The sequence below is a fragment of the Camarhynchus parvulus genome, chromosome 3, assembly GCF_901933205.1.
Source record: "Camarhynchus parvulus chromosome 3, STF_HiC, whole genome shotgun sequence".
Taxonomy (NCBI): domain Eukaryota; kingdom Metazoa; phylum Chordata; class Aves; order Passeriformes; family Thraupidae; genus Camarhynchus; species Camarhynchus parvulus.
The window spans coordinates 12,013,149-12,085,237 of NC_044573.1; the positions used below are offsets into that span (position 1 = coordinate 12,013,149).

General features: G+C 45.4%; 1 protein-coding gene across 2 annotated transcripts; it reads right to left on the bottom strand.

Moving 5' to 3' along the window:
- Positions 1-314: 314 nt before the first annotated feature.
- On the bottom strand, positions 315-31,064 carry FOXN2 (forkhead box N2). 2 transcript variants are annotated; one of them, XM_030946058.1, is made up of 6 exons: positions 30,942-31,064; positions 18,577-19,127; positions 11,770-11,894; positions 8,057-8,121; positions 4,983-5,051; positions 315-4,078 (listed from the first exon to the last, which is right to left on the bottom strand). In XM_030946058.1, exons 2-6 carry the CDS (start codon positions 19,111-19,113, stop codon positions 3,552-3,554), a joined length of 1,323 nt encoding a protein of 440 aa, XP_030801918.1. In that variant the 5' UTR covers positions 19,114-19,127; positions 30,942-31,064; the 3' UTR covers positions 315-3,551. The 2 variants fall into 2 exon arrangements, with proteins under 2 accessions (XP_030801918.1, XP_030801919.1); XM_030946059.1 differs by having other exon boundaries at positions 30,839-30,969.
- Positions 31,065-72,089: the final 41,025 nt, after the last annotated feature.

Consider the following 72,089-nt stretch of genomic DNA (forward strand, 5'->3'; position numbering starts at 1 on the left):
ATGAGGGGCCAGCTATGGATGAATGTGGCTGTAAGCAAATCCTGCTATGGACTGATAGGTATTTCACAGATGACTTCCAGACACATGCAAACATCTTAACCAACCCACAACGAATCACATACTGGGCTTTTTACACTAGTCCAGTCTCGTGGAAGAAGTTTAAATGGGAAGGTGGAATGTTCAGCACCATCTGAGACCAGAGGCAGGGTCTGCAGACAAAGAGAGAACACAGCCTTTCTGTTTGCAATGCTGTTTATTTTAGAAAAGCCCCTTTGATCATCTGAATGAAAAATGTGGGCAGAAAAGTCACAAATGTTATAAAACAAAGTTTATTCTGCAATATTTTGTCATAATGAATTGCATCTCTTTGGTAAAAATAAAATTTATAAACATTTTAATTAACAGAGATTAGCATACAAAAACTAAACTTTTGTAAATCGTCTTTAAAACGGGTAAAGGACTAAACCAGAGGAAAAAGGGTTAGAATTGGTCACCTACTGGCAAAATTATTCTAAACAAACCCAAGGACACTGCTTATGCTACATTAGAAACAAGCTAACGGGAATGGTTTTAAAACAACTCTGGTTCGTTTGATCAGAAAGCATTCTTACAATTCACTTTTAAATAAATAATAGTTACAATGAATTGGCAATTATAAAATGTTTTATATCACTATATGGCAGTAACATAATACTTTTAATTATGCACTTTTTAGTTTGAAGAAATGTACATTTATAAAACTGACTTGATAATGGCACTGGCAGTTAGGTGTGAAGAATGTGCTTTAAGATAAAATAGCAGGTGCAACATTTAAAATATTTTACCTTTTCTTTTCAATAAATATTTTGACCACACCATTATTCACGTGTATGAGTATACTTTGCCTTTAATTAAAGCTTGTACTTTTCAGGTTGTTAAAAAGTTGCAAACCACACAACTTCCATTTTGCAGTTGTATTTAAAAATGTTTGATGTGACTTCTGCAGATCAGTAATTTAGGACTGGAATCTGAAAAGCCAGTATAGGTCTGTACAGTAATCACATCAGATTTACCCTGAACAGAGCAACCTCCCATAAACACAGGTCTCATACACTTCTTCACTGCATTTAGAGAACTGAATGTGGTGCATTAATACTTTTCTTGCCAAAATGTATCCAAGTCAACCATTGGCATCAACATTTTACATATGTCACTAAAAAAACCCAAAGCCCAACAATCAAAATAACTTTTAATTATACTCCATTTATACTATATACACCAGGGTCTTTAACTGAGGTGGCAAACAAACCCGAACCCAACAGATATGTAAGAGAAAGGAAGGGCAGCTCTTCTCCCACTGCCAAGGGAGGTGTTCCACAACTGAGCTGCCAAACACAGGGGCAGAGGCCTGGGACAAGGTGTGGGACAGGGCAGGAGCACAGCTCATCTGCCTTCCCCTTTGGAAGCAGAGATGGAAGACAGCAAAGCAGGAAGGGCAGGAAGAGCACAGCCCTGCTGCACAGCTCTGTGTCCCAGGGAAAGGCTGCCACTGCTCCCCCCTTCCACCATTCCAGTTCTCCCAGCTCTAAGGATGGATGGGATGCAGCTTCTGCTGCTAACTGCTGATCAGGAACTGGCTCTCACTGGTCATTGCATATGGTGATTAAATCTAGCATCCCAATCCTTCAGATATGCTGAAGTCATTGTCACCAACTTCAGGGTTAACAGCAGCACAGCCACACTCCCAATAAGTACTAACATCCTCCAAGTTTATCTGAGGCAAAAAATAATTCAGAACCAAATCAAACCATGGAGCTGACTATGAACACAGCTCCCAGAATACCTGGACCTTGGTCCAGCTTTCACTGGAAGCCATAGAAAGCTGCAACCACTTCAGCAGGAGCCAGGCAGCAGAGCAGCCCTCTTCAAGAGTCTGACACTGAAATCATGGCCCCGAGCAAAGCCTCAGGCTTCTCACAGTATTTCTGTGTATCTCAACCCTCCTTTTCACACTGACACAAGCTCTGCCCTTCGCAGTTTTCCATGAAAGTTCAAAAGCAACCCATGAGCAAGAAGAAGCAGTTCCACCAAGCATTCACATCTTCAGCTCCTGAAATCCTAAGAACCACTGCTGTTGGTACTTAATTTTCCTTTAAATGGCGAGTTTTACCCCTACTACCCATCAGTATTACATCCAATACCAGATCTAATTGGCTAATGCAGCGCTTGTGATAGCCAGAACACACACATGTCTGCACACACATTGCCCTGTTACAGGTGTAGGCTAACAGGAACGAAGCAGAGTATTTTCCTTCCCTTTCAAGAAATAAAACAAATCATTCTTAAAACTGAATTGGAAAAAGAAAAAACCCCAACCAAACAAACAAACAAACAAAAAAAAAACCCGCAAAAACATTTTTTTTCTCTCCTAGTGTTTGTGCTTTAAATTCCAAAACACCAAGAACCTCAAATATTTCAGGCTTGATCCAACAGCCATTGAGTCAGCAGGAGCACCACCGTTGTCTTCAAGAGGCACTGGAATGGGCCCTCAGAGCAACAGACCTTCAGCAGCATGGCTGTGTTTGCATTGGAAGCAGACAGTTCAGAACAGGATTTGTGAAGAGACTGACAAATAAGGAAAAAAAAGAAAGAAAAAAGGGGCAAAAAACCCACACTAGTCTAAGAAAGGCATTCAAATAGCCAGGAAAATACTCCCTTAGGGAAAGGTTAACTTTTGGCTGAATCCAGCACTGTTTTCAACAGTGGACATTGGCTTCCTAAGTGGCTCTGCTCCTAATTTTCACCCAGTTTGCCCAACACCTGGTGGAAGCAGTAGCTTCATGTTGGTGAGAACGTTTATGGCACATCATGCTACCTTTCAGCAACAGGAAAGATGACCTTGGATAGCTGTATACAATTCTGCAACATACTTAAGGCATCCTTGTATGTACAGTACTGTTAAAACCCACTCCAACAGAACTGCTTACCCATTTTTGAACAGAAAATAAAAAAAAAAAAGGCATAATCTACAGGAAGATGTAAGTAATCACCACTGATTTTAAAAGAAAAATAGGGATAAAGTTCAACATACCACAAAAAAAAAAACATTTTTGGCTGAAGGATGTCTAGGAACTATAAAGAGATTCTCTTATTGCAAAATGAATTTGAATCCTTTACATGGAAGTCAGAGCCCTTAGACAGAACAAAATTCACCTCTGCAGATGGGGCCAGCAGAGATGTAAATATGATCCACGGTGTGCATCTGAACAAACACATATCTGAAAAAAAAGGTCAACTATTGAAAAGAAAAAAAATTAAGAAGTGATCATTAAGAAGTATGCTTTTGGGTTTTCACAAGTCATGCATATCTTCTAATTTGAGAAGATTAAATATTTTCCTTTTAGGTGGTGATTTAAAAATAAATGGCTAAATTATAGTTTGCGTCGAAAATTAAAAAAAAACAAAGCAGTGAGTCCTCTTATGGCTTTGATCTCCCTTGTGAAGGGCAAAAGTAGAAGAGTATTGCCACAATTAAAAAAAATATATGTATATATTCAACACTGACAAACATATTATTTTTTCCTCTGCTTGTGACAGTGGGTCTTTGCAGTACTTATTAAAGAACTCAAGCATGTTTGGATGCCAGCAAGGTGGAGCAGAGACCCCGCTGCTTCCTTCAGCTCCTCGTCGATCTCCTGACACAGCTCCTCGAGTACTTTCTGGCTGGGCTGGCTCTCCTTGGAGCCATCTCCACAAGGCTGGGATGCATAGCCACTGTCCCCGAGGGGATCATCCTCGTAGTCGCCGTCCGTGTCCACCTCGCTGTGGAAGCCCTCGCTGCCGTCGCTGCCCTCGTGGCTGGCCTTGGAGATGAACTCGTACACCTCGTCCAGGGAGGACAGGGAGGACACGCTGGAGCGGGAGGCGCAGCGCTGGGAGCCCATGGAGCCCACGGAGCTGGCGCTGTAGTTGTGGTCCTCGCTCGGGTCGATGTTGGCGGCCGCGGAATCGCTCTCGGGCAGGTTGATGGAGCTGGGGGGGTCGAAGGCGCTGCCGTAGCTCCTCTTCTTGGGTGTCTTCAGAGGCTGAGGTTTCTCACCTGTGAGAAACGAGATGTGTCAGTAGGCAAATGCCCCAGTGAGATCACCAGCACGCTGTGCCTGACTGGCTGCAAGGGAAACTGAATTCCAGCACTTAAAAGTCACAACGTGCTTGTTTACTGTCACCCACAGAGGACAACAGTCACCCCCTGATCTCAGCTGAGAGCTAGAGGAGCAGAGGGGGAAATGATGCCTCTGGTCTTAGCTTTTATATTTTTCAGATTCTGCGCTGCTTTGGTGTGTAGTTCTGAGCCTCATATTCAGGGTTAGTAAGCTTTCTTCACAAAGTATTTAGACAAAACAATTCCTTCTCTAGCTGGGGACCAAGGACAAATGACCCAGATCTCAGGCCCAAGAGCATAAACAACAGTGGACCAAAGACAGAAAACAAGAAGGATGTGACTTCATAAGCTGAAGCTGTAATTGGGCAATTAACTCCAAAATGCTAATGGACCAAAACTTATAAAAGTGAGAAACCCCATGACTGGTCATCCATTTTGTGACCATTTTGGTTCATCTGGGGTGTAGCCTTGGCTGGACTCTTGAGGTATATCTATTGAGGTCTTCTAATAAATACCTACTTTATTCTTTAAATCCATCTAGTCTCTGTTCTAGGTCAGCCTTCACAAGGCATCAAAGTAGCCAAAAAACTCTTCTTACTATCTAGCACAGAGAGGGCAGGGATAGAACCTTGCAGGAAAAAAATCAGAATTAATGGGGAAAAGAAAAAAAAGGTTGGTTCTAATAAAACTCTTGCAATGCTAGCTGAAAGAGTAATTACACCAGAATTGCTTCTTGACTACTCTAACTGTTTGGAAACTAGACCATACTTGTTTCCTGAAATTTTATAGAGAAAGTATTTAGTTAGTGAGCAGAGAAGAAAAACAAGAGTAAAATGCTTACAGTCCAGCATCCCTTGCTGAATGGAAGTATTTAACAGCATCATTGCAGTAGCAGCATCAATATCAGATTCTGTGAAGCAGAAGCAGCAAAATGTTAGAACTCAGGTAAGCCCAACAAGATGAGGCCTCTAAAATATACAAAGAATACAAATATATATATATTTGCCTGTACTGGCCTATACCAAAGAGCAAGGGTGGGGGGAATGTACAAACTCAGACAAAGCATGACCCTTGTACAGCTCAATACTGTTCCAGATCAGCCTCATACCTTAACTATGACATTCAAAGGCCGAGCTCTCATGTTGCACTTGCTGAAGCCAAGAATCAGTGACACAATTAGACTTTCATGTGACAATGCTGTTGCTATACTTAACAAGTGCCTTTTGTTTGTACCAGTTGGGAGAGAAAGATTAGACCCATGGCACAGCAAAGCACCTCAGCAGCTCCATAGCCTGGCTGTGTGCATGTGCAGGGCCCATTAATGCAGCACTAATTCAGCACACCTCCCTCCTCCAGCAGAATTTTCCACACTAATAAGTCAAACGGAAGAAATTGAGACTACAAGGGGGAAAAGGGCACTGAACTGCTCAATCTAGAGAGCAGGGAGATCTAAATAATAAATAGGCACATAGGAAAGGTTGAGGTAAATTGTGGCACTGTCAGCTGCAGTGAGAAGTACTGCTGCAAAATGCCATCCCTTGCAGAGTAGATTGCTTACATTTCTGAAAGGCACCTTGAGGATAACAGGGCAGAGAGTGACATTTCTAACCAGAACAAGGTGAAAGGGAAAAGAAACAAGCACGCCTTTCCCACTCATTTCAGGACACGCTCGTGCCCTTTAAAGAAGAGGAAATCCAATCCATTCTTTGGCTCACTTCTGCAATGGAGGATGAATACTCCTTGTACAGAACAGAAACAGGTTTGGGGGCTAACCAGGCAAAACAGAAGCACACAGACAGTGAGCTCTCACAAGAGCCTGGGTGTCTGAGAGCAGAAGATCACATCTGAGGTGTAGGTAGGTATGTACATATGCATGAGCAGCGAGTGGAGAACAGGGCTGGAGGGGACCAGCAGCAAGCAGAACAGGCTCTCAGTTCTGCTGAACTGGAACTGTGGGGGGAACTGTTAAAGCACAACATCAGCAGTGTCATTTCTGATAGCATTTGCTTTCTTCCCCACATTACAGGCATTAACTGTATTACTGAATTTAAGGGGAGGGTAGTACTGGGAGGGGGATTGCAGAGTTTGTCAGCGTAGCTTCCTTATCTTGATAATTCTCCCTAACTTCATCCCCGGTCAAGGAGAAATCTGAAGAACATGACACCTTGGGAATGTTGTACTAAGATGGTAAGGGGGACTGAGCTGCTGTTCCCAATACAGGTTATAAAACATACACATTTCCCCCCCTTGTTTTCCGTGCCTTTCATTTTAAACCCAGCAGACTTTAGGCTCTACCCCATTGTACTCATATGACTTTTTTTTTTTCCTTCTGCTTTGGCTTTCTTTGGCAGAAACAGAGCCCCTGAATTCATAGGTTATATGCACTCAAGTAACAAAAAGAAGCAGAACAATAAAGCATTAAGAATTACTTTGCTTCCACTAGTGTAATCAGGAAGTGAAATATTCCCATTCCTCACTTGCTATGCCAGATATTTTATCATCTGATGTTGGTATATAAGCACCACCTTATTAAAATGACAAGCAACCAGAAGCATTAATGCGATGCAGGATTACTACCTACAAAGAGTATTTCTGCACCTTAACACTCCCAAAGAATGAGGAGAGGCACTTCTGCAGTGGCTTCTTAGCAATGCTCTGTGTCACTGACAATGTGCTTTGGCTTCATTTGTGATTGCTCTTCTCAAGAGTGCAGTATTTCCTAAATTTAGACTTCTCCAGCAGAACGGCTGAGGAAGCACCTTATGACACAAGGAATTCTGTTCCTCTGCACAAGGGCTGCCCTGTGGGACCCCAGGAACAGGAATGGCTTGTCTCTAATGCCAGAGAAATGCTGAACATGCTCCTCCACAAGCAGAAACTAAATGATACCAGATACCTGTCATTATTTTGGCACCTCTGGTGTAGCTAAATGGGTGAGGCAACATCAGACTGGCAATCTCCAAACCTGTCACAGGACACATCAGCAAAATCCTTAGGAGGAGAGGGATTTCCTGTGTTCTCCAACAAGCCCTGAGAACCCCAGATCCAGCAGCCCTGCAGCAGCCAGCCAGCCAAATGGATGTTTCCTTGGCACCCAGATGCCACCTCTGGGGTGCATGGCCATCATCACCTGTGGGGGCCAGGCAGCTGCTTGGTCTCCAAAAAGCCTTGGCTTTGCTGCCTAACCAAAGCTCCTGGTTTGTGGCCAAAAACTACAAGCAACCTTCTCACCTCTAAGCCTACTGAGCCAGCAGAATAGTGAAAGGCACTGCTCAGGTCCCACCTGGGCAGTGCCTTTCACTATCCTGCTGAAAGAGCTGTAACAACACCCCTCTGCAACACATTTTGTTAGACTCAACCCTTTAAAAAATGAGTACTGTTCACTTTTCAGCACCTAAACCCCAAAATTATTATTATTATATTTGTCTAGGACAAGCCTAATTAAGCTTTATTAGCGAGGTGCAAGAGCTGTGCCCAACTGGCTTCTCCTAAAGAAATGCTGCAAGCCCCAGCACACTTTCTAGCTCCCTCTTGGTACCACAAGTTTTATACACTAACATTTGCCACCTTTGGATCTCAGTTCTTGGCCAATAAAACTGATAAAGAGATGTGCAGCTTTCAGATTAGTTTTCTGCTGAACTATTCATTAAGTAGGTCATACCTGGGAGTGATGCATGTGCTGAATATTTTGCTGTCAGAACAAGACGGCCCCAATTACACCTTGAACTTCACCTCATGGATTTAAAATTAACACACGAGTAGCTAATATAACACACACACATTGTACTACATCTGGGTTCTTTTGTCATCTAGCAAACCCTTCAGAGCAGGGACAAAGACAACATCAGCTGGGCTGCAGTCCATGATTACGACCAAAACCAGGGGAGGAAGGTGAAAGGAAAATTCCAAGTTTACCTTTGAGAGCTCGGCCGTGGTTCTGCTGAAGGACTGAAGTCAGGTAGTGAGGGGACGATGACCTACTGAAAAAGGAATTCAACAGCTCAAAGCCAAGCCCTGATCAGGCAAATGATTTGTGCGAAGTACAGCAGATGCAATATTATGATGATAGAAGGCTAAAAACAAAACAAACCCTATTCACCACAGGAAGGCAAGCCATTTCTGCTGCCCTCAGTAGATGGCTCAGCACTGGTTCATAGTTTGTGTAGCACTATTTAAGCCATCACCAGCACGTGGAAAACACCTCCAAATACACACACTAAGCAAAAACATTTTTGGCAACAGTCACTGACTTCTACAGATTTTCTATACCTGCCTAAAGGCTGGATTTTAAACAAAGATATGTATTTTTTAGTACATAAAGCCTACATGTGAACAAAACATTAGCTCATACAGGGATGCTCAGAGGACAGGTAAAGACCAGTTGTGATCATTTGCTTTTCCAAACAGTGATGGGTAATAAACAACAACAAAAAGTAGTAGGCAAAGACCAATGGAAGAGCAAAAAAACCCAAAAATTAAAACAAAAAAAAAATCAAACAAAACAAAAAAAACCAAAAAAACAAAAAAAACCCACCAAACCAAAAAAACAACAACCAAAACCACAAAAAAACCCCAAAAAACAAAAAAAAAAACCTAAACCAAGTCAAGACAACTGCTGATTTTAAAGTTGATGCTATCCAGGGTAGTTTTTCATAATCAGACTAACTTTGCCCCAAGGTACCCTTAAATCCCTCACAAAATAAAGGGCAAGTTAAAGCTTTCACATGTTTCTTTTCTGCTACACACCCCGCCCTAATTATTCAGTTAATTATAAATATATAAGTGAGCAGTTACAAGTAACTACAACAAAAATAGTACACACTATTAAAATTGCATGAAATGTAGCAATGTGCATCTTTTATAGTGCTGCTAGAACAATCTGAAGGGTGATGACAGAATTTTCAAGCCCAACATGCAAGAGAAACCTCAGCTGAATGGGAAAAATGTGCAAAAATAGGGTTCACTGTCTGGTATCTTTTCTTGTAGCAGCCACAGAGTGCAAAGGGAACAGATCCAAAAATGGGTGGGGGGGGGGAAAAATTTAAAATAAATGAAAGCAATGGTCTAACTCAAAATGGCTGGCTTTGCAGCCCTCAGACCCACTGTACAAAGAGATGCTAAACATCATCATCCTTTTGTCTAAGCTCAGACCCTTCAAAAATCATGTCCACATAGTGCTCCCCCAAAGTAAATGAATGCCTGGTATTGATTAAGACAAGCCATGCATAAGGTATGAGCAAGATGAGGACTGTGGCTGTCCCCAGGGCTGTCACTTGTGTAGCACTAGAACCAGAATGCAGCCATGGGCTTCACAAGGACTTGTTGAGCAAGCTGTGCAGAAATAAAATGCATCAGGCATGCCAATCATCTATGATAATACAAATTTCAGTGTCACTAGACACAGATTACAGTTTTGGAAAGCTTCTGCTCAAAGCAACAGCGTAAATTTTATTTTAAAATCGTGCTGAATGATAGGCAGACTCCCCACAAACACACTGTAAAATAATCATGTACACTAGTCTTCCCACTGGAAAATTCAGAGACTGCCACAGCTGAATTTTAGGATCACTCTGAAGATAAATTTGGACAGTATTTCAGCCTCTCTCCAGCTGAACCTTCCTCCCTCTCTACAACAAATCAGATCCTTGGGGGCCCTTCCCCAAAATTAGGCCAAAATTTAAATCAAATCTGAGCACGGAAGGGGAAAAAAATAAATCTGTTTTTCTGGGTGTGATGGAAAGTCACATAAATGTTTTTTATTACTGAAGGAAAATAAACCAGCTTTCATTAGGGAGCAGTTTGGTATCTTAATATGTTGTTTCTTATTTTCTTGTACTCATAAATACAAGCACTGCAAAACTCTTCTCGTGTTGAAGTCAGTGGGAATTTTGCCATGTGGCTTCATTAGATCCAGGATTTCCTTGTAATTGTTGGCAAGTGTGACTAGTCCTTCAGTAAGGGGAAAAAAAAGTTACCAAAAACAACAGCTTCAAAATAAAGTCCTGCTCTTCCAAGTACTTGAGCATGCAGATGAAATGTCTCCTTCCTCACACCTAATTTTGGTATGTTGCATTTATCCAAGCTAAGTAAACCACACTTAACACAACTTTAGCTGCATTGATCTTGGAGACCCTGGAGATTTTAAAAGCTTAACTGGTCAAGGCTCTGAACACCCTGCCATAGGCTGAGTCTGTCAGTCCTCTGCACCTCTGGCAGGACAGACAACTTCCCATCTGTATTATTCTTTACATTTTAAAGTCTGGCTGTACTAACACAGAGCATTAAAGCTTTCAAGGACCAAACCTCCACTTGAGTTGTACCCAAAACCAGAGGTCCATACCCTTACACAGAGACATTACAGCCTGTAAAAGCATTATCCTCTAGAGCCCAATTACAGACATTTCAATAATCTTTATTCCCATAAACCCCAAGCAGTACCACCAGTCATCTCATTGTTTCTAATCTATTTCTTAATACTTCAATGTTTCAGGGTTATTTTAGTAGTGCTCCCAATTCCAAGAGAAAGCTGAAAAACAGGACACTTCTGCCTGGCTTGTTCCAGCCCAGGACGGCCCTGGGTTGAGAGAGACCAGAGACAACTGGTTCTATCTTGTGGGTTACAAACCCCACTGGACAAGCCCATGCCACAGAGAAATCTCAAGCCCCTAAGGCTTGCACAGGGGTGCCAGCTCCCAGGGTCAGCGTCCTGTTGGACCCTGAGAAATGTCTGCTCAGTGCAATCCTGCTCCAGGAATCCCAGCTCCTCCTGCTTGTTAAGGAAACTCCCTGCAGTAAGGTTAAGGCATAGGGCAATGTACAAACACCTTAATGACCTCTTATCTCACCCAAATTCTTTCCTGGACTTGACAAACCAGCCACATGCCTTCCTCAGAACCGAGCTCACCCAACGTGCTGCACTGTGTTCTGTCCTCCTGCCTCCACAGGCTGACCCAGCTGCTGCTCCTCTTCCTCTGCTCAGGAATTCTGAGTCAAACTCTACATGAGTTTGACTTCAAATTCTCCAAAATCTAGTGCCTAATCTTCAGCTGTGTTGGTAAGGAAGTCCTGATTTCAGAAGTCTTGCATGCCCCACCTCACATCACATTTATGGCAAAGGCTGTCTTTTCCATCCCTGCTGCAAAATGCTTTCAAACAGCCTCAGAGAAAAACAACCCTCTCAGGGCAGCATCTCAGCCCTTCAGACTGTGGAAAAGTTAATTGTTTTCGACAAAAGCACTGAATAGATACGTTTTATATCCAGACAAGGGACTTACAGGAGAAGACCCACCTCCTCCATAACAGGAGTCCTGAAGGACTGTGCTTGAAAAAGGATTTTGCTCCACTTCCCAGGACTGCCCGCCCTCTTTGCAGAAATTGGGGCTCTCCAGAAAGCAGCCAGCACACTCCTGACTTTCTTCTTTTAAACTCTCCCACAGTTAATAAGAGACTTGAACACACCCAAGATGTGCTGTCTGGGAATCCTGAGCTCACTGCATCTCCCCACCTCACCCAGCTGGTCCCACCTAAGGCCACTCAAACTCTGCTCTTGGGTGGCAGCAGATAACAGCACTTCAACACCCTGTGCCACCTGGAGCAGCGTGTCCTGCTTGGATGAGAACTCCACCTACCTGGGTGGCGACGCTGGTGGAGTATAAAATGCAAGTGCTGAGGAAAAAGGCTGTTTTTTCAGTGCTTGGACAAGATTAGGTTTGTATTTTGGGTCAACGCACCACAAGGACCCTTTTCCATTCACCTGCAATGAAGAAACACAGCAAATTAGAAAATCCAGGACCAGGCTGGTACAATCCTTTCTGATTTAATATCCCCAAGCTGCAGCACAGTGCAATGACTGCATGTAGGCACACACCACTGCACTGCTGACACACATCATCCACAGGCAGTTCCATCCTGGATGGTCCCAAAATTGAGAAAATGGCCCTGAGACCCTCATTACACACTATGGAAACATCCATCTTGCAGGTCATGATAGCATCTCCAAAACCCCTTCTCTGAAGTCCCATTCCCATTTGTCCCCTAAATGCTGTAAACTTTATTTTAACACTTAATAAACACAGCTGTGAGTTTGGGGACCTGTCCAGGCATCAGTAAACTTTCCTTTAACAGGTTTCTAGGTAAGAAACCAAAGCACCTTCCCCTTGGTTTAGATATAGACACATACATTAAACTTTACACCACCTTGGAAAAGGATCTTGCTCAATGTCCAGCTACAAAATGCATTATTCCCACTTTCTCAGAATCTGAAAACCTAATGAATGTATTTTTGTTGCACAATGTAACCACCCCTGTGCTAGTTGTTCTTGATATTAAATTTGGTATATTGAAATTTAAGGAAGATAAAAAAGCACCTCTTGCTTGTCTCAAAGCTTTCTTCACGAATTAACTAAATAAAGAACCTATTTTTTTGAGTCTGCTACTTCTTGCAACTTAATTAAACAGTTCTATTCTATAATAGAAATTCTATAATCACTGACCTGACAGATCAGCTAAAAGCTCTGCACGTAGCAGCACCAGATTTTTGGGGGAAAACAGGCGCTACAGAAATGGAAATGTCCATGGCTGAAGGATGGGGCAACTGTACACTTGAACAGTAAGATCCTTCTAAAGGATTTTTGGGGGCTAAATATCAGAGCAGAAACCCAAACTTCATGGAGAAGCTCCTGTGACCCCACAGTGGCCAGCTGGCCTCCTCCTGCCAGACTCATGGGGGGCAATAATTCCAATTTACGGATGGATGCCCCGTGATTTACCCCAGAGTAAAAAGGACTTACAAAGCATGTAAGTCTGTGGTTCTATTTAAGTTATAGGGGTTTTCTGAGAGGAGGAAATACCTTGCTATCAAGAGAGAAAAATCAAGCCAGGGAGAGCCCCAGCTAAGAAAGAGATGCAGCTGCAATTGCAGCTAAAGCCACTGCCTTTAACAAAGATCTCTGAGCTGCTGCATCTCTACAAGTTATTTTTTTTTTAACTGAATCTTCCTTATACTTACCTCATCATGCTAAAGCTGACCACAGCCTGTAAGACACTTATCAATGAGATTACTTATAATTAATAAACAGCCATGGTGCCTGGCAGGATGATTTAACCACCTAGACACTAACAGGAGGCATCCTCCCAGCTGGCTCTATCCATCATCTCACTGACAGACTTACACCCTGATCCTTTATTTCTCCCAGACCCCTTTCCCCATACCCCAACCATCCCCAACTGGCTTTTCCCCCCCACCTCCCTTTCCCAGTTTGGAGCTGTTGCCCCCAGGGAGCAGCAGAAAGTCCCCTGAGCAGCAATCCATTTCTCTACACTGCTTATCTGCTACCTTAATCTGCTACTTTAAGTGAGCACTTTTGCTTCATGCCTCATTCAGTTCAGCTGCTGGGGGTTAGTTTCCCTCTTTGATCTTCCCAGCAAGGTACTCCTCCAGCTTGCTGCCCTGACAACATAACACAAGGATTTTGGGTGGGTATTGCAACAGCAAGCTGAACCTGGGCACACCCTGAAGCCATCCAGATACTGACAGATGCAATGCAACAGGCAGTAAACAGGGTGACTCCTTCTTTGGGTCACGTGTAATGTGAAACCACACTTCCACCCACCTTTGGAGATGCTAAAAGTAGACATTGAGCTGAAGAGATGATGGAGCTGCTCCTGTGCTTTGCTTGCACCCTCTGCTTAGCAAAGACAGGGGCAGAAAAGTCCAGCCCAGGTCTGAAATCAAGTGTCACGAGTCAGGGGACAGCCTGCCACAGCTGGAGCTGGAAATGCCACAGAACCAATATGCAGCTTTAACACAAGCCAGAACAGACTGTGCCATTTCTCCCAGCAAGGACTAATTCAGGACACTCTAAAATGCTAAACTGCCTCTGGAGGTTAGTATTTCACTTCAACAGTGAGGCAAGTGTTGGAATGAAATGTAGGTGTAACTTGTACTTAAGATCTAGAGAAAAATCTGTCCAGAGTCAGTGAAAAGAGGCCACCAGGCTCTTCTTACTCTGCAACTCAAAACAGCGGCAATCATATAGTTCTGAGATTAGTTTTTGGTCTATCACCTCTTCTGCATCCTTCTAATGTTTCTAATTTGACTTGCAGGAGTTTATCTAGGCAAAAATAAAGGAAAGAAAAGAATTCCTGCATTTTAAAGTATTGGAGCTATTTTGTAAAGACAGTAAGTTTCCAGCCTCCAGCATTTCAGGGCTGGATTACAGAAATGTGGGCTGGAGACAAAATGCCTCCCATGATCCACCCTCATCCTTTACCACCACCCCACCAGTCTGAGGAGCAACCAAAGCAGAGCTCTACTGGTGCTGGTGGTTCAGGCTCCCTGCAGGCCCATGTCCCCATGCTGCAGAGAGCTCTCCATCAGCTTCACACCTGGGAGCAGTCCTGGCTCCATCAGGGATGGACAGGGGTCACCAGCTGCATCCATCTGAGCAAGGTGAACCACTGGAAAATACTGTCTGTGTGCAAGAAGGTATAAAATACATCCACCAGAAGGTTAACCACAGAAAAAGCATCTCTCTCCTGTCTCCCAGGGCTTATGGATGGGACCTGCCCTGCTCTTTGCCCAAATACTTGAAAAGCTACAGGTTGTTTATCACCATCTCTTGACAAAAAGAATAACCTACCACAAATACCTAAAACAGATATTTACCAAGAAAAGGATGTTTGTTGAAGATATTCAAGCCCTGTAACCCGCCGCCTCTAGAGAAAACAGTGACAGAGCCACATCCATGCAAGCAGGGGCCTGCCAAATTAATGTTTGATGTGGATGCTGGTCCTGCCTCCTCGCACCTTTTCTCCTCAGCATCAATTAATTAGTAACTCCCAATGCCATAATCATAAAAACAAGTCTAAACAAAGAGCAGGGAGACTCTCCATGGCTTTCAGCCCCAAACCCCTTTTCACTTGAGGTCTTCCTGTGCGGTAGATCAGATGCTGCTCTCTCAAAAAAAGCAACGTCACAGCGTAGGCGCCTCTCTCCCCAAGCCCAAGGCAGCACGACAGTGCTTAAGATGCAAGGAGCTTCAGCTGTATCTTCTGAGCATCACTGACTCACAATCACACCTCCACACCTTCAGGGGCACCAGGGCCACAGCAGGAACACGGCAAGGCAAGCAGGTGTCTCTGGGACTGCTGCCCCAGCATCACCCCCTTGATGTTCATCACCACCATTACCAGAGACCCACTGGGAATCTCATCTTCCTGGCTGACTGCACACATCTTCTCTGCTGCAGCTCTAAAAGAAAAGGTGTTTCAGCTTGTGCGGTAAAACCTTGACACACCACTTGGGTACAGCAGCATTGTGCTATGTGCACACAGAACAGGCAATGGTATTTTGGCAGGGTGATGATGTCCATTCATCCTGATCTCATGGCACAAGAAGTTCCCCCTGTTGACTGCAATGCTGGTTCATGAGGCATCTCAAGGCACTTTCCCTTCAGCACCACTCATTAAAAGAAAACCACAACGTGTAATTTTTTCCAGTGGTCCAAGCAAGGACAGTCTTCCCCCAGTCTCTGCTGGATGCTGTCCTAGACCTCTGAAGCCCTGCAGCCTGCAGGTATTCGGCTGGCTGATGCAAATATACACACAGAACAATCAGCCACAGCTATGGCCAGCCAGAGCTGCATCTGCAACATGGTGGGGCACAGTCTGGTGGAAAGAGCTCTGCAGAGTAAGGGAGCTGGTGCTGAGGGTCACCTCTTTGTGCCTTGGGTGGTCTGCTCAGATCTGCTCCAGCAGGGTCTTGTGGACAATCCCACAGCCATCAGGGCACAGTAAGCATGCTCCTGCAGCAACTCTCCCAGCTCAGCACCAGCCAAAATGAGTCTAGGGCAAGAGTCCTGAAACTGCCCTGCAGTGCCAGCTCGGGGGGGGGAAGTGGGGAAAAAATCAGCTTTCCTTCAACAGGCACTTCCAATCCAAAACAAAATATCAGCATTATGGCAAAGATGAGGATGGGCTCTTCCTTCTTTTGCTGCCTGACCTCAAAGAGATGATTTCACAGCTGACAGCCAGCAGCAATAACCAGGGAGGTGTCAGAGAGCAGAGCCTGCCCTGGGATGCAGGGGCACAGAGCATCCATCCCCTACTGTCAGACATCTTAGACTCTTCCAACACAAGAGCTCAGATTCATTTGAAAGGCTGTAAAACCCTTCATACCCTGATGTTAGCAAATAAACCCGGCTCCTCTGATAACACATGCCATGGACCTTTCTGCACTTGGCGTAGAAGGAAGCTGATTGCGTGCTCTCTTTGAAGTACAAAATGCCATCAACAAAGAAAAAAAAGGAAAAAAAATGCAAAATTATCTTGCCCTTTCAGGGAAGCACCCAGAGGCATGGATAGCACATGGTTACATGCAATAGGACCAGCAAAATGAGCTTGTGAGCAGCTGCTGCTTGCTCCAAGAAGTGACACCTGAGGAGCTCATCCAAAGGGGTCTGCAGCATTTCCATCACCTGCCAGATCAGCTCCTATGGGATCCAGGTATGCTGCTGGATGCCACAGAGTTATTTTGCGGGAAGAATTTGGAGCAGTACCCTCATCTGGTCCTTTTCTAGGGGGGCAGAGGGTAAAGACTGAACTGCTGTTTGTTGGAAATGAGGAAGCTTCAGCGAAGTTTCTGGAGGGGCTTTTTTGGGATGGTATTTTTTGGTAAGCACAGTTTCTGTTCTTTAGAATTACAGAGCTGTGCAGTTTCTGGAGCCCTGGGAAACCACTGACAGAGCACATCAGCATCACCTTCCTGGTAGCAGTGGGAGATATTCTGCATTTTGCTCTTCCTACTAGAGATGTCACATTGAGCAGCAAGCCACCCTCTGAGCCTAGCAATACCCACGGAGATGCCAGGGTAAGCAGGGGACCAGGCAGTGTCAAGCTCCTGCCACCCAAATGCCAAGACAACAAGTTTGACTGGTAACTCCTAACCCATGAGGCTGGAAAACATCAGAGCATTTAAGGGCAGATCCACAGACAGAAGGAACTCATACCAGTTTAGATTTCCCTTTCCTGCCCTAACTTTTGCTGAAACTCATGCCACTCTCCTCGGACAGAGCCACCCAGGCCTTTAACAGCACTTTTGGCACCTAAAGCAGTGTGTGGTCCCTGCTCAGATCCAGTCCTCCACACAGGGACACTTGAGCATCTCAGTTACCCCATTTACAGCACCTTGAGCCACGTTAAGAGCCCACCCTAACACCCAGCAGGATTCAGCAATGGAGTAGTTAATGGACTTGCCACATTGCAATAAAAAGTCAATTTTTTTCAGGGCAAAGCTGCTGCTTGTGACAACAACACCCTAACAATTTAATGCAGAAGCAGGAATATTGAGAAGTAGTGGTGTACAAGGCAGTCCTCCCCAATGCCCACTCAGCTCCAGGACCCCTCTCTACAGTGAGAAGCTGTCAAGCACTCCAAGCATTGCAAGCATTTCTGATAACAAGCCTGCCACCACTAAGTCTGACCTCCAAGCACAGGACTTGTTTGTTGACTTTCAGTATGTGGTTTGTTAGTTTATTTAAGTCACAGCCAGCTCTTTGAGGAACAAGATGGGGAATGAGAGAGGGAGGAAGAAAGTCACTAGTAAAATCATATAAATCAGAAGAAAGAACTTGTACAGAAAAGAGTATCCTTGACTTTAAAAAGCGTGTCTGCACCACACAGAGATGCACATCTTATCTTATGACAGATGTTAAAGCATTACAGTCCTTTAAAGGCAGGAATTAATATAGTTATTGGAAAGCTAGAGCTGTGCTAAGTGTAACAGGAGATCACAAGTGGAAGAGTCAATTTAATATCTGAGAAAGCTGTTGGACTGAGGAACACTCAACCACGCACATCCAGTGTGCCCACAAGCAAGGGCACCTTGCAGGGGACTGCATCTGCATCCAGAGGGGCAACATCCCAGCTAGCCAAGCAGGGAAGCTGGTTGGCATCCCATAATCTCTTCTGCTTGCCAGTGCAACTGTAGCCATGGCTATGCTGGAAAAGCAGGGAAGGAGGAACATATCCCAGAATTTCAACACTGGAAAACAGAGAAAGCACTACTTTAAGAGGCTTCATCAAGAAGAAATCCTCAGAGAGTTATCTGAAATTTCAGGCTGGTTATTGCAGGCTAATAAAATTTTAAGTAAATGGAAACAAGAGTCCTTTGCAATTGTATGTGTGCCACATTTTAAAAGGATGCACTTCAGCTGGGTTTACCTAGGTGAACAATAAAAACAAAATCCAGTGACTTCTGTCATCCTGTGATTTCACAGAAACAGCATTTCCAAACCACCTCCATCTGCAAATAAAGCGCTGAGAGGACATGGTGGGTTGAAAACAACCCAAACAAAACTGTGCTCAAGAACAACAGAACCTTCTCCATTTCTCCCTGAGTTTCCAGCCTGCTCCACCTCCCTCCTGCCAGGTCTCACCTTGCCATGGCTTTTCTCCACCTTTCGGAAACACTTGTTCAAGGAGAGGTTGTGTCGGACCGAGTTCTTCCAGCCGGTGGGGGCTGTGGCGAAGTAGGGGAAGCGCTCCAGGATCCAGCTGTAGATTTCTTTGACTGGCAAGCTCTTGTTGGGGGACTGCTCAATCGCCATGTAAATGAGAAGGCTGAAAGAGTAAGGGGGTTTGGAAGTGGAGGATTTTTTCTCAGGGTTCTGGTAGCAAGATGGTGAGAAGGATGGCACGCTGTCCCCCTCGATGTCGTACAAGGGGCTAACAATGGGAAGGCCCTCGCTGCCGAGGCTGAAGTTTGTTAGCAGGTTAGTACTTTCGTGCAGCCAGTTCAAATTTGTGAGCTCATCATCTGCTGAATCTCTGTCCACCACGGTGGCCTTTGGCTTGCCTGCGTGGCCCGTGTCGGGCAGGCTGCCCATCCCATGGCACTGCCGTAGTCCCGCGGCTTTTTCTGCTCCCGGCGTTTCAGCTTTCTTATCCGGAGTCATCCCAGTGACTGGACCCATTTAGCTCGATTGGTCTGCAACAAAGGAGATGGTCAGAAATCACTGCAAACTACCACAGTCACGTTCAGCAGGAGCCCACCAAACCCAAGCACGGGGCTGCACCATTCCCATGCTGTGCACGAACGCTGAAGCCACTGGCGAGAGCCAGAGTCCAACAGGAGCCTCCCAGTAAACTCATGAGCATAAACTCCCCTTGGTTTATAAGCAGAGCTTATGGGTAGCACTTGGAAACTCCTGTATCTATCTAGAAATACCAATTCAGACACAGAAATAATAGCTACTTCATGTCAACACCTGAAACCTGGAGAAAACCTTAACAGGGAGGATCTAATCCATTCAGATCTCACACTAACTCTTAAGTTACTCGTTATATTGTAAACTGACCCTGTTAAGAAGTGTTGCCTTTGGTGTCCAAAGAGTGAAAAAGGAATTGCAAAACTTCAATCAGCATAAAGTCTATTTGTGGTCTCAGTGCAAATGAAATCTTTATAACCCCTACAAGTCACAGTCATTCCCAAGGGCTGCTGCCTGCTTCTACCAGGGGAAGATCTGGCCAGCTTATCTGTTCACCACCTGTGCCCCACAGAGCTGCCTGGGTCCACAAGATCTTTTTCCCCCTCCTGCAAGGGCTTGCTGCCCTAACCTGGGCTTCCCTGCAGAGCAGAGAGTGCTGGGACCTCTCTCAAGAGGAGGGACTAACCACTGGGGGGGCAGCTCAGACCTGCAGGAGCAATGGCTCACCACTTAGATAAAGAAATCCCAAAACAACAAAACACTAAAACCCTAATCATAACATTATCTATAAAACAGTGCCGCTCAACGCAAGGTCTAACAGGCCACTCATGCTTTAGAGGCATGACATCAACAGACACCACCTTGCTTGTAGAGTTTCAAAAGGGGTCTTCTAGCAAACTGTGTTATGGGAACAGCTGTTTTTTTCCTGCTGATGTGAGCACTGTACAGATGTAGGGGGTGTACTTGCACACACAAGTACCCTACAGACATAAGACACTCCAACCATGGATGCAGCTCAGGGTTGTAAATAGCACAGAGCAAAACTGAGGTTTGTATTAACTGTAAAAAGATCCAACAAAACAACCAAAGAAAAACCCAAACCTCATTCCAGTTCCCTGTCCCTGTAAGCACTATCATTCTGGTTTCATGCTCCAGCTCCCATTGCCAGAGCTCAAGACGAGGACAGTTCCCATATCACATCTCACCAGACAGCTCTACACAGTTACTGCACATTTCTTACCCCAGTTTGCAGCAAACACCTGTCTCCTTGCACTTGCATCTCCTCCTACCAAGGGCCCACTGCCTGGCTGTGCCAGCCCCAGACCCAGGCAGCTCCAGCCTGGCAGCCTCACTGTGTCCCTGAGAACACTGCCCAGCCTCCTTGTTTTGGAGAAGGGGAGTGATACATGCAATGGAGGAGTGACACAGAAAGGCAACAGGATAATCCATGTTATGCTCCCCAGTCCTGCCAGCCACCAGGCAGTCATGAGTTACAGAATTTGTGCCTCCCCAGGAAACACATCCATGTCACCCAGCAGCAATTTTTGTTCCTCTCTTCATCTACTCATGCACTCTTGCACCAGCCATTGCAAAGCTGTGTTCACAACAGCACCTGAACTCATGCTTACCAGTAGCAGTGCTGGAAAACATGCATAAATTTTTTTACCTTATGTTTCTTATTTCTATTAAGTGCAGGGATGGGTATGATTAGCTACCAGCTCAGTCAGTATTATAAAAAGAAAAAAAAAAAATTAAAGCAAAGTGAGCTGCTCAAATAGCTGGTCAAAAATAGCTTTGCTCTCCCTACGATTTACTTCTCCCCCAAGGCACCAGAGCACATTCATATTGGCAGTCAGAGAAGGCTGCCTTTAAACACAGCCATATATACATATCCTCATGTCATTTCTTCAATCCTTTCTTAAATTAAGGAAAAAAAAAACCAAACAAAGAGCTAGTGATAAAATTCATACAGTGAGACAAACCCCAACTCTGCCACAACGTGAGCTGCTCTGTTCTCTTTCTAATGATTAACTTTGTCCCCTGGCTGAGCACCTCTTTAGGCAGCTACACAGGAGCTCACACCTCCCAGCCGTGTTTTGGTAATTTTAGCTCCTGGTTCATGTTGCACGAAATCTCCCTTTACAAATCTTCCATCAGCTTGGCAGATCAAGAGCACACACATGCTGACACACACATGCAAAGTCTGAGGTCACTGTATTCTTTTCTTAGGGGAAAGGGGGCAATCAAGTCTGTTTTCAACACAAAAATGGCCAGGGCACACTCAGTCTGGTCAAAAATATAAGGGAAAAAATAGAACAACTGATGAAGCTGGCACTTATAATCAGGTAGACTTTGTGGTGTTAATGCACTATATTATAGAAGAGAATCATTAGCATATCTAATGCCCTACAAGAAAATAAAAATTATTTGCAGGTAACATACATAATATTATTAAATATTATAAAGTTATAAATATTATTAAAAGTAAATAACATCGATTAGTGTCACATTTCTTAGATGCATTACAAAAATCCACATCTCATTCCCTTCTTTTCGTAGTTCACCACCTCACACACCTTCTACATGAACATATCAGAAATTAATTTATTTTTTCTAGAAAGGTATAAAGGCCATATTGGACTATTATCAACTAATAAATAAGAAAAAATAAAACCACAAGAGCAACATCAGTGCCACTGGAGCATATCTGAAGGCACACAAGTCCAAAACCCCTCTTAATTCACACAGACCCTTAATGACATCCAAAATCCAAAATTTTTTTCTCCATGTGTGTTCTGATTGCCTATAAACAGACACAACTGTGAGAACAGAGTTTCCAAGATGCCATTTTCAAGATTACCACTTCCAATATTTGGGGTTTAATGTTTTACATAAGGGTCATGGAATTCACCAAAGCCATCTCTGCTGTAAGCTGGCAGGGTTTTGTGCTCAGGGATGACCCAGCACAAAAACCACAGCAAGAGCAACGAGAGCAAAGTGTGAGAAGGAAAGAGCACAGCAGCAGCTCTCCAGTGCAGATGTTTTGATAATTCCCATGGGGACAGCCCCAGCCCTGTAAGCAGAGCCAAGAAGGCAACCTCCAGCCAGGCAAATGCAAAATCAATATGATTTAAGCACACCTCTGAAAAACATGGAAGAGTTTGTGCTCTGCCCATGTGCTTTACCCTACCAATGAGCACAGAGTGACACAGCACGTTGCTCTTCACTGGTATTAACACTTCCAGCTGGAAGCAGAGCTTCATGCATCCCAATCCTAAGGAACTCAAGGATCTATCTCCTGTTGGTACCTTCAAAAGAAAGGCCAAACAAAGCATTTACTCCTCAAATGCTCCTCACAATGGAGGTGCACATCATCTTGCATTGGTAATTACAGACAGAGGGCTATGATTCCAGGGTAAGAAGATTAAAAAGCTGCCAAGTCAACTGAGGCTGCTCAAATAAAAGTTAGGATGCATCAGAAAAGAGGTGAGAGACACAATCTTCTTCCAGCAGTCTGATTTTTGGCATCACATAAAAGCCAGGAGCAGACCTCCCTGCTCATCCATGCCAGTCCAGCACCCAGAGCCCAGTGAAGACCTGCTCCTGCAGAGCACTCACTACCCAAGCAGCAGAGCCCAGGTCTGAAGGGGCTGCAGTGTACTAAGGCAGCAGCCCAGAGAAGCACAAACAGATCAGAGGAGACTTCACACCCAAGACAAGGTAATATTTTTTGCAGCCCTCTCTCAGTCTCACTGGAGAGCTTAACTTGGGGAAGGTTCTGAGCACTGAAAGGTCCTCAGCCTAGCAGAGCACACCTGGGTTAAACCAGGTTTGTGTGCTGCCACAAAGACCCCCAACTATGACTGAATTTTGATGGAAGACCTTCAGCACTGGTATGTTCTGCCACAGGAGCAAATGCTTTGATGTGTGAGCATTTAATGAAGACAAAGCTGCTTTAATAAAGGCCAACCATTTAATGAAACTGGAAGTCCACTTGAGCAGATCCTCAGGAAAGCAGGGAAGCACGTTTACTTTGCAGCAGCTCTTCTTGGAAGAAGTCTCAGCTCCAGCAGAATCCAGGCCAAAAGGACAAAGCTGTGGCAGATGCCACCATCCCACCAAAGGTGAGCTCCTCCAAACTGAGCAGCATTGCAGGTGTAAGGGTACAGGTATCATTTCAGTGGCCACCACGCTTGGACTCACTGAACTGGCAAGAAAGAATTCAGCCTTTTTGTCAGAAGGTGCCACAGCCTTGTCCACACCAAGTCAGCATGAAAACAGAGCTGTTCTTGCTGCTTGATCCTTCTTTACAGTGGCATCAGATGAAAGGTGCCCTTTTGGCACCTGCACAGCATCAGTGCCCCAGGTTAGGACAACCTTCTCCACAACTAAATGCACTTTTTGTTTCTGCAGGACCAGCCAAGCAACTAGGTCACCTTCTAATAGTTGGAAGACCTGGAACCTGCCAACAGCGCAGTGATTTCCCTCCAGGTTTAAAATAAGAATAAGAATAAAAATAAAAATAAAAATAAAAATAAAAATAAAAATAAAAATAAAAATAAAAATAAAAATAAAAATAAAAATAAAAATAAAAATAAAAATAAAATCTTACCATGCATTGCCCAAGTCTGAGGAGTTGAACATTATTTTAATCCAGGAAAAAAGGTTTTCAGCCATATCACACTTAATGACAGCAGCTCTGCACCCACTCTTTGCACACCAAGCTCAGGGTGTGCACCCTTAGTTACAGAGACAGGCAGTTGTGCTTTACACACAACTTCTGTCCTGACACAAACAGGCTCTGTGAGAGTATTTAAGACAATTGGTACCTGCTTTTGCATGCAAACAACTACACCAACAGCAAACTCCTCTACTGATTTTTCATATTCCCTTGCGTCTACAACACGCATCAGGGCTTGTCCTGACTCAAATACATCAATTTGTGTTGTCAAAACAGCCCAAGAATTAGACAGATAAATGACTGGCACTGCTCACCTACCCAAGCTGAGGATAAATTTCCAAGCCATTGGGCACATAGCACAGGACCAGCTACAAGTCTTTGCACGTTGGAGGGAAGAGCAACAAAAAACCCAACAAAAACAAACAAACAACAAAAAAACCCCTCACACTAATGCAAACCCATCAATAAAAAGCACCCATCTGCCTGACCAGGAGCATTAAAAGGATGACACCAAACCATTCTGCCCCCTACTAATTCAACCCTTCCCCCCATCATCTCCCTTGTCTGGGGCTGCCCATGCCCTGCACACCTCCCAGCCCTGCTGGAGGTCAGCTGAGACCTCCCCCAGCCCTGAGAAAGGCCTATATTTGATTATAGCACTACGTGATGTCACGTATCCAAGACAACTAAAGGCATTACAGTCTTCTGAGGATAAAACCACCTCTCAGCCACAGATTTCAGCAAGCTGGGACCCAGTGTCTGTGGAAGAGATGAACCCCTGCGTGACAAAGGACACACAGAGATGCTCCCCGGGGCAGCACCTGCAGCAGGCAGGGCCCTTCCTGCTCCTCCTGGCTTGCAAAGCTGAGGAAAATTAAAAATAATGGGTTTTAAAAACATCAAAAGGACAGATCACCGTCTCAAATCCAGCCTGAAAATAAAACCCATCAACCAAAGAAGCTCAGGGACTTCATTTGAACCTTGGCATCGGTGGGCTCAAAGAGGAAGAGAGGTTTTCCAGAATTTGCAGAAATACTTCCAAGACTCTCATGTCAATGTTCTCCCACACCATGTGATATAATTAAAGGCAGGGTGGGGGAAAAAAAGTAACAAAAACCAATTCAAAGGTCCAATATTAAGAAAAGTTAAGAAATCCTGCAATAGGGAAGGGATTAAACAAACCCTTATCACAGCCCAGGAAAGGGCAGGGAGCAAGAGGAAGATTTCATCTAACTTTTTTTCACTAAAGCTTGCATTTTTTTATTAAATACACACATATGCACACACATAAGTGGTTTGTGTTTGAAACAAATATCTGAAAGGAAAATGATATGTGAGCTCAGACATGCCCTGACTGCAATCCAGACCCTGTACATGACCCAGAGCCTCTGGGACTTTATTCCACTGCTGCCTTCGGAGACTTTGCAAATGTGAAGCTTTTCCAAAGGCTGCAGTCACTGCTGGACCTGGCTCCCCGTGCCTCAGATTTAAAACATGCACATAATAACAGTCTAACAGAGAAATTGGGACATGAAAATAATATTAAAAAATAACAAACCCAAACAAGCAGTGAAATTTAACCATTAAGAAAAACCTTTGGTAAGACACAAATAGGGGAGGGGAGGGAAATAAGTGCTTTCAAGAAAAATGATTTACAGCCAATAGCTTTTCAAGAGATGCTTATGGGTCATTCTCCTCAAATTTAATACTGTGCTTGCTAAGTGGACTAAGATGCAAAAAAATGTAAACCACTGATATGTTCACAAGTGAGCCATTTGAGCAAATGACTTGCAAAATAATTCTGATGCTAATTCCCTTTCCAGGGTAACCTTTCTGTGTGTTTCCCTACCATCCTCTTGAAACAGAAGTGAACATAGCTACATTTCAGCTGGTGTCAGTACCAATTTACCAATGCTACAAAACATAAAGCTATCTTTTCCACACAGCTTTTCTGCCTTTAAAGTACCAAAACTCCTGATTTCCAGTGGAAAACCAACAACCTGAAGCTTCACCCCAAGTGACCCTTCTGCAAGATTTAACTGGAAAGCCCCACTGGAGCTGTGTCACAAAACTACATTACCAGTACAACTTCGTGACTGCAAAGTGGTTCCCACTTGCTGCTTCCCAGCTCCTGCTCCAAAAGTGCAAGATTTCCTCCAGAGCCCAGGGAAGGCAAAGCAATGCTTTTCACTGGGCTGACCTCCCTGGCCAACTTGCTTTTAACTTTGTGGAATTTGGCTTTCTGTTTAAACGAAGAAGAAAGCAAACAAAAAATCCTCCTACTTTTGACTACTCTGCATCCCTAAACCAAACCAAACTGGCTGAAAACTGGTCTGGGGATGATCCTCACATACAGGACAATGGATGATGAGTGGATGTTGCTCAGCAGGAAGCTTCCCAGCTCCCACTCCTTCAGCTCTACCTTATGAAAATTCTCCAGGTGCTGAGCTCTCTTCATACCCAGTACTCAGCTTTTAGGCAACCATGTACTTGCCCCAAATCTAAGCACAACAAAACCCAGTGACACTGCTGAAAAGAAAGCAAGCATGGGACCACACTTAAACTGGGAAACTAAAAGTAGTGACAAACTGCAAGATAGGAATGCACTGAAAATAGCCTGAGAGAAGACACCAAGACTGAGTGTGCAGAAGAGTAGGAGTGAGTGATGATGCCTGCAGTAGTCAATTTAATGGACTTCCTAACATTCTCCAAGTCTTGAGGAAAAAGTAGGGAGCACTAAGACCAGTCTGAATATTTCAAGAAAACATTTTGAACGCACTCAGCAAAAGAAAAAAGTCAAAATCCACATCATTGACTTTCAGTATAAGTATTCCTATCTGCACAAATTACAGGCTTCTCTTAAAATGGTCCTGGTGCCCCTGAGCAATCACTCAATAAAATGAGCATTCCTGCCCCAAGCACAGCTGCCATGTTTCCCAGCTGCTGACCATACATGCCAGCACTGAGCACTCAACATCACCCTGCCAGCCTGGAGTGACCCAAGCGTCGTGCTCCCACAGCCATAATGTTTTACAGGGAGCAGGCAGAGTACCAGGGGGTCATAAAGATGCTGGCTGGCATCAGGCAGTACTTCTTCCATTCTGTGTGATTTATTAGCCAAGCACTGCAAGCTTGTATCTTCTTGCTGACCTAAATTGTATTTTGGAAGCACCATGGAACATCACTGCATGCCTTTACCCAGCATGGTGAGGATGTGAGATGGAGAGCTCATGGAACTGGTGCCTATACCCAGCGTGGTGAGGATGAGAGATGGAGAGTTCATGGAACTGGTGCCTTTACCCAGTGTGGTGAGGATGAGATGGAGAGCTCATGGAACTGGTGCCTATACCCAGTGTGGTGAGGATGAGAGATGGAGAGTTCATGGAACTGGTGCCTTTACCCAGTGTGGTGAGGATGAGATGGAGAGCTCATGGAACTGGTGCCTTTACCCAGCGTGGTGAGGATGTGAGATGGAGAGCTCATGGAACTGGTGCCTATACCCAGCGTGGTGAGGATGAGATGGAGAGCTCATGGAACTGGTGCCTATACCCAGTGTGGTGAGGATGAGAGATGGAGAGTTCATGGAACTGGTGCCTTTACCCAGCATGGTGAGGATGAGAGATGGAGAGTTCATGGAACTGGTGCCTTTAGCCAGCATGGTAAGGATGAGATGGAGAGCTCATGGAACTGGTGCCTTTACCCAGCATGGTGAGGATATGAGATGGAGAGCTCACCATCACCCAGCACCATCCCCAAATCAGCAGGTGCAACGTGACAGGGAACAAACACACACCTATCACACATAGAGATTGAGCCAGGAAAAAAGTGAAGCAGCATCCCAGGGGTCTCTTGTGTCCTCTCTGTGAGATAAGGTAGCCACTGGATCTGGAAAGAGACAGCCCAGATGCAGCCACAGGGAGCCTCCCCATGTGGACAGGGTTTGCAAGCAAGCACTTGTCAAGAGCAGAGCTGGGCCCTGCCGTGAGTCACCCTGAGCTGCAGGAAGTTGCCCAACACCGTTTCAGTGGTGGAGCAGCAGCACACGCACACCAGGATGAGGCAGGGGCTGCCTCCATCCACTTCCCTCAGAAAAGTTACCATCAGGGCAGTGACATCCTTACACAAAATGCACTCGTTTACCAGGAGGGGAGGAATGGCAAATGCTCAAGGAGCCAAAAGGAATAACCCAGAAGTTGCTAAAAGGTCGTGACCATTCATTGAGACTGCTGACAGCCATTTACTTATGGGGACTAGAGACTGCTTTCCATCCATCCAGGCAAGGTTGTTTTGCACCACAGTAGTGCAGTAAGACTATCCCAGAGCAGGGAACAGCATCAAGAGATGCATGGCAGCAGTGGCTGTGGGCACACTATCACTTCTCCCAACACCCATCCTTTCTGCCACCTCGCTGGCTATAATCCCTCTGTGCAGCTCTTTCTGATAAGGTATCACAAACCTGCACATGGAAAAAGTCTTCTGAGAGCCTGGGGTACTTCCTCTTGTAAATACCAGCTCCTTTTAACCCCAGCAATGAGTAGGCAAGGTGGAATTGGCAGAGCAGGAAGGTGGAATTACAACCCCAGTGAAACCAAAATGAAAACTGCTGCTGTTATGGGAACCAACAGCTCTGCATGAGAACTACGTGGCTTTCTCACCAGTGTGAACCATACCCATGCAGAGCATCTTCAGATGCCAAACTACCTCATCCACCAGGAGAGTTTGCTTTTGCTCAACGTGTCAGGTTTTCAACTCTATTGCACTGAGTGGAACAGAGCCCGTGGTTAATAAAGATGGCAAAAATCAGCCTGATGTGTCCCTAAGCCTCTGTCCTGTTTCTAAGGCACTCCACGCACTTGCCAGGCAGTACTTCTCCTTCAGCAGGACCATTACACACACCTCTAGCTGCTCCATTACTTACTGGACTGGCATGTCCTGACACAGAGAGTTGCTGGCAATGCTGGTGCCCTCAATCCCGAGCTCTCTAGAGGACACTGAAAGGCTCCTCAAGCAGAAGTTCTATGGGGGCTGGAGCTGTTGAGGCAGCACACTCCTTCACTGGTGCCCCTTTTAGACAAAAAATACCTGACTTCTGGGCTGAAAAATCCCTGAGGAGGTCCTTCAGCACAGCCCCAGCAGCAGTACCCAAAGCAGGTCACAACTTCATCCTGTGGTCTAGACACTCCCAACAAAGACATCAACCAAGTTTTATTCCAGCAAGGTCCCTGAGAGTGCTCAGGGCCACATTGCTTGGATTGATACAGGGCCAGTGCCTCCAGCTCCCTTCAGGACCTGCAGGGCAGCCAGGACAGCATCTCCTCCACAGTCTGCAAATGTAGACACCCTGCACAGCAGCACTGCTCAGTTCGTGGGCACATCTGATAACAAACAAAAAATACTAAAAGCACAGAAAAGTCCTACACGTATTTCAGGCAACTCAAACACATGAAGTGAGAATCACCACGGCCTCTATTTCTACAAAAGTTAAGTGGCACAGCTGGACACAAGTGAGCCCCCAGCAGAAGCTGATCTGCTGCAGCAGCACGGCTGAGCTCAGAGATAACACACCCTGGCACCCGGCTACGTTCATCAGCTCGAGCCCTGGGCTGCACTAATTGCTACTACAGAGCTCCAACTACCTTCTGCAGAGCTTGGGAAATGTGAGTAGGCACCTGCCAAGGAAAAAAAAAAAAAAACAAACAAAAAAAAACCAGCAACCTTCAAACTACTTCAAGTTTCCTGACATAAGATAATGCCAGCTGAATTTTTCTTGCATAGATGTAGCATCGCACCAGACTTTAAGGAGGGGAAAAAAGACCCCAATCCAAGAAACACAAATGAAGTTAAATGATTCATATGCCAATATATTACAACCCACCTATTACTAAATTTGTCTGAATGTAAGCCCACCAATAACAAGATCTGGAGAGTGTCTGTGTGCATATATACACACAGAAAATTATATCTAAAGTTATCTTGATTTCATAGATTAGGCACAAAGCTAATCAAAATGCTTTCTCAGCATTTAAGTCTACCATAATTCAGCACGCTTAACTCCACATTTAGAACACAGCATCCATCCACAGGCAGGCACCTCGGTGGGAACATGAGTTTATCGGGTCCTCTTCAAGGTTTATTTTATTTCTTTGTTCCTTTTACTCTTTGTTTGGGCCCTGTCACAATCCAAACCCTCACCAACAAAAGCCAGTTTCCGCTCCCACAGAACCTGAGCACAAGCACGCCGGTGTGTCCATGCAGGAGCAAGGCAGGAAGGCAGTGGGATGCCGCTCCGCTGCTGCCGCCACCAACTCATCGCCCAACTTCACCAAAAAACCCCGAAAAAGACGGGAAAACTCCGAAGGGCCACGTGCAGATCCCAGCCTGACCCCGAGCACTCCGCCAGCAGTTTCCTGGATTTTTACCCCAAAACGCGGGAACCCCGGAGCGTCTCTCCCACGCTGCCCCCAGCTCTGCAAGCCACGGACGCGCTCCGCACATCCCTGGGGGCTTCCCGCCGCTCCGGGGACAACGGGGCGCGGCCGAACGAGGCCGAAAGCGTCTTTATTTCACCGAAGGAAGCGCCTGGGTCTGACAGGGGTGACCCGGCGGCGAGGGGCACGGCGGGGCCGCGCTCCCAGGTGCCGGCCGCGTTTTGCATCCCCGCAGCTGGAAGCGCGCAAGGAGCGCGGGCTGGCCCCGCCGGGGAGCGGTGAAGGAGGGGGGGATCACCCGCGTACACCCCGCGGGAGGGAGGGCGGGAGGGCGGAAGCTCCGCGGGGCCGCGCCGGGAGGAGGAGGAGCCGCGGGTGCACGGGGACCCCCCCGTTCCCACGCACCGGCACCGGGAGCGGCTGGAGAGGGGAAGCGCCGCCTCCGCGCCTTGTCCCCACGCGGGGAACGAGGGGACACTGGCCACACCGCCCCTCCCCGCCCCGCTTCCCCGGCACCAGCGGGACCCGCCGCCACACTCCCCGCGCTTTCCCCCTTCCCCCACGAAACCCTCGCGGAGCGCCGGAAACAAAAAAAACTCACCCCCCAAACCCGGGGGAAAGCCGAGAGCTAAACCCGAGGGAGGCGCGGGGGCAGGCCGGGCAGGCGTGGGGCCGCGGGGGCGGCGGGCGCGGGCGGCACTCACCGCGGTCATGAAGCCGCGCGGCCGGCGGCGGACACAATATGGCAGCGGGGGGATGTGTCAGGGAGCAGCTGCTCCCTGCGCAGCGGCGGCGGCGCCGCCCTCCCGCTCCCCATGGCAACCGCGAGCAAGCACGGCCCCCCCGCCGCCGCCTCCTCCTCCTCCTTCCCGGCCGCCTTCCCTCGCTCCCGCCCTCCCCCGCCGTCGGCACCGCCTCTGGGGCCGTGAGGGCTGGGAGCGGCCGTGAGGGCTCCGTGCCCCGCCTCGGAAAAGTTCCCCTTTCTCCCCCAGAAATACCACACTTTCTAAATTCTAAAAATTTTAAAATAGAAGTGCATAAACCCTCCTTTTAGTTTCACTTCCCTTCTTTATTTATACATATATATACTTTTTTTTTTATCCTCTTGACAAAAATGAAGCCGCCGTGTTTGCCCTGCCTTGCAGTGCATTGCCGTCCGCTTGTGCTTTCGCCTTTCCAGGGCACGAGCTCTGCTGTTCGCTCCCCGGGCTTGGACAGCCCTGCACGCACTTGTAGTTTTACAACATCATAAAAGAGGAAGGACCCCGGGAAGTTCCTTGTCTTGTTTCAGAGCTGATCTTCCACTGAAAAAAAAAAAAAAAGGTTTAATCACTTTCCCGAGGTTTCCTCGCCTTCTGAAGCTTGCCTTGTGATGACTTGTGGTAATTTTATTTCTAAGGAAGGATGGGAATGCATTTCAAGGAAATCCTCCACTTCACCTTAGGAGGAACTACTGGTTGGGTTGTTTCTTTTTTTTATTTCAAACAGTTTCAGACAACGACCTCTTGGGTTTTTTAAGAGTAAGGATATATCAGGCTCAGGGTTATAGCAGGTAGCATATTGTCCCAAGGGCAGAGGATCGAATCCAGTGACAATGAGGCTCCTTCCACTGCACTGTGAAGCATGGCCAGCTTCAGAAACAGAGCCCAACCACAGAGTTCTGATCAGAATAGATTATTCTCAGCAACTTTCATTTAGCTCCTACCTAATTTCCACTGATTGATTGCATTATGATTCTTTCATACTTTTCTTTTTCCTTTCACACTTTTCTTTTTCCTTTCACTGCCTCAGAAGTTAGCCAGGGCCTTCCTACCCTCTCGGCAGACAACAAAAGTGCACTTGTATTAATTATGTATTGCTGAAAGCATCCTCCATTCCCAAATCATTAAAAATAGACCTAGCACTGCTGGTACCAGCAACGCTTTGCCCGTAAGAGGCTCTTTTGCCTGAATTCCTGTCCCTCTGAAGGTGCACATCAGCGTGCCTTGTGTGCCCTGCACACCTCAGCTGCCTTGGCAGAGGCAGGAGCAGGGCCCAGCACTGTTTGCCCGTTGGGATCAGGGTGTGTTGCGCTGACTTTTGCCCTGCTGGGCGGCAACCTGAAAGAGAGACGTTTGACTCCAGGATCCCTCCAGCTTCAGTTTATTAGGTGGAAGGTGGAGTTTGGGCCAGCAAAGGTGGTGTCTGTTCTCAGCCTTTGGTTGCATTTACACCCTGGCATTTAAAGTGGGTCTGCTCACAGGTTCTTTCCACTTACCCCTTAAAAATGCAATCTGAGTTCAGTAGGAATGCACACTCTCTCCCCCTTTAGTGGGAAAAAACACCACAAAACCAAACAAGAATTAAAAAGATAAAAGCTGTAAGTCTCCTGAAGTCGACCTCCCCTCAAAGAAACAAAAATAAAACTTGGCCCTTGAACCGGCATTTTATTGGAACCAACTTGGAGCACAATACTTCAAATAAAATAAAGTGTTTCTACGCCTCCTGAAAAACACTGTCACCTTTGTCTTCCTCAGTCCTCCCTATTCCTCAACATACCCATACTAGGTCTTTTTGGCTTTAAGCCATACTACGTTTTTCCAAATCTACCAGTTTTTCATCAATGAAGACAGTAACCAAGATGTGAGGTTTTCTGGAGCAACTTCTGCATCTCCCCCTCATCTCCAGCTCCAACCACAGTCACCTTCACTCTTTGGCAGCCTGTGGATTCACTGGTGGCTGCAGCAGTGCATCTGAGACAGGGGACAAAACGAAGTCCAGCCTCTTAGAGAAGCTTAAACTCTCTGCCTCATGTCCTGCTCATCTCTGTAAGGCTCAGCAGGCAGAGCTAAGCCTCCCAGCCATGCATGGACAGTTTCAGTGCTCCAACAGCTGTCTGTGCAGGGCTAGAGGAGCTGTAGCTGGCCTGGCCTAGTGGGGTGCAGAGAATTTTTGGGTCATCAGGGCTACACTCACACCTCTCCTGATGTTTGTCCCTGCCTGTACTGATTTCCTGACTGGCAACCTCAGTGAGCATCAGGATGCCTCAGTTAGTGCCCAGGCAGCAGGCAGATGATCAAGGGAACTGTGCTTGTCTCTGCTCAGTGTCTGCACCACATTTGATCCCTGTTTCCTCACCACAATCCATTTTCCCTGCTGAATTCTGCATGTGATTAGTGAGAGCAGGAGGGAGCAGGGGATGGAGGGCATGGACAGAGCCGAGGCCACCGGTGTGCATTATATCACCTCCAAGAGGCTGAAAGCTGCTTGCTCCCACATTTCAGCCTGAGGGCATTAATTCAGTTTTTCCTGCAATGTCCCCTGTCCCAGGATGGAGGCCTGTGGCTGCTGGCTGTCTGAGCCCACACACCGCCTTGGTCTCCCTCTTGTGCCATCTTGGTTTTGCACTCAAAGCTACAGAGAGAAACCTACAGGGGAACAGCAACCACACAAAGCAAAACTCATCCAGTAAATATGACAAGGACATGGTGCTATTTTCCAGCACAGACCTTTAAAATAGGTGGGACAGACATTAGTCGTGGTGCTCTGTGTGGGTCCCTGCACAGCTCCCCTGGATGTCCTGCATCCCCTCCTGCAGCCCCCTGAAGGAGGAGGTGTGGGGAAGATGGGCTGCAGGAGCTGAGGCAGGTGCTGAGGAGGTGGCAGGAGGTGCCCTCCACCCTGCCCTTGTCACCTCCTGCTTTGAGCCAAGACAGACTCACAGAGGCTGCTGGTGCCTCCTGGCCCAGCTCCAGGCTGTCCTTGAATGTCCTGCCCACTGAAGGACAGCCGTGCCTGCTTTGCCAAGGCAGCTGTCATCACTGCAGCCCTCCTTCCTGCCTCCTGCCTGGTTTCTACCAGCCTCTGGCTGTCCTCTCCCCTTCAGGGCACCGCCGTGGTTCTGGGTGGTTTGCCATCACCACAGGTGGTTGAATGCAGGAAAAAGCTTAGAAAAACATGAAGTGTCTTTGTTGTTTGGGTTGTTTTCTGCTGTGGGCAGAAAGTTGGGCCTTCCACCTCTCCCATATCAGGGTCAATATCCTCAGATTTCCTCTCCTACTTCAATGCAAGATGGGTGGAGAAGGGCATCCTGGGAGAAGGCTCTCTGAGCCTTCACAGAGCACAGCCATCCAAACCTGTCATGTGGAGGACAAGCCCACTGGGAAGACAACCCCTGCCTCCTGGCAGCTGCAGTTTCCTTCTCCTGAGAGGAGAGGGCACAGCAGGGATCCTCCAAGGGATGGATAGCTGACCTGTGCCACCCAGCACCACGAAAGCACCTTCTCACCCGAGCTGTCATCTGAAGCTCAGTGCATGTTCAGTGCTCCCAGGCTGCTCCCAAGAGTGTGGAGAGCAGGGAAGGGCAGGAAGGGAACTGCTGCAAAGCAGAGGGGCAGTGCTGGAGGTGCAATGCCATGGGTGTATGCTCTGAGAGCCAGCGAGACCCTGCTACTGTGCTGGGATTTCTGCCACACGTGTGAGCAGTCAGCCAGGCTTCATGGTGTCTCAGCACTTCTCCTCATGAAACCACAAGTCCTTTGATCCTGGTGACCTGCACCTGGTGTATCACCCTGTAAAAAGCTGGAGGAAGAGTTAACCGGTTAATCCATCTGGGAGCAGCATTGTCTCTCCATGGCAGCAAACCAGGCTGCTGTTCACAGCTCTGGGTAGCTTTTCTTTCTGCCCAGGGATGCTGTGAGAGAAATGCTGGCCCAGCACTGGTTGGACACCTGCTTCTTCTAGGAATTCTTGTTGCAAGTGGCATCTCTGATTTGCATTGACAGCCCTGTTTGAAGAAATAACTTCAAAGGGACTTCCTATGACTCCAGGTTGGTGTGTCTGCCTATTCAGCTCCCACACGGTAACTTTCTGCTTGCGGTTTCTATCTGGCTCCTGCTTTGCTGTCTCCTACCACCAACCTAGTTTAGCATTTGATCTCTTCCCTGGCCCTAGGCAAAGCCACAAGGGACATTGTGCAGTTTGTGGTTCACAGCATTTCTTCTTCCATCACCCTGCTGCCTGCCACGTTTGCTCTCTCTCAACTCTATGTCCTGAATGGGAGTCAGTGCTGAAGTTCTTGTTCTTGTAGCTATATACTGACAAGTCCACAGTCACTCATTTTAGGGACTGAACATGCCCTCAGCTTTTTCCTTTTCCCCTTAGCAGCTCCTCCTAGGACTGAGGGTCTGTTAGCATCTGCCAAGACCCACCTTTCTATGCACATCTCACTGGTGTAAATCCAGACCTCAGACAAGCAGGTAAACTATAAAGGAAGTCATAGGGGGAATGTTACCTGTAAAAACTAATATTTAGATGATTTCTTAATCATACAACCACTGATTGGAAGAATGTGCAGTGTTGGTTGCATATGTCATACGTCCAAGAACTGAATTAAATGTATAGAATTACCATCAAAATATTAGGACTTTTCAATATCAAATCTCCAAAAATGTTTGCAGAGCTAAGAAGTTACCTTTATCAGAAAGAAACTGAGAATATTTCTGCTCTGGGAAACACTTTGGGAATATCAATCCTAATTGCACTTGTTTGTGTGGTATAGCTTATGCTAGCTCAGCAAATGATGTAAGCCTAAACCTGCATGAGATGGTTTTGCAAAAACAGAATAGTGAATTTTTTTTCCAGTTTAGCTGTATAACTTGAGGGTGACTTTTTGTTTGTTTGTTTGTTTTTATCTTCTAAATAATACAGCTGGAAAATACACACAAGGAGACCAGACAAGATGCAGTCTTATTTGAAAGCTTGTGCAGAAGAGCATATTGAAGAATGGACAAATCAATCATGGAGCAAAGCAAATGTGGTCTACCTTAGCAAGACTCCATATATTTAGCACTGTCATCTATTTACTCTTAAGCAGGAGAAGTTTGTCGGTAGACTTGCTATCCTCAACAAAAGATGAGGAATAAAATCAGCATCTTCATTATTGGAAAGAATAATGCATTGCTGAGAGGTAACTTACCTCCCTCTCCTTATGGGTAATACAAATACCTGACAGAAAATAGTAGCAATTTCCTAAATAAGACCAAGTCAATTGTTTTTGTTGTGCACAAACAAAAAGATTCATGCCTTTTAGTATCTAGCCCACTATGTAATGTGCCAGGCTGAATTACCCAGAGATACTTTGTTTTGAAAAGAGTGCAGAAATCCTGCAGGTTTAATTGCCAATAAATCAGCATGACCTACAGTCCCTGACACCTTTTTTTCACAATGATCTTTTCAAGCAGAAAATGAAGAGACTGATTTTTACAGTGTGTGCATACTGCCTTTGGAGAGATAAGAGCAGTGACACACAGGCAGGTTCCTCCATTAAAAGCTATCCTAGATAATGAAGGACTCAATCAATGGTGTGTTCTGTTTGCTTTCTGCTTATTTTCACCTTGTGTTATGGCACTCTCTTTTTGTTGTGATTAGGAGAGTAGTTGCTTGTTTAACAATTGGCTTTCAACTTGTATTCTCAGTACTTGAAATGAATTTACTTGTGGTTCATTATTATGCTGATGCTTTAAATTTTAAGACAAATAGCAGTAGTTCAAATTCTGACTTGAGGTTAAATATCTGACTAAGGACTTGGTAGCTTGAAGAGAGCTTGAGTACTTTTAAAAGAAACTATTTTGATTTCAATGCAAAATATTCATTGTGGTGCCTCTCAGTAACAATGTTTTATGGTTTTACATTATTATTCAAAAGAAAATGTATGATTTAAAGCCCAATGAAAATCCTGAAAGCTACCCCCCAATCCTTCTGCACATTACAAGCTTTACTTCTCATACCAGCTTTTGCTTAGCCTATCTTTAATACAAATATCTTCAAACATTTACAAGCGCTTAGCTTCAAAACACCAACTGAGGCAGCTGGTTATTATAATCTCCTCTAATACAGATGAGTTCATACAGGGGGGGCCTGGGAGGGGAGCAGCATCTCATCATTCTACAGTGGTGGGCTGGGGTTCAGCATCTCTGAAATAATCTCCAGAGAGATTTACTTTCATCCTGCCATCAGGATGTGTTTTGGCTGAATTAGGACAGCACTGTGCCGTTGGATGTTTTTGGACTCATGTTACAGGTGATGTCATCCTCGTGTTCAGCAAGAGGAATGCACAAGGGCTGGGAGGACAGGTCTGGGACATGCTCTCTGAATGTCCCCTTTGCACATGGCACTTACAAACCGAGGAGCACCTGGCACGGGACAAAGCAAGGCAATGATCAGCCTGCCAGCTCCTTGTGTCTTCCTGGGTACTTTGTGCAATGGTTTCAGCCTAGACAGAGTTAATTTCTTCTAAGTAGCTGTGCTACTTAGGTGTTTTGGGTTTGGAATAAGAGTAGTGTTGATAGCACAGTGATGTTTTGGGTTTTGCTAAGTCGTCTTCATCCTAAGGCAAGGACTTTTTCCTTGTCTCACATTCTGTCAGTGAGGAGGTACCCAAAAAACCTGAGAGGGAGCATAGCTGGGACAGGTGACCTGAACTGGATATTCCACACTATAGAACATTATTCCCAGTATTTAAACTGGGGGGAGTTACCTGGAAGAGGGGACAATCTGGGTTCAGGAAGGGGAGGGTCTGGCATCTGTCAGCAGGTGGGGAGCAATTGTGTTGAGCACATCACTTGTTTTTTCCCTTTTAATTATTATTATTATTCACCATAATTACTGAATTTTTACTTTATTTTCCATTATTAAACTGTTCCTATCTCTCTATTAGACTGTTCTCTATCTCTCTAACCTGTGAGGTTTGCTTTGATTCGCCTTCCCATTCCAGTGCGGTGGGGAGTGGGGAGAGCAGGGGGTTGAGAGAGCAGCTGTGTGAGAGTGGCTTAATGTCCAGCTGGGCTTAAGCCACAACCAAAGCTTTTATGTCAAGAGATTGCTATAGAGTTATGCCATCACTGGCATCAAAGTGTTGATTCAGGCAGTACAAGCTAACAGTTTCAGGATATGATATGAGCTCCTAAGAACAGTAGTGTGGAGTTCTGGTACTTCCTGTCTATGGCCAACATTGTTTCAGACTCCAGGTGCATTGAAAAATGTGGGTTTGCAACCTGGTTCAGCAGGGAATTTACCCTTTGTCTGAATCTCCCCCTATTCCTGAAGTTGCTTGATAATTTCTCCATAAAAGAGAAACTTGGGAAATGTGGTCTTTGTGTGAGGCAAATAGTAATGGCTGGTTTGGTACAAATGAATTCCCAATGAATTTTTCAAGCAAGCCAAGAAATTCACTCTCACATGGATGATATTCCATCATGAAGTGAAAAGTCGCAGCCTGTTCCAGTCAATGATTTCAGACAGGCTCCCTGTCTGGAAATGTTAGAAAGATAATGGTCAAGGACCTTGAATCTGGTTGCTGCACAGTGTCTGACAGTCAAAACTACACTTTTGTTAAACATTCTTTTTCAGGGGATGAGCACTGAATCCCTTATCCCCACATGCTGGGGGCTGGTATGGCTCCTGCTGGCTCTTTCTGAGGGGCTGGCTTGGAGAAATGGAATGAAGGCATACCAAGTAGATAAAGATACTGACCTATGACATTGTCATCACTCAGAGTATAAAAGGCACAGGAGAGAAGGATGATTGAAATAGCTTCTTTATTCTGGAGACAGAAAATACTCTTTCATTCTCAAGGGCAGGATGTGCTGGGCAGAAGGATCAACTGTGTTGGAACTACTGGATATGGAATAAGATTTGTCCTGTTCAGTGCACTGATGCTGGGTGTAATCTCATGAGTCAGAGCAGGAGATGGATGAGGTGCTGGAAAACAATCTGGACTCAGATGTCCTGTTGGTTATGGTCATATTTGGAGGGAAGGAAGCCTATTCAACAGCAGCTGGTGCATTTCTCTGTGGCATTCAGGAAGGTGCCTTCCAGTTGATTAAGGGCAGCATAATGATCATGCAGCATTTTGTTTGGTTGACATATTCACGTACTTACTGCAGCCAGCAAACCATATGCCACTAATGGTCCTGGCTGAGTGTAGGAAGCCTTTTCTCTGTGAGCCAGTCCTCACAATACCCATCACTCACAGATTATCAAGGTTTTAATCCACTTCACTATCAAAGTGCCAACAGCTGGCTTACCAACATTAATCCTGTGGATCATGGATCTGCCAGGTATCTGAGGTAGCCGTGCCAATAATGACTGGGGGTGTAGACCTCTACACAAGCTGACACATCCTGCTAGGAAATGGCCCTTGAGATGCTCAAGTGGCATCTCCAGCTCTTCAGCTGGTGACTTTGGCAGCTGCCACAGCCCAAGCAGGGCTGGCAGGTCCCTCTCAGCCCAGGAACATGCAGCACAGCACCTCTCAGACTCATATCACCATGGCATCCAGCTGCAGGGATGGAAGTTCCCCAGGGATGTTTCCGTTTGTGAATGGGAATTTACAAACTGATAAAAAGCAGATAAAATAGAGGATGGGCTGAGTGCTGGAAGGACAAAAAGCAATTCTGTGCAAAATCATGTGTCTGCACATGCATGTCTAGAAAATGTCCTGATCCCCATCTGAGGCTGGTTTTAGTCAGGAACCAAAGGATAGTCATCCTGCTTCTCCTTCCCCAGATTATTGTTGTTGGCTCTCTTTTGGGACAAACAAAATTTTGGTGTCCAGTTAAAGATAGTCCTTAAACCCTTTGTTTTATTCACCAAGCACAAGTCTGTGTTGAATATGCAATGGGGAAAATCCACAAAAATGCTGTCTGAGATTCATTTATGAGCCTGTCATTGCCCTAAGGGGGCTGCTTTGGCCAGACGTGCTCGATGCCGGAATGAGACCACAGAGTTTATTAAAATGTCAGGAATTAGCAGTGTATATTCCCCACATTCTGTTACTTACTTTTCATTTGTGCTTTTCAAAAATGAAGTGTTTTGCCCTCATACGAATCCATCAGGGAAAAAAATAAGAGGATTGAATCAGAGATCAGAGGCAAATAAAAAAATCAGAGCTCAGATGCAAATGCATCTGATAACTTAGATATGCCTGATGAGGGGCTCCCAAATCCCAGGTGAGAGAGGGAACAGGCTGGGAAGACACATATGCTGTCCTCCAGGGCATAACCTGTAAGCAGAGCCAGTTTCAGAAGGCCACTTTGCACGGAGTTGGTGCTGGGGAGGAAGACCCAACACCACATCCCTGTGAGCTCAGTCTCTGAGCTATGGAGCCCTCACCAGAAGGCATTTCTCCACATCTTATTTCCAATGTCTTCAGAAAAAAAATAGTTTCATGACAAATATTGCTCCCACATCCTTGGGAAAAAGTTGTGGTTTTATGACCAGGATTTCCTTTTCTTTTTCCAGTGCAAGATTATGTTTTGGCCTGCTTGGTGAGTTTTGGAGAGCTGGCAGTGTGTGTTCTGTACCCTGGGGATGCCGGTGGGGTGGTTCTGCACTCTGACTTTGACAGGCTATAATGTCCTGCTCTTTCTTTCACCTGTAAAAACCCAAATAATTCACAACCATCTATAACTTAAAGCTATCCAGGAGAGAAAAGTTTTCTCTGTCTGCTGCCAGTCCCAAGGCTTGAGATGATCCAAGGTGGAATTAATATTCCTTCAATCTCCCTGCTGCCATATATCAGATTTCCCTAAAATGACTATAATCAAAACACTTATCATTGAACATTACACTTAACAAGCAATTTCCACATTTGCATGTAGCATTGGTTACCACTCAGCAGCAGTTTACAGCTCTGTAATCATTGCAAGGAATTTTCTCCATATGCCCCTGAAAATATCCAAGCTGGTGTTCCTGAACTGGACTGTTTCACTTATTCAGGGTTACCTTCATAAAAGGCTTTCAGAAACACTATGAGTTACTGGTTGTATTCTACCTCTACATTTTCTTTGTCTTTTGAAGCTGAGATTATTGTATATATGTGTATATATATATGTATTTTTTAATATGTGTGAATATATGTGTATTTTGTATATACATAATTTAAATGTATATGTATAATTGAACTGTAAGATTATACTAAATATTCAATATAAATGCACTTTGTTATAGGTGTGCATGGGAGTTCAGCAAAAGAATGGACTATGTTTAAGCTAGAATATCTGGGGTTTCAATAAGGTGAAAAAGAGTAGTGACAAATGGCTGGGCTCAAGCACAGTAATCCTCATTTGAGTAAATTTCCTGGGATTTTCCTGGGCATCTTGCTTGGTTTAGGATGACAGAATCTGCCTCAGAGCAATTTCTTTCCTTTCTGGAGTCTGTGAGAACCTCTCCAGCTGGGTGCACAAAGTCAAAAGCACCTTTTGCACACCTATTTCCCATATTTGATAGGCACTGCCTGTGCCAATGCAACATGAGGGGCTTTCCCTGCCCCTTCCAAGGAGGCAGAAGAGACCAGAGGTCGGGCCCCAGCACCTTTTCTCCCAGTCAGCCTAAGTGTATGGTCCCAGGATGGTTACTGGAGAGCCTTTTGGAGGGCTTTCTCCCCTGGGACTGGAGCAGTTGCTGTGAAACCCATGGTAACTCATCTGCAGAGAAGCAGCTGCCACTGTGACCCACTCTGCAGAGCACCTGCACTTCCTGGCAATCCTGCTGGCAAACCTGCCAGCTCTGCCTCTTCAGAGCATTGTTTCCTGCCTCATTTCTCTGTTGTATCTCTCTTCTGAAAGCCACCCCTGATTTACAGCAATCTGATTTGGACAGGGTAACTTAGATCAAGTCAGGGTCCGAGGCGTGCACCAGCTATTCACTTCCATAGACCATTACACTTTATCACCAGAAATCCTTAGATTCAAATGATTTGGAGAGTTATTTAGAAACCAACAGACCCTGGTGCTACATCCCACTGGAGGGGCTGTGCTGTGGGCAGAGAGAGGAGGACTTAGATGGTGCCTGTTAGCCTTCCCGAAATAGAAATGCTTCTGACGTGCACATCTGTGCAACAGCTGGCAGGGATTACTGCCTGGACCCGATTACAGCTGTCCAGTGGAGTCATACATTCTGGCATCTGCGTGGGGATAGCCTCTGCCATAGCTGAGGATCCATCTATTTCTGTTTAATCCACACAAAGGATGTTGTGTTAACAAAATTGCATTGTTTGCCTTTCTTGAGAGAGCCCAAGGCCTCCAGATATTGCAGGTGCCTTGGCCAAAACCTGAGGGTGGAGGAAAGACTCCAACCCACGTGGAAAGCACACACTCATCCTGAGAGAGTCAGTGGGGAGATGGGAACCTGATGAGAAACAAATAAAATGCAAATCATCGTTAACGTTTCATGTTACGTTGTTTGACATCCATTCTGGCACTGACCCCTTTGTCTGAGAGAAAAACATCAGATAAACTCAGGGGACTGAGAGAAAAACAAAGTTTTTTTAATTATCACAAGGAACAAAAACTGAATTTAATTCTCTCTGAACTGATGTCTTGCTCAAATCAGTTTTGACTTGGAAACATGGAAGAAGATCATCAAGAAGAAGCAAATTAATTATTCCACTGGCATGTCTGAGGTGGTATGAAACCATGCTGTTGTTTTTCCTCTTTACTGCAGCTTGGATTTTGGAGCTTCAGTGGATCAGAATGAAGCATAGAAACTGCTACTCCTTACTTGAGGGCTCTTTTGATTATTGTAGGAACTCGTGAAAGGTAAGTTAGACAAACCAAGTTTATATTGTATAACTTTGAACCTAGAGAAACACTGCACAAGTACAATTAAAATTAATGTAGGGCTAGAGTTTTATGTAGAACTTTGGTCACAGATCTATAACTAAATCCAACAGCAATAAGCAATTTTGCTCTGTTAACTTTGAAAGATCACATCTACTTAATTAAGTGATGAATTTACTTAATGTTTAAGAAAAAAAGTCAGTCAAATAATGTTAAAACTTATATTTGGTGTTATTCACTGTTCCTATGTTTGAGACACCAATAGGGCAATCCATTCAAACTGATCACCAAAAAAGCACTGTATGTTGCCAAGGATCCACACGAGAAGGTGGCATTGTTGCCCCAAACCCTCCTGTTCTGAAGACTGAATCATTAATTATGCAGAGGCAGGACCTCGGCAAGAGGTGATCTCTGTAAGCCATCATTCAGAGGCTGTGTTTTGCTCCTGAAAGCCACTGACAAGGTGACAAGGTGGCCACAGCCACTCCAGACAAGGACCCTTCTGGCCAATCATTCTGTGCCCAGTCATGGCCAGAGATGGACAGCGAGGGGAGGGCAGGAGCAGCCCAAGTGTTACATGATCCTTCTTTCCCTAATATTCTCCCAACCTCTCCTTATGTTCAGCTCAGGGGCTCCCACCGCCTGCTGCACTTTGTCATTCAGTAATCAAAGGGCCTCTCCTCCTGGCACTTCGCCATCTTCCCTTTGAACGCATGAAACACCATCCAAACACCACCCTTTGGAAAAGACTTCCTGAGCTCCTAAGCTCCACCACTGCTTCCATGGAGCACCACCTCCTTTTGTCCTGGCCCTGGTTTACTTGTTTGCCTCCCTGTAATTTGGTAGCAGTCAAGGAGAGGTCTCCCAATTCCCTGTAGGAAATTCCAATACCTCTCTTGGTAAAGCCCAGCTCCCCAAGCATACTGACAATAAAGTATTTTGGTCCAGGACAAATTTTTGCCCTGTAACAGAGGGGAGCTAGGAAAGATGGACAGATTGCCCAAGAGGTGAAGGGTGGTGGCCATGCCAGGGAGCAGCTTGGTGGTCAGTGAGGTGACCTAGCAGTGGGTCCATGACCAGATGGGGGCATCCAGCAGGCACGTGAGGAGCAGCCAGGGGTGGGAATGGGGTGCCTGGGGATCCCAGGAGCCAGGCAATGGGTGCACTCAGGGCCCTGGCAGCCAACAGCAAAGGCCAGACACACTGCTCTAGGGGTTTTTGGCTTGTTTTCCACCTTCAAGAGGAAGGAGGCTGTGACAGGAAAGTAGGAATTAATCTCCTGGCTCAATCTCAAAGTCCAGTCTGTTCAGCAATTCTGATGCAGGCTAGTGTTGGACGCTTCCCAGGGTAGAGAAAAACCTGTGTTTTTCATCCCAACACCAGGAGTTAAACACTGGCTCCCAGGAGGCCATTCAAGAGCTTTTCCAACTTTATTCTCGTTTGGTTTAGCAATGACAATGGTGACACTGGGCACTCCTGATCGTGCCCGCTCCCCTTTGAGAACGGGAGGCAATGGGGAAGCGGAACTGGAAACAAATCCTGTGGCTCAAATCTGCAGAACAGAGGTGAACTGTTGGCTGAGCCAACATGGGCTCATACAGATATCCGAGAGTGTTCTGGGCAGGAAAACTTTTCATCTGGGAAACAGGAAGACCCCCCAAAAGGCATTAGCAAACCTTTTTAAACTTCCTGATCACATAGCTCTGTTTACACCACCCGCATTATTTACTGGCCATGTGCTTGACAAGCACTTAACAGGAGGAATACTAATTCAAGGTGGCAGTAAATTTCAGGAAGACAAGCCTTTTTCCACCAACATTTTTTCATTTTTTCCAGCCTTACCTATACACAGGGACCTGCTTATATGGAGATTTGTATGGTAAATAATTTACTTTCTCCATACATTTGTTTCAAATATAGGAAAGAAATACTTCTCTTTAATTTTCTACTAAATCCAAATTATATTCTCATAAGCAAATGAATAGTATCATACCTTTATATACTTGCTGGTTTTCTGATTTCTTTGTAAGAATCTCTTTATATGAGGTCTGAAGGGAATAATATCACTTGCTTCAACCCTGCAGGCACATGCCAAAGGAATGCATAGTGAGAATAAAGCCAATTAGGTATTAAGATGGCCTCTCCTGCTCTGCCAGGAACACTTTTATATCCATACCAAATGTTTCTCACCCTCAAGTCAGTTGTAGCTGCACTCATTGTTTTTCACAGCTTCCCAAAAGTGAACAGTGCAGCAGCTGGGGCTGGCTCCAGTTTGGGGGAGCAGGAGATTAATTTGTCAGTCAAACAGAGTTACAGAGATTTGGGAGGCATGGGTCAAATCCCTGTCCATGGTGCATCATCACCTCAAACTGAGATCATCACATGGAATAGATTGATGAGGGCACAGCAAAATCAATCCCCTGAATGCCGTAAGGACCTATGGGCACGTGCGAGGACACGTGTGATGTGGTATTTACAAAATTTCATTTACACATGACAGTAGATTCCTCTGTTTATGGAATCATTGTATTGGCATTCACTACAACCTGCTTTCAGGAGCATATTTTGAATTTTCAAAGCATGGCTAAGCTGGCAGGTGCTGTGTGAGTCAACATCGAACTGCAAAATTGCATGTGAATGATGTCCTATCATACTTGATTATTGGTGCTACACAAGGACACAAAAGAAATATTCACAAGGTTTAAATTCAGTATGCTTTAATTAAAATTAATTATGGCAATGATCTCAAACTGGATGCAATCACTGCTGATGACTTTGTTTAAAAAGCTTGGTGAAAGTTCAAAGCACAGCCCTGAGTTTTAACCGCTGGAGAAGTCTTTTTGCTTGCTTTTGCAACCAGATTTTCAGATTCTCAGGAAGTCCCTAGAGCTTTGTTGTTGCTGATTATGTAAAAATATACATTTATTTATTTATTACCCCCTGTAACAAAAAAGCAAAGTGTCTGTTAAGGAGAGGGTGGATGAGCTGTAGAGGATTACAGCTGACTGATACAACACATCCTTGCCAGAAGGACAGAGGGACACCAGCTCAGTGCCTCACACTCTACCAAACTGAGCCACCCAAGAAGAAACCCAGCAGCCACCAAGGTGGTGAACCAACAACACTTCTCTGGTGCTCCAGCTCTGTGCCCTCAGCCCCTCCTTTGGGCCATCACCATCCCTTCCTGAAAATACAGGAAACGTTCCTGGGAGCAAATGACAGTGCTCAGGCTGGACATGGGTGGGCCAGGCTGCAGGCCACCATTTTAGACCTGGGAAAAGAGGGGAATTTCTTCTGCTGATGGAAATGGTTCAGCTCCACCGAGCTCATTAGGAGGATTTGTGTTTGCATCAGCTGCACATCTGTCTCCCAGCTTCCTTTGCTTACCCCTTCCATGGATGGAGGGGTCTGAAAAAGAGCCCCGGATGTCACTCAAAGTGACTGTTTTGATGCAGAGTCACTTGTGTGTGACAAACCAGGCATAACATGGACTTTATTGACGTGTGTTGGGTCTGCTTTCAGCTCCCTGAGCCACCACAGCCTCAGCAGCAGCACTGGGAGTGAGGGAAACAACAGGCTGGCAGCTCACAGGGCTGACCTTGCTGTGCCTCATCCCTGAGAGGCTCTCTCTTCAGGGGATGCCACATGAGCAAATCCAGGATGGTGAACTCCATGGCAAATGGGAACATTGCAGTTGGGCTCTGCAGAAATGCAATGAAGTCATCAGTGTAAATCAGCTTCATTTTATTTATCCACAGAACATCAGGCTGATGCAAGCCCCATGGTTTTGCTACTTAGAGCTGCTTTCAGGTTACCTTGGTGGGTATATCCTCTATTGTGTTTCTTCTGAGTTTTCCCTGCCCTCTTTTCCCTTTTCCCATGTCTTGCACAATGTTGTGCTGGCTGTCAGCATCCAGTGAGCTACAAAGAAACAAAAGGGTAAACCTTTCTAATGAGAATTAAACCAAAACACAGCAGAAGATGGTTCAGCAACTTTACGAAGAGCAGGGGAAGCCAGCAGGGCTCCTGAAACACCTCTGTAGCAGTGTTTCATTAAGTTTTATAACTGAATCAAGGCTTAATGCTTTATTGCATTTGAAATAATATTGCAGACTCTGGGAAGGAATATTTTCCTCCCAGTTATGCGACCATGCATGCACTCCAAACAGCCACCTCCAGGCTGCTCAGGTGAAGGCTTCCATCCATGGTCACTCTGAAACCAAATGTGGAACCACAAGGACAAGAAAAATGCTCTCCCAGTGACGAAGCAACAGTGGCAAAATAAGCCACCAGCACATGCAGAACCAACAGCAGCAGCAGAGTATTTTTACTGTATTAATCACATTGATTGGGGGATTTTTGTCTCTCTAGGAAGAAGGTAAGTTTTATCATTAGATGTGCTGTCTCTGCTGCAGTCTTTGCTGACAAAATCCTACCAACAAAAACATCTATACAGCAGCCTTCAGTCACTCCTGGGTGCACATCTTAAGATGTGGATGCAAATATTCTGTTTGTATTAACTGAAAAAATCTGGTCTTTCTGCTCCCAGCAGTATTAAACAGCTCCCCACACATCCTCTTATTCATATTAATTTATTCCCAGCTTGAAATATGTTTTCCCAGCTGCTAAAGCAAACCTTATTCACACTTATGACAACAGAGATTTAAAATCTGGATCAATCTGATAATATTAGACATTCATCTTGAAAGCACAATTTGAGCCACGACCACACAAGAAAGTGCACTTGTTTATCACCACTGTGGTTCTTTGTAGCACTGTGGTTGCTTGAAAAATACAAGATTCTTTTAAGTAAAGTCTTTTGGCACTCACTAAGATGTATGTAGATGTAGATAGCACATTTTCAACAACTACAGCCATGTATTCTCAATAATGACTGTAACAGTGAAACTGTTTTTCATGTTTTTACTGATGTGATAATTGGTTTGAATATTGCAAATTATGGGACATGAGAATGTGTGGTTGTTAAATTTTGAAAAAGCTCTCCATTCTGTTTCCATAACACAGGGGAAGCCATAATTAAACTAATTTGTAAAGATGGTATTACATTAGTGGTGCCACACAAATCAAACAAGGCAAACAACTGGTTGAAAGTGTTCTCAATATCCAGCGCACATTTTGTGCAATTAAAGTGATACTTCTGTAGCAGCCAGTTAAAAAACCCTTAACCACCTCCTGTAGTGGTGCTCAGTAATAAACCAGAGGAAAGAGCTGGATTTGATTTCAAGTCACAACGGTGAGCAAGGAGAATTATAACATGTCTTTTTCTTTTTTTTTTTTAATAAACAGCCACTGGAGGAGACCGAATCAGAATAAGAGTAGCACAACACTTAATTTAGCACTGACATTTAGAACAATCTTAATGGCAAGGTGAAGACTTCAAACAAAAGAGCCTGCTTCACCCATGCTGTACCTCCAGAGGTGCCATGAAGACACTGAGCTACCTCATGGAAGGAACAAACCCTGCTGCCTTTATTTTTCAAGAGTCACATCTTGGAGACTTTGAGCTGAGTATTTGAATTTTCAGGAGACAAGGCAAGACCCTCAGCTGGCACAAAAAAGGCAGCGTTGCCAGCTTCCATCCATTCACCTTGGATGGTTCATGTCCAGCCCACTCAGGCTCAGGATGTGCTTCCAGGTGACGCCCTGCTTCCTGTTTTGGTTTAGGATTTTTCCCTTCCAATAGTAATTTGCTCCCTTTAATACTGAAGCTGGGGCTCACCAGCTTCCCCAGCAGATGCTGGCTGCAGATCGTAGTGCAGATCCCAGCTGGTGAGGGGTGGCAAGTGTTCAGCACAGATGGCACTGCCAGGCTGCCTTGCTGCTGTTTTCTTTCTTTTTTTTTTTATTCCAAAACCCTCAAATGACAAGGTGAGGGCTAACCAAAACCCAGCTCTGTTGCAGTGGTGTGTTGGAAGACTGAGTCACTTCAGCCTCATTGCAGTGGGGAGCAAGGCTGGGGGACAAGGCTCATCCTTGTCCTGCATCCAGAGGAGTCTTGGGAGAGTTGTCCCAGGCCATGTGCAAACAACACAACTTCCTCATGAGGGGAAGAGGTGGAGCAAGCACTGATCTCTTCTCTCTGGTGACCAGGACCTGAGGAAATGGCCTGAAGCTGTGCCAGGGAAGGTTTAGTTTGGATATCAGGAAAAGTTTCTTCACCCAGAGGGTGTTTGGGCACTGGAACAGGCTCCCTAGGGCAGTGTCACAGCACCAAGGCTGGCAGAGTTCCAGAAGCATTTGGAAAATGCTCACAGGCACATGGTGTGACTCTTGGGTTTGTTGTGGGCAGGAGCCAATGGTCCTTGTGGATCACTTCCAGCTCAGGACATTCCATAATTCTATGATGACACTGTCTACACAGCCTGAATTTCCAGTGGCTGCAGGGATGGAGCTGACCTGGGAACTCCACCTGGGCACCCTGCTCCTACTGCAACCAGCATGGATGAAATCCACAGCAGCCAAGGGGAGGGAAGTGATTTAAGGGTTAGTAATCTGTGAGGCACTAAATGTACTAGGAAGAGACAAAGAGAATGCCTTAATTGTTGAAAAGCATGATAGTAGAGGGTGCTTCAGGGTCTCTTTTTCACCACGCATTTCCTAGAGAGGTAAGGCACAGACACAGGACTGGGATGCAGATGGACAATTCCTGCGCTTCACAACCCATGTGACACTCCAATTACTGTTCCCCACTAAATGACACAAAGTTTTTAAGAAGAGATTACATCTTTTATTAAAGCAACTGCCCACACAGGAAGAAAATTATTCACCCCTTTGGGTGCACAATCCCCTTTCCTAGGCATGAAGAGGACTTTGGAATGAAGCACCACACAGCTGCCTTTGGCAAGAGGTCATGGCCTGCCTGAGGTTTCTGCACAAGGGATTTGCCTGTCTGCCCTTTACCATCATTCCAGCTCACAAAACCAGTACTCAAGTGTCTGATTTTTAATAACTCACCTCTCCCAGAGGCAATCTGACTACATGTTCTCAATTACTGCTGCAAAGGATAAGGGACCTCTGTGGTTTTGGGGCTTCAGGAAAAGACAGCTCTGCTGCAGCTTCTCAATTAGCTGCCCTAAAAGAAGAAACAGGGTGTGCTAATAATATAACCAAACTTGAATGCCAGACCTGGGAATTTTCTGCAAGGATACCCTGGTTTGATCCTTGGGAGATAGCCACTGGCCCAGGGAGCACAGGCAATAAATGTTGGGAAATGACACTAGAGGCATCACCAGTGCTCTGTGCTCTACTCACACAGAGAAATATTATTATGGTTGGGTTTCTAAAACATCTAAAAATACACTTGCCTCAGTACTGAGACACTAAACACAAATTCTAAATTATATTCTGCTTGTACCAATATTTCAGAAACTGAGCACCTCGTGATACTGTGCATAAACCATTCACAACAACCTGACTAAAACCACATTGCTGACGGAAGCCCTTTTCCCATTTCTTTGAACCTGTAAGGCTGCAGGAATGTTTTATCAGTGCAAGAGGAGCGTGGCTGGGCAGGCAGAGGACGTGGCCTCTGTGATCTTTCCTTGGTCACTGTTTATCTGTGCGATGGTGCATGTTGATATACTGGTCAAAGATAACCTCAGCTGGGAGATTTTCATGGAAAATATTTGAACATCTGAATATTTTACCTGCCTCTCTGGCATCTATACTGAACAGGGCCATTTGTGCACTGAGTCAATCCTGTGCTTTTAGCCAAATACCCAGCACCAACAGGGTTTCACAGGTGAGGGTTTAGGGTCATGCATTCAAAGCATGAAAACAGGCAAGGAGGGAATGTCCAGTCCAACAGAAGCTTTCTTCTAAATCCTGACTAAGGGCAATAGTCTCACATCTGGTTTGCAGCTGATCTGATGTAATTTGGGATATTCTCATTGCTCCCATAAGCAATCTAACATCTGCTCAGCTCCTGTGTGTGCCAAGTCCTGTCCCAGAGAGTGCTGTGCAAGAAGTCCCTCCTTCCCTGCCTTCAGTGCTTCTCCACAGAGAGAGACAGAGAGTGCTTTTGGTCCAGGTTCTGTGAACACACAGGTATTTTTGTGCTGCAGCCCCTGCAGCTCTCAGCATCTGCCATCAGTTCAGGGCTGTGGCAGGAGCAGACACCACAGGGTCACACTAAGGGACACCAAGGAGCCGAGGAGCAAAGGAACTTGACCTGCCTCTTACATCTGCAATGCAAATGCCCCTTGCTCGATGTGTAATGGAAAGTGGAGCCTGTTTCTCTTGCTGTTGCTGTGACCAGCATGAGCAAAATATTAGATAGAGCACAGAGCAGAATATGAGCAGAGTGATATGGGACACAGATAATCACAGCTCGCATGTGATGAAAGCAGGTTCTGCCAGTCCCCACTGCCTGCAAGGACAGGGCTGCTGAGACATCTAGGAAAACATTATCTACTCCATGGCAATAAGCAGAGTTTTGTTCCACTTTATTTTTAGCTTGGTTCCTCCTCTTCCTCCACACATATAAGCCCTCCAGCTCAAGGCAAAGGTCCAAGAACAACAGCGTTCCAAGCAAAGGACTAACCTCACAATCAGAAAACCAGAGCCTAGATATGACAGGCTGTGTTATTTACTAACACAGAGCACACAAACCCAAACCAAACCAAAATAACCTCCTTCAATATTTTTCTTTCATAGAGCAAGGAAAGCAAGTCTCCCTTGCACTCAGCTCTGATGTGTTGCCATGAGGAATACCCTGAGAAGTCAGATGAGATTTATTTAGAACACTGAAACCCTTGTGTGTACGTTCTTGCCATAAATTCAAACCTCAAATGGAAATGTGATTTGAATTTAAACACTTAAAGCTGTGGCCTTAACAGTAGGCACTTTTGTATATTCATGCTCCTGCCACTGTCCTCAGTCTCCCATGGTCTTGAATGAAGTGTTGTTTTTAGACAATTGGCTTCTTGTCTGCAGAAGAGCAGTTTGACCCTGTCCCTTCCATTGTCTTTTATGTCCTGCAAGGAAAAGGGGGGAGGAGACTGAAAGAGAGAGACAGATTTCAATCAAAAGCACTACATTGATAAGGGATTAATAAAAGCCTGCCTTGTGATCAGATGAAACCTAACAGTCAGTCTGGATACCTTGTATTTGATAACAAAAGTGATCGCTTCCAGTCCAGTACCTGCGGCACCTGGAGCAGCAGCGCTCCCAGCAGAGCCTGTGGCTGAGGGGTTTGTGCTCTGGCAGACCCTGCTACGGCCAACTCATCTTGAGGACAAGAATTTGCCATTTGAGCAGTGTGAGGATGGTGTTTAACAGCCACAGTTAGTGCTGGAGACACAAACAGCTCTGTCCTGAAGGCACACAGCAGAGCTGGTGATGAAGAACAAAACAGGCAAAAGCAGGGAGTCTGCTGAGCATGGTGTTCCAGGGCTGTATTTCAACTGTTCCAGCAGGTTTTCAGGGCTCAGTGTTTTAAGGGGCAGACATCCCCTGAGTGTGGAGGAGCCAAGAGGCACCAGACAAGGAAGAGAGAAGCACACGTGGGGCAGACAGACGCTGCCAAGGGAACACGGCAGTTTGGGTGCTGGCTTGGGGGTGTGTGAACTCAGGCACAGGCAAAGCCCTTGGCACATGTTGCTGCTTCTTGGGGGACCCAAACCAGTCCCCACTGAGGAAGGCAGCAGAAGCACCACCAATGTGTGAGAAAGGAGCTTTTGCTATGAGAGTGATGCTCAGAGATCCCAAAGAGAATAAACTGTCCTGGATGCTCACACTGTCCACTGGGGACAATCCACCCAGGTCTCTGGGGATGTATGATTCACTCAGTGAACTAACTCCATTGCAATCCTGTTCCCACTGCTGCAGACAGCTGCTACTGCACCCAAACCAGCCAGTCATCATTTATCTGTTGTCATCTTCTCGCAGGAGTTCCATGCTGCTGTCTCCTTATCACAAAAGTCTCTTATCTTCTTGGTGTTTTCTCATGGGCAGCTCCTCAGAGCACTGACTCTTTCTTCTTCACAAAGCAGACAACCGACCCCAGTTCCCTTCTCAGCCACCCCACTCTTTTATAGCCCTCTTCTTCTCACTGGGTACAGCTGTGGCCTGGTAAAGTCAGGCTGCTCCTAATCTTTGATAATTGGCCCAGCTGCAACTCCTTAGGGGTGAGATTACTTTCTACACTATTTTCTTCTTTTCTATCCCCCTACATTTATCCTACTCCTCACAGAGACAATACAGGGTTTGAGTTGCTGTCACCATGTCTCACTTCTTTTCATTTATATTTGTACAGCCACGTATATATTTTACCTGGGCCAGTCCCAGGGAGCCTCTGAAGGGAAGGAATACCTCTTTGGGACCTGTTTGCCAGCTTTGATTTCCCTTTATGCCCAGGGGAAGGGAAAAATGGGAACATCCCTGTGTTTTCTTGTTGCCACAACGAAACACACAGAAGTGCTGTGTAGATATCATAGGTAAACAGGGGGTGGTTAAACTGAGAAATAAACCAGCTAACAGGAATAGCAATTACCTCATGCTTTTTTGTTGGCTCCTCCTCAGCCTCTCACATGGTTCACATGGTTTGCTGGGAGGAACACCTGCCCTTGCCAACACTGTCCTGGTCAGGACACTTGCTGGTGACAAGCCTCTCTGTCACCACTTCCCTCAGTTCCAAAGTATTCTCTGAAGTTGAAATGGGGTCTCTTCCAGGCACCCACCTATGGCACAACTCTTAAACTCTGCACACAAAAAAGCAGCACCCACTGCACGTGCACAGAAACCTCCTACATCTATGAGGCATTGCCTATCTCCTGTACCCTCAGCAGGCCAGGTTCACCACACACAAAATGAAGAGGCACTCTTGTTTTGGAAGCCAAGATTTCCAGGAATCTGTCAGGTTACCAGGAAATGTTGGAGGATGTAAAATTATTGGTAGAAGTGATAACCCAAAGCATCTGAGCTGCCTGAAAGAGGCTTGACACACCAAGAGCTGTATGTCAGGTGCAAACAGCACACACAGCAGATCACACAGCTGGGAAACCAGCGCAGGCTCAGAAAGCACTAGCAGAAGCACAAACACCCTAAATCTAAGTGCATGTTCGCCCTGGTAATTCACAGTGTCTAGGGATGTTGAGCACAGAGATTGTTTTCTCTCCCCTGGCCTAGTTATCTCAGCAACATGAGACACTCTGCACTGATGAAAACTTCCCATTGCTTTCAGCCTTTCCCCATAACCCTTCTAAACACTCCCCTCAGTCATTCCTGCTGCTCCAAATTCCATAGAATGGTTTGGATTGGAAGGAACCTTAAAGAACACCTTGTTTCAACCCCCCTGTGATGGGCAGGAACTCCTTTCACTAACCCAGGTGTCTCAGAGCTCCATCCAACCTGGCCTTGAACACCTCCAGAGACAGGGCATCATCAGCTCCTCTGTGCAATCTGTGTCCATGATCTCTCCCATCCCCTTCCCATTGAAGCAGAGAAAGGTCCCATTACCTGCCTGGATCAGCCCTTGCCACCATTACTTTTGTGAGCCTTGATACAGCCAGGACTCACCTCAGATGTGCACAGAAATGTCCTTGGACAGGTATGGGTGACACAGTGGTTAACACAGCAGTTTTCACAGCAATGGCTCATACCCCATCAGCTGGGATTCCCAAATTCCCCAGCCCATCACAGAGTGGTGCCCATTTTCTCTTTAGACATCTCCTGCCTCCGGGAGATGAAACAGAACAGCCATCACTGATTCTTCAGTCAGACTGAATTTGCTAAATATCCAGTTAAATACAACACGATGGATTTTAAAGGCTCCTGAGAATGGCTGCAGGGCTGACAAGGGTGGATTTGTCAGAATTCCATCTGCAGCTGTCCCAGGGCCAGCGAGTGATCCACACGTGCAGCCTCTTGCCTGTGTCCAACAGAGCCCTCGTGACCACTGGGCTTTGAACATTTTCTGCTGGATAATTTGGCCAGGTCCAACACTGTGGAAGATGATAGTCTCTATTTCACCTAGCTCAGGACATCACAAAGGAATGCTGGCAGTTTCTTGCATGGAGGCACAGTCACATTTTCCATCCCATATCAGCTGCACGCTGCCCTCAGCGGCAGCTCACCTCTGGAATGAGGAGAAGCAGCCATCTCCTGGTTCCACAGCCCCAGTCCTCAAACAGCCTGACAGGGCTCTTTAAAAATGACACCACAGATGTTTCACCAAGCTGCTGTTCACCATCTGCTCCAAGTGACAGCACCAGTTTTCCTCAGGAAAGGTTGGACCCGGCGTCAGTGGGAAGACGAATGTGGCTCTCACGTGCTCTGCTACAGCTGAGCTGTGCCTGGTTCCAGGGTGGTCACACAGGGGCCACCACAGCCAGCCCCTCCTTATGGAAATCAGCCCCTCCTTATGGAAATCAGCCCCTCCTTGTGGAAATCAGCCATCTGCCCAAGGCAGAGCTAGCAGCCCGGCCAGCAGAGCAGAGCCAAGGAGCCCTGGGAAGCAGTGGGGGATAAAGGCACAAGCCCTTGTCCAGCAGGATAGGGCACAGCTTCGTGCCATGCTCTCCTTGTCAGCCCTGGCTCCTTGAAGGTGTGTGTCACCTGCTGGGCTGGTGCTTCCCTAAGTCAGTGTCTCGGTTTTGGAAAGACAGGAGTCTGCTAAGGAAGGCAGGAGCCTTCCCTGAAATGGAGAATGTAAGCGCTCTGAATTGCTATAAATTTTAAATTAAGGGGCTCTCAGGCAAAAATATGGGAGCAGGAAATAACAGTTCTTTAACAGGGAAAAGAAAAAAAAATAAAGGATAAAATAAACAGTGCAGTACACTAGAACAACACTGACAGAGTCAGAACCCAACCTGATACCCTGTGGGTCAGGGTGTTGGTGGCAGTCCAATTGGAATTGTGGCTGCAGTCCTCCTGGAGTGTCAGGTGTGGTTCTGTTGGAGCAGGGGGTCCTGTAGAGAAGGATGTTTTCTTCCTCTGAAGATCCAGTGGAAGAAGAAGACAGCTGCTGTTCCTCTGGGGAATCCAGTGGAGAAAGCAGTGTTGGTGTCTCTAAAACTTCTGGATTATATCTGGGTAGGAATGCTTGGCTCCTCCCTCTGGGCAGAGCATCTCACAATGGGATGTTATAGTTCTTATCAGCCATGCAGTGACATTCAATGGCCTCTTATCAGCAGATGTCCCCTCTGGAGGGAGGTGTGAATGTGGTCACTCAAAGAGAGAGATAAGGCAAACTGCCCACTTGACAAAGGTAATCTGCCAAACAGATGGTAATGGAAAACAACTTGCATTGCAATCTTCAAGAGTCAGGGCGGCCCTTCCCTATGGGAAACAGAGATGCAGTTTTCCATGTGGGCGTTTATCACAGTCCGAGTCCCGGGAGACACGAACACCTTGTGTTATAGATAATCAGGCACTGCCCAACCAGATGCAGTCACACCTTCAGACCAAATCACAGGATTTACTCTGACACTCCCTCACCTTCTCACATGAGGGGCTTCCACTGCGTCTGTACAAATAAAGCCACTCCACAGCAGGATAATGCACAGTGTCAGCACATCCTGTCATTAGGGCTACATTCCAACCTCATCTATAACCATTCACTTCACTGGTTCCTAAGCATTGACAAAAAAGTTCCTCTCAGGCAGCAATTTTTTATACTAGATTTGTATCTAGAACCACAAGGGTTGTTTTTTTTTTAACTTGAAAGGGGCTGAAGAAACATTTTTTTCTATAGACAGAATTAGTGTGCTCTGAGCATTAGGTTCTGCTCACTGCAGGACGTGCAATGCAGCTAAGTCAAGATATCCCAATTTATAACACTTTTATGCAGCTCATACATTTAAAACACAAGGAGCAAAAATATAAAAGCAGCTTGGGGTTACTTTTGAGGCATGGACTCCATGAGACTCAGTGCAAGAGAATTTTGACTACCAGATCCCAGGCACGGGGCATGCTGGGGGTATCAGACAAGCAGTGCCTGCAGGAGCCACCATCACCCAGCCCTTGCTATTCCAGGAGCTACAAAGGAGCTCAGCAGCTTTCACTTTGCCTTCCACTTACAACTTCCAAGAAAGTTTTCAGGAGTCTTTGCAGTTCAGCTGAGAAGTGAACAGGGAATGCCTAGAGGCAGCTCAGGCATCTGGGCACATTTATTGATCTGTCACGGTGAGCACACCTCATTTAGAGCTCCTTTCAAAACCAAGCCAGCCAGCAGCTCCCAGCACAACACATTTTATTCTGCTCTTCAAAAGCACTTTGCTTGGCAACGAATTCCAAAGCAATTTGTACATCTCAAAGGAGACGTACAAGTGGGCTTCAGGAGGAATGACAGTGAGGATGATTGGAAGAAATCTAAGGAATCTTGAAAGATGCCAGTGTGAGGATCGCCACTTACTTAAAAAAAAGAAAATTAAAGCCTTCCAAATTTAGGAAGATAAGACCCTTTGTACATAGCTAGTGGGGGCTTTGGATGAAGGGCAGCATGGAATCCTGTCTCTGTTATTCTTATAACATTTGCTGTTGTGCAGTGCCCAGGTTATTTCTCATAAACTGAGGCTGCTGTGGAGCTTTTCATGCCAAGAGAAGGAAGATCTCAAGCCCAAGGATACCTACCCAGATGTTTCAAGGCATTCTTGACTTCTGTGTTTGAGGGTTGGTGTGTATAATATATAAACCTGGTTTATAGATATATATAAACGTGGCACTGTCAGGTTTTCTGAGACCCTGATAATCTTTAAGGTATTGCAGTTGTGTAGCTTTATATTCTCATTTTATATTTCAGTATCTAAGGAGCGGAGAGATCAGATCCAAGTCCACAGGGTATTTTTTGGCATCCAACTCCCTTCAAGGTGGAGGATGAAAACTACTAAAGCTAAGAGTTAGCAGGGAAGATCTGTCCAGATAAACTTCAAGAAACAGAGCAAGCCCAACAGAAAGCAATGCCCAATCATGTCAATGATGCTTTAGTCTGTACATTTTCCCAGCTCTGGAATTGGTTGGGGATTTACTACCTCACTTTGGGAGATGGACTACACAGTGAAGCAGTAATGGAGCATTAACAGAATTAGTGCACTGAAAGTGCTTTGTAGGCTGGAGTCAGACATTTCCATCCGGGATGATGGGATCACTTTCCTGCAGTAATTAGTGGAGCAGCTGACATTAACTCCCTAAGTGACCTGTTTGTTGCCACCACTGTGGATCAAAATGAGATTAGCAGCCCCCCTACAGGTGTGGCTGCAGTGTGGAGGTTAAGAGCACAAAAAATGCTCTGCTGATTCAGGGTGAACCCAACTGCATCAAGAGGATTAGGTACTATTTGGATCAGCTGCACACAGAGAGGATTTGGGAATGATCCTATAGCCCCAGGGAAGGGAGGTGAAGTGTCAATGCAAGAAACAGTTCTTGCTAAGTGTGGAAATATTTATTCTCAATCCATCATGAAATTTGCAGTTGTCCCAGGTTGCACGTATGTGCTGTGTTCAAAAGCAATGGATGAAAACAAATTAAAAAAACAGTGGCTTGAATAAATAAAAACCCAGAAACCTTCAATGTAGTGAAGAGGACACTGTAAAAACACATTTTGGGAGATCAGAAGAACTGGCATCTCTCAAATTATGTGTCTTGCAGTATTTGGTTGTTTGAAGTGATGAAATTCCAATTTCATTATAAAATATAAAGTTTTAGCCTTCACCGTTGCAGAACAAAGGTTGAAAATGTGACCCAAATATACCAAAGGACTTCTTAAAAACCCAGACAAAATAAAAAGAGCTCTAATCTCTTAAAAACAGTCTCATGATTCCTGAGCTACTCTCAAAATGCTGTGAGGGCTTAGCAAAATTTATAACACTTCATTTGTTTCAATTCTGTTGTCAGGCATAAAATCCAAAGCATGGGGTAAAAAATAATTTAAAACCTGCAAGAATTAAGAAATCAAGAAACATCTTCTGGAGCTGCATCCTTTAACTTTGTTCATTACTCCATCACCACTGGGTCAACCAAAAAAAAAAATAAAAAGAAAAAATGAACCCAGGAAAACAATATACAATTTTTAAGGCAGGGCAGCTGAGGGAGAGCTTTGGTGTCAGAACACAGCAGAACCCACTGTAAGACCTGCTGGACAGAGCCTCTTGTAACTGTGGAAGGAATAAAAGATGGGAAGCAAGCTGACATGGAACAGAACAGCAGAGGGAAACAGGAGTCCAGTGGGGAGAAAATCAACAGAAAATTAAATAGCAGAAAGGTTAAAAAAAAAATAGAAAAGGCATCTCTGACTGAACCAGATGGGGAACTTTCACTTTGCACAGGCTCCTGATGATATAATTAGAAGGATATGTATTGACCATAATGGATTTTCCATAAATGCTGTGTCTCTGCAGAAGCTCTGTTGTTTCAAGCACACAGATATCAAACTGTGTTTCTCTGAGTTCAGATTTCTCAGATGATTTCTGGATAATTAAGGACATGCACTGCCACAGAGAGAAAATGAACTTCCTTATATTTTCTAGTGTAAGGAAAAACTGAGCAACAGGCCAGCTGTAGACAGACTTAAGCCATGTTAAACTGTGCCAAGCATACCAAGCTGTTCAGAAAGCACAGATGAACTGACATGGTTATTAGAAATAAAGTTGTTACACACACACACCTTGGACCAGAAGATTTAGTAAACAATCATTTGAAAATATTCGTGTGACCCTATCCCCCTTTACAAAACCAGATTGCTGCCAAAGGACAGCCTGTGACCAAAGCCACCCCAAACCTGACCTATAAATGGAACTGTCTAAAGTAACCACAGGCACTACTGCTCCTAATCCACCTTTAAGATGAAAGAAGGGCAGCAAACACCTGAAGTCTTAAAGAAAACATCCTGTTAAAGGTTTTGCTGCTGAAAAACAGCTGAAGCACAGGCAGGATTGCTCATAGCAATGGGTACCACGGCTCACCCCACAGCAGTGAGGCAGAGGGATGTGTGCACTGGAAGAGAACACAGGCTTTTGTCGTTTTCTGTTCATTAGGAGTTAACACTGCTGACAACAACAAAAAGGCAAATAGCACTTGGTGTCGTGGCTGTCAGCCACCGTGCAGATTTTGTCACAGAAGCAAGTCAATGACAGCATTCTGCCACTGCTCCAGATCAGGAGAGGAGACATTTAGGGCTCATATTTCAGTATGTGTTTCATTGGAAGAGAGGACAAGCGGGACACACTGGGGAGTGCTGACTCAAACACCAGCTATCAGTGTCTTGCAGAGCCCACGTTTGCTCAGTGGAGATTTTGGGGCCCCTTGCAGGTTGCAGAGCAGCTGACAGCACTATCAGTGGTCTAGAAATGCTAATCAAGCTGGATCCCTTCCCCTCTCTCTCTTTTTCGTTTTTTTTTGAGGTTTTCTAACACATGCAAAACTTTCACCCTTGAGCCTCCAGCCACGGAGCAGTGGAAGGAAGAGACAGACTCAGTTTCCAGGTGACAGTGCTATTGAAATCCACCCCAGGGCTGGGGCTGACCCGTTTGGGAGCTGGCCAGAGGAGCAGAAATCAACAGAGGCAGGAAGCTGCTGGGACACGGGGCTGTCACCTGCTGCTGTCACCCCCTGTGCCACCCCTGTTCACGCCCTCCTTTGGGTCCAAGGGGTCCAAACCCTGCTGCTGGTTCAGCACCAGGCAAGGCCTGGCTTAGGAAGCCTGAGACAGAGAGGGGTTGTTCGGCAGAGGCCAAATGCTAAGCTTGGTATTAGTTTGTTATGCTGGCTATGCATTTCTACCTGGGTTCTGCAGGGGAAAAACACCACCCCCCTCAAAAAAAAAAAAAAAAAAGGGAATAAGCCAAGCCACAGCTCGCTGTGCACAGCTTTTGACACTCACTATCTTAATGCAACTAACTTCAAAGCAAAAAATCTTTAAAGATGAAGAAAGGCTTTCATACAGTCCTCAGGCAAAAGCCTTGCAAAGTGACATGGATCCAAAATTGTTAAAGCCTGTGGTGGCTCATAACCCTCGAGGAGCTGATCATCATCTGGTAATGGTTGTCCCCATATTTATAGTGCCAGAAATTACACACCTCCCCAGCATGCTTTCTGCAGAGCAAGTCATGGCTGTAATTGCCACATGTACAAGCTGTGGCTGTAAATAAGAGAAACCAAAGGCTCACACACTCTAAAGACAGCATAAAAGCCACTCTGGTAAGAGGTTCTCCCCCCTCTCCCCCTACCACACAGAACAAGATATTGAAGTGTGGGGAGGCAGGAGATTTGGGCTGCTTCTAACCACTGAAGAAAAAAAATGTCCACTTATTTTCTGGGGAAGCAAGATCAGACACGCTGATATGGTGCCTGCATTATCAGCTGCTGATCAGCAACATCTGCCTCTGACACAAGGTGCACACAAAATTAGGGCAATGTTAGAGACCATTTGTTCTCAAGTGCTGAACTAATCAACTTCAGCCAGAGTGCTCATGTCTGAAAAATTGCTACTGAACCCCCTCAGTTCTGTATCTCAGAAATCAAAAAGTCATCAGGAGCATTAATACTTTCAAAGTTAGCAAGTAAGAATATCATTTATACATTTATATCCTGATATTAGCATGTAATATTGGCACCTGCAGATAAAACCCCTGGCATTTATATATATTAAATCACACAGCTTCATAATTTTGAGCTCAGGTGTTTCTGCATATGAAAAGTTGACTGGAAACTGGTTTTCCTTCTGCATTTTATTGACAACACAACTACTAAAAGGTGATTCTAAGTTGTATTAATAGCACAGGTTGTTGAAGGCTACCTATCTCCAAACCCCCTAATGAACAATTTGCTGCTGTGTTTAGACTTAGACTTGATGGATTGTTGTTTTTTTAATGTAATATGCTTTAAGAAAAGCACACAAGAAGTCAGACCCCAAGATATCACTGTACGTAGCTGTGCTGGAGGAAATGAGGAAAAAGCAAAATATAGCAGCTGAGAATCTGTTTTTGTGATCTTACAGTACAAAATTATTTCACTTTAATTTAAAATAGAAATATATAAAATCACAGACTCACAGTCCGACTCCTGGCTCTGCACAGGGCAGCCCCAAGAATCACATCATGTGCCACACAATGGAAGCTGAAGGAGAGAATCATTATGAGGAAGATGAACTAGAATAACCCAGGGAGAAGGAAAAAAAAAATCTTTCATCTATAAAGTGGTTTTTAGAATGAGGCTCTGTAAGTCAGACATCCTTGTGCTAAGTGTCATGCAAAGGAATGCATTGATTTTTTTGCTTTGCCTTTCATGATTTCTATCTACTATTTACTGGAACAGATGGAGAAGATGGCAAGCTGATCTATAAAGGCTCTCCACCCCATGCCTCCCTCTTTTCAGAGGTACAAGCAGAGAAAATAGGAAAAACTTCCCAGGCATCCAAGATGCATTAAGTGGGACATATCTTAATTCAAATCAACAACATTCTTGGTGAGGCCAGGAAAGGTAATGGCAGATTTTGGAGGCTGTGATCCTTCACATGCATGGGCTGATTTGAGATTTTGGTATTTTCAGTACCTGCTGAAGGAAACACAACTGTTCTCGCTACAAAGCCTTCTCTGCCATTGCTTTTTGCACCCAGCCATGGCAAGGTGCATGGATATCCTCTAAAAGCACAACCTCTTTCTCCATGGCTGCCCAGTACCTGTTTTAGCAGTAACCAAATCTCCTTCTCTCTTGCTTTTTCAAGTAGGGAAAACAATCAAAAGGAAACATGGGAATGGTTTGTCACCTTTCTGTAGCTCCAGCCCCTGAAATCCAGAGGCCTCCACACACACAGCAAGGTACAAAGGAGGGTCCGTCAGCTGTTTTAAATGTCCTCAGCTGATATAAGTATGCTCAGCTGCACTGGAGAGGAGAGGTTTGCAGCCACTGTGCAGCAGCTGATGCTCTGGCCGGGCAGGGTGGGTGATGGCTGTTCAGGGGAGGAGGTTGTGCTCATTTGTCTTCTGTGAGATTTGGGGTTTGGTTTCATGTGTGATGCCAATTTGGATCATTTGTACTTTGGTCATAAGGCAAAACAGGAGTGGGAGGAGTCAAAGTAGGGTACAGATTAACTTATTGTTTCCCAAAGGCTCATTGTATGAGAGGCTGGAACTCAGCTTCACATTAGTTCCTGCAATTTTCAGAAAGTCTTAAGCAGGTTTCAGTGCACAATTCCTGCAGCTAATTTTTCCATAATATGTGCTAATTTTTCCATATTAGATAATTTTTCCAATTTAGCAAAAATGTAGCTATTTTTTCCATCATTCAGACTAGGGATCTTAATTAATTGGCAATAAATTAATCTCATGTAAAGTAAAATTTTTCCATAATATGTGCTAATTTTTCCATATTAGATAATTTTTCCAATTTAGCAAAAATGTAGCTATTTTTTCCAGCATTCAGACTAGGGATCTTAATTAATTGGCAATAAATTAATCTCATGTAAAATAAAATTTTGTGTTGTGCCTTGAAATTGCAAGAGGTCTAGGAATTTTTGTTTTGTGGATTTAAAGCTGCTGATACTTCTGAATCCATTCAGAGAATCTCGCACCTGTGCTCACATCTTGTTTTATAAAAAAAAAAAAAAAAAAAAGCATTTTAGAAAATAATATTTGCAGGCAACCCTGACGAAGGGAAGAGAATGATGAGGAGGACTCCATCTTATCAGAAGACAAGTTAATTACTTTATTATACTATATTATTCTATAGTATATTACACTATATTACATTGCATCTAAACTTAATCTGCCAAGCACTCAACTCTGCAGAAAACTGCACAGAATCTCGTGACTGTCACCCAACAGTCCCAACACACACACACACAAGGAAACAAAACACCATCACTTTGGGTAAACAATCTCCATATTGCATTCTGCTTTTGCACAAAAACAGGCACTGCAAATAAGATAAGAATTGTGTTTTCTTTCTCTGAGTTTCAGAGCATGTGAAACCCAGAAACATTCTTGGGAAGCATGGTGCCTTGCTTTTCTCTGTGAAGAGAAATGTGATGACATTAGAACAGTCCATCTTCTTCACCAAGCTCCAAATCTGCTGGTGTGGAAATAAAAAGAAAGAATTCTTAACTCTGCTATGGAGCTGATGAGCACTACAGGAATGGGAGGAATGAGAGTTTAGGGCTGCATGCAATATAAAGCACCAGCTCCCACGTGTGCCTGTTCTTATGGCTCCAAAGCCATTGGATGAGGTGCACAGAGCAGCTTCTGAAGAGCAAAATCCATGGAATCACTTTGGCTGGGAAAGGATGGGCAGGAGTGTTGGGACGCTGGGAGGCTGATGCTCCTGCTGCTGCTGGGATCCATCCAGCTGCAGGCTCGGCTCTCCAGCTGTGCTGCACCACTGCAGGCTCGGCTCTCCAGCTGTGCTGCACCACTGCAGCTGCCCCAAACTCTCGCAGAGAGAACTCAGCTTCTTCAGAGCAGAATCACCTCTTCAGGTCCCCAGCACAAGGCAGAGGATCTTCTCCAAAAGCCTCTCAGGAAGAATATTCAGAAATGCATGGAAAACAAATCATCCCCTTTAATGAGATGCTTGAGCACGTCCAGAGGAGGGCAACAAAGCTGGTGAGGGGCTTGGAACACAAGTCCTGCGAGGAACATTTGAAGGAACTGAGGTTGTTTAGCCTGGAGGAGATTCAGAGGTGACCTTATTGCTCTCTACAACTTCCTGAAGGGAGGTGTCCTGGTTTAGGGCAAACCTGGGAGAAAACCTCCAAAAGGGGGCCCCTCCAGCAAGCAAACCCACACAGCCCCTACCCCCAACCAGTTTGGGAAGGATTCCTCAGAGAGAAGTGGAAAGAACGTGTTTATTTAACAGGCACAGCACCTCCCAGCACACAAAGTGAACAATACCAGATGACACCACTCTTTGACTACTCTGAAAAAGATGACAAATTCAGAAAGTCTCTCTGGGGGTGGTCACTCTGTTATCAGTCCCTCTGGTGCTGGGGCAGCTGCTGCAGCCACAAGGTGCAAACTCTCTGTGTTCCCAGGTCCCAGTCTGGAGCAGGTTCCAGTAGTTCCAAGAAAGGGAAAGGAAAAACAGTCCAGGGAAAATTTGGACTGCTTAGCTAAACTAACTAATGAGCAGAAACAAAAACCAAGAGCAAAGCAGGAGCAAAGCAGAAGGAAGAGCAAAGCGAAAAGCCAAGCAAAAACCAAAAGCGGCACTATGTCTTGCCCTGTCTGTGTGTCCCACCAGCCATGGGGGAGCAGCTGACAGCAAAACCAAAACAAAACATTCACTCTTCAGAGCCAGTCTTGAAGGCACAGAACATAATATCCAGCATGGGAATACAAGCATCACAACATCACCCTAGGACAGGAGGTTGTGGTCAGGTGGGGTTGGTCTCCTCCACCCCGCAGCACTGGCAGAACAAGAGGACACAGCCTCAAGCCACGTCAGGGAAGGTGTAGGTTGGATATTAGGAAAAAGTTTTCCACCAAAAGAATAATTAAGTGTTGTCATCTCATTGCAGAGGTTCCATACTGCTGTCTCCTTATCACAAAGGTTCCAGACCTTCCTGGTCTTTTCTCGTGGGCAGCTCCTCAGAGCACTGACTCTTTCTTCTTCAGAAAGCAGCCAACTGACTGCAGTTCCCTTCTCATCTAGCCACCCCACTCTTTTATAGCCCTCTTCTTCTCCTTGCTTACAGCTGTGGCCTGGTAAAGTCAGGCCTGTTCCTAATCTTTGACAATTGGCCCAGCTGCAACTCCTTAGGGGTGAGATTACTTTCTACACTATCTTTATTTTCTTATATTCTTTCCCCCTACAATAAAGTACTGGAATGCTCTTCCCAGGGAGGGGGTAGAATCACCACCCCTGGATGTGTTTAAAAAAAGACTGGCCATGGCACTTGGTGCTATAGTCCAGTTGAGGTGCTAGGGCATGGGTTGGACTCGATGGTCTTAGAGGTCTCTTCCCACCTCATTATTCTGTGATTCTCTAATTGTGTGTAGGGGCAAATGGGGCAGGGGAGATTCTGCTTCTGAGCACTGTGGGGCAAAGAAACAAGGTGGTTCCAAACATCATTTTGTTGAGAAGATCTGGGCTTGGGGTCCTTGCTATCTCCCAGTCTGAATTAATGCAGTGGGGGAGGAGCGGGGGTAGGAGTGCTTGGCATCCTCTTGGCTGAGCCTTGCTAAGGGAGGCTGAAGAACCAGAAGGGGCTGAAAAGGAGCAGCAAAAGGGGAATACACCATAGTGGCATTTTTGATAACAGAGCAGGTGCCAGCCTCCAGTGATTTTTCATTGAAAGGAGCAGATGAAATTAAGAATCAAAAGGAGGAGGGCTTAGCTTAGCCAAGCTACACAGAACAACTGTTTAATTTGGCCTCCTCAGGTGATTCTGATCAGGTTTCTTTGGTTAACTTGAACTGAAGCACAATGCCAAAGAAAATTTGCATTTGATTTACAGCTGAGAGAGAAGTGAAACCATTCAAGAAGAAAGTGAAGAAAAAATATAGGGAAGTGCTCCTGCACTTGAGCAAATGCTTGAAGATCACAGAATATTTATTAGCAGAATATTTATTAGAATTCAGTTAGCGTTTCACAGATTTCAGGCCCCAAGAGCAAGCATTTGCTATTTTTCAAGGGGATTTATACTTGTGACTTGGAAAGTCCTTCAATACAGTTCTCCAGCTCCAGCTGTTAGAGTTTATTGACTTGAAGTGAGTGTAGAGACAAAGGTTTGAATGAAGTGTGGCTGGTTTCTGTTAAAGGCTGCCATTATGAGCTATACAGAGTTTATTCCCTTCCACCATAACCATTGTCGAACCTTCCCCTAAAGAAAAAGGAGAAAATCTTTTTCAGTGTGAACATACATTAATCAAGAAGCCTAAATTCTGCTCACAGTTGATGAAAGCCTGCTCTCAGCTGCATTCTTGCACTGTGACCTGCATATAAACCCCACTGGCACATCAGCTGGGAAATGACTGTCCCCATTGCAACCCTGCACGTGCAGGCACCGGGCACCAGCTTAGCATAAAGGTGCTGCACTGCAGGTGACATCCTGCAGCAGCTGCTGGCCAAATGTCCCACGCTTGCCATGAGAAAACATGACTCAGACCTGGGGAATCGAAGTTTAAAGATTTATTCCTGTAATCTTCCCTGATGGAGTGCAGGAGCCTGTCTGCCACCACATGCAGTTGGTGCTGCTGCCTACAGCAGGAGTGGGGCTGCACCAGCTCTTGCTGGTACAGCAATAAGCTGTGATACATCAATATCACAAAGAAAACAAAGATCAGCTGTTTCAACTTATTCCCACTGCTTTATATATACAGTTAGATATTATTTGCTATGTAGAGGGCAATTCCCCTGAAGGACACCATGTTTAAGTGGCAAATTAATTTGCTGCTTGCATGCACTGGCTCTTCCAGCTGGCTTAATTCTCATCAGCCACCATAATTTATTAACAGTGAGGTGAGAAAAGACATGAATCAGCTTAATGTGCTATAAGTAGGGCATTGTCATGGCAACAAGATGCAGACTGTTTTCTACTATTTATGTATGGTTTGTTTCGTGCTCAACCTTGAGACACCGCTTGGAATTGCTAGAATTAGAAACATCTCCTTTTTTTCAACTTTTTTTTTTTCCTATTCAGTGTATTTTTCATAAATGATTAAAATAAGCATGTGAAAGGCTCCGGAGCATCTCTCCAGGAAAAGAGCTACATGCTTTTCAATGAGTCTTCCTAGAAACAGAAGCCTTTACTCTGATCTCCCAACCATTTTCTCACATTGTCACACAACCATGGATTAGCTCCCAGTTCATACCAGTCTGAGACTATGAACAGACCTTCCCTGTTCCATGCTCTATATTTAATTATTACCTGGGGGTAGAGGGAGAATTAGACAATATTACTGAAAAAAGAGAAAGCTTTTGTATTTTCTTCAATGCAATGCAATCTATTGTACTTAGGACATGAAAAAAAAAATTAGGATGTTACATTTTTACAGACTCATGATGAGGAAATATAAAATTAAAAATTAACAAGAAAGGATTTTTATTGCCTTCCCAACTAAGACTAAATTTTATGCACCTTTTGCATCAGCAATTAATGCTTTTAAATAAAGCCAGTTCTTTCATTCATTTTATTTACTAACCTGCTGCATAAAGGGAACAGTTGGAATGCTAACAGAGCCCTTTGAAAAGCAATTACCAATATTACTCTTTTGTTTTCTTGATTTTTCTCTGCTACCTTAAGAATCTGCTATCAAATAATTAATGAAAATCAAAACATGTCTAAGATGTGTCAGGAAAAACACAAGGAAAAATTAAATCCATTTCACAACAAATTTTGCAGTTTTTAAACATTGCTTTATTCTGAGTAAGAACAACAAAAATTTGAAAACTTCAAAGAATTATTCCCCTTTTCTCCATCCAGTACTCACTAATTTATTTTTTTTTAATATGTCAGGGTTTATATTACCCTAGGTACTTCTTTGCATAATATGTAGGGCAACAGGCAACCAGGCAGTAGCACCATAACACACAAGAAAACAGTTATTTTTTAGAAACTCAAGAAAAAAGAGTAAACAATATCACTTTAAACTCAAAAAATTCTGTCAAGCTATGAATTCAAGTGTTCAGTTGAGCACTATTAACTAACTGAGCCCTTGGCTAACACACCTCTTGGTGCCTTTGCTGGCAGATTCTGCCTCCCACGTGTTTATCCAGTGGGAAGCAGTTTGTAACCAGCGCCCTGCACAGAAGCTCTGGGATTACTGGAAACTCCTCCAGAGCCCCTGTGAGGCTCCCTGTCCCTCACAAGTGACAGCTCTCTGCAGTAATGAGGGAGCTGTCAGATACCCAGCTGAATGCACAACATGGTCCGGTTGTCATCATCTTGCAGGAGTTCCATGCTGCTGTCTCCTTATCCCAAAAGTTCCAGACCTTCCTGGTGTTTCTCATGGGCATCTCCTCAGAGCACAGACTCTTTCTTCTTCACAAAGCAGCCAACTGACTCCAGGTCCCTTCTCACCTACCCACCCCACTCTTTTATAGCCCTCTTCTTCTCACTGGTTACAGCTGTGGCCTGGTGAAGTCAGGCCTGCTCCTAATCTTTGATAATTGGCCCAGCTGCAACTCCTTAGGGGTGAGATTACTTTCTAGACTATCTTTATTTTCCTCTGTTCTATCCCCCTACATGGTCCAGTCCCACCTGGGCACTTTTTCACTGTTCAAGGCTGCACTTTCCCATGGCCAGATTGCATTTCAGCTGCCTTCTCCTCTCACAGGAGGTGAGCACAGCTCACTTTGAAAAGGAAGGTTGTTTTGAAAACTGGCTTGTGCTCTGCTTTCCTTCCTCAAGTGTAAGAGGACAGTCTGAAATGTTTCTCCCCCTTGGGCGTTTCTGACTGCTCAGAGCCACAGGGCATGTCCCTCATGTTGGTGAGATCAGGGAATGATTTTTTGATGCCAGAGGAGTGCTAACAGCATCCCAATAAAGTTTTTCCCCTGGTGTTACACTGTGTGGGCATTGTGTCCCAGTTTACTGCAGCTAGGTGGTGACTCCTTTGTGTCCATCCTGACTACAGGCAAGGGCATGGAATGAGACCTTAATAAAGTAAACCAAACCATACCCCTGCCCTTTTGTAACTACCTGGGGTTTTCTCCACTCGGAAAATGAAGGATATACAGCCTCAGCCTTCCCTAAGCTAGCTCTTCTCTGTTAAAAATGAACACACATTTTAATAACAAAACTTGCTTTACAGTTTTCAGCCTGCACCTGTAGGAAATAATAACTAACAATATGTTACTAATTTGTTATTTGGCCCTAAATTGATCTATTCACCTGCCTGTGATTCTTGCTACTGAAAGGTACTGAGGCAAGAATCCATCAGAGAAACCAGACTCTGAAAAATGCTTCATTATTTGTCTTAGCTCTGTGTTAGCTAAAACAGAATTTCCACATTAATAAGTATCATTGGCATCACATCTCTCTGCCCAGATCCGAAAAGATGTCAGCAGAAGAAAGAAAAAACTCAGGAAGAAGTTTATGGTTCCCAAGATGGGACGAGGGAGAAGGAAAAGGAGAAGGAGATGCCTGGGCTCAGTTTGACCTCGTAATTTATGATCTGGAAAACATGAGTTTGGGCAGGCATGAGTTTGAGAAAAAAGATAAGGAACCACATATCCCAAACCCAGAGAAAGCAGATAGGAGGCAGGGGCTGCCTTCTGAACACCAGCCCATGCCATAGGGGAAAGGATCCACCAGGAGGCTGGAGGCAGAAATCCTTTATCCAGCCCAAGGGTATTTTGAGCTCCTCACTTGGTTGCAACATCTAAATTCTAGACAGAAGATATTGCTTTTGTTGGTAAAAAACCTGGTTTTTCAGGACATTACTTTTGAAATTGGGTGATCAACCCTGCTGTGTGGAGTCAGGGGAGATCCTTCCCCACTTTGGGAAGTTTGGGCTTCAAAGTGGAAACTCTGAATTCCATGGGGAGGAGACAGCTCCTTGTCAGCTGGCTCTGGAATGGCTCTGATTTTGCTTTCAGCTAATGACACTGGATGTAGGGCCAGACAACTGAAAAAGAATTAAAATACAGATGATGAAGAATGCAGCTCACATGGCACTCCTGCCGTGCAATTTAAAAGAGTCAGTAAAAGTGAGCCCTATTTTTCATAACACATTGCAAAATTCTGCAAGGGTTGTTGCGTGTAGAGAGCAACTGATGGCTATTAAATGACTTAGTAAGTGAGATTTTAAAAGATGTAAAAGGACTGCCACCACTGGCAGATGCAAGGAAAACCATGTGGAGCCCTACACAGCCCTCAGGATCACAGAAGTTCCCATGTTAACCACTGTGCTTTGCCACGAAAGCGCTACCTGCTGTGGTGAGGAGATGCTTTTCCTGGTAGTGTGACACGGAATAGTGAACAATATTTGTGGAAGAAATGTGATTTATCCCCTCAAAACACTATCTGCTGTGGTGAAGAAATGCTTTTCCTGGTACTGTGACATGGAATAATGAACTGTATTTGTGGAGGAAATGTGATTTATCCCCTGGAAGGATCTGGGCATTTCCATGTTAGAAGCATTGTTGTTCATGAGGTCAGCTCTTGGTCTAAAACCTGTGCTATGAGAAACACAATCAGTTTATTTCTGTGCAGGGGAGCACATATCTCACACTTGGGTTGGAGCTTCCCAGGATCTTGACACTGAGATAAATTAACTGATTAAAATAAGGCTACTCACGTGGCTGATGGGGAAGATGAATATTTTCATTAAGTTCATAGGAAAATTAAGGCTGATTTAGACAATTTTTAGGCTTTCCTAAAATATATCTAAGACTTTATGTGTACATCTCACAATATGGCAAGACTGAGGTTGCTGCAATGCTGGCACCACTCTGATTTTCAGTCTGTGCCTATTTCCTTGGGGACTGATAGAGAACTGGAGAAGACCAGGTTCAGCAGAGCTGCTTTCTTAGCTTACCTTGTAATGCTTACCGAGATAACCATCGGGGAGGGAAGTGCACAAAAGGCTTTTTCCCATCCTATACAATGTCCTGAGCCTTGAAAAACACCTCTGTTCTCCAGAACACCCAGTGCCAGCTGGGGCCAAGAGAGGGAGAAGAGCTGGAGCTGGAGGAGAAGGGGCAGTGGCTCATTGGAGAGTGTCCAGCTGCTGGTGGGACCTGTCCTGCAGAGCCCTGAGCCTGACTGAGCCACCTCCTGGGACTCTGACCCCCCAGCCTTGCTCAGAGCATCACCAGGAGTCTCCACACAGCAGTGCAGGAGAGCCCTGGTTCCCTGCTTTGGAGGGAGACACCTGGCAAAGCATCTCCCAGCTCTTTCCTGTGCACAAACTCCCAGGGAAAGCTTTGGGATGGGCACCCAGAAGGAGTGGGGCAGTCGGAAAGCCAGGGGGCACCTGGGTGTGTGCAGGGCTGGGACCTGGCTTCCATCCCCATCCCCATCCCCATCCCCATCCCCATCCCCATCCCCATCCCCATCCCCATCCCCATCCCATCCCATCCCCATCCCCATCCCTATCCCATCCCCATCCCATCCCCATATCCATCCCCATCCCCATCCCATCCCCATCCCCATCCCCATCCCCATCCCCATCCCCATCCCCATCCCATCCCCATCCCCATCCCCATCCCCATCCCCATCCCCATCCCCATCCCCATCCCCATCCCCCCATCCCCATCCCCATCCCCATCCCATCCCCATCCCCATCCCCCCATCCCATCCCATCCCCATCCCATCCCATCCCATCCCCATCCCATCCCCATCCCCATCCCCATCCC

Coding starts and splice junctions, on each gene's coding strand:
- FOXN2 (XM_030946058.1), bottom strand. CDS start 19,113: ATGGGTCCAGTCACTGGGATGACTCCGGATAAGAAAGCTGAAACGCCG. Junction 11,895..18,576: donor TGGAGAAAAGCCATGGCAAG/GTGAGACCTGGC, acceptor TCTTCATTGCAG/GTGAATGGAAAAGGGTCCTT. Junction 4,079..4,982: donor TCAGCAAGGGATGCTGGACT/GTAAGCATTTTA, acceptor CGTTTCTCACAG/GTGAGAAACCTCAGCCTCTG.